The following is a 72,089-nucleotide window of genomic DNA, read 5'->3' as shown; positions in this document are numbered from 1 at the left end:
GCGGAAAAATAATTACGCCAAATTTAAAAATGTTTACGCTAGCGGAATTAAAGAGCGCAACGCGTAATTTTCGGCCCGATACGGTGCTAGGTGAGGGAGGATTTGGTACAGTATTTAAAGGATGGGTCGATGACAAAACATTTGCACCTTCTAAAGTTGGAGTTGGTATGCCTGTTGCTGTTAAAAAATCAAATCCTGACAGTGAACAAGGTCTTAAAGAATGGCAGGTTAGTTATAATATATCCTATTCGACTTTTCATCATTTTTTTAAAAAAGTATAACATCTGACACGATTAATCTAAATTAGTCAGTTGAGTAGATCGTCTAAATAGAGTAAAGAGCTTTTCAAGGATGATAATGATTGTATGCGTTTGGTGGTGGGTGGGAGTGGGAAAGAGGGGGAGGTCATGTATGATATGTCATGTCGTTTTTATCAAAATGTCAATATTTTATACGATCGAGTATATTTTATGTCCACCTCAAAATTCAAAACTTTAAGTCGAATCTATTGGTGGTCCATGAATTTTTAATTCATGCAGAAGCAATAATGTTAATTAGAATATAATTTCTTTTATTTTCTTCCATTTTTTACGTTCATTGAAAGGAGAGTATTAAATTGACAATTGAGTGCCACAAGACCAAACACTCTAGCTATTAATTAAACTTTATAACCAACAAAATAGACTCCTCCAAAAGTCAAACTTGTGCTTGATTTGAAAATTTAGTTAGATTTTTATTATATTACTCTTATATATTATTATAATATAAAATATTGGATATAGAAGCGGAGTTAACATAGATATATATATATATCATTATAAATTTATATATTATTATAAAATATTGGATATAGAAGCGGAGTTAACATAGATATATATATCATTATGAATTTAATTAAATTTAATAACTTTCACATAAAAATTAAATATATATAAATTATTAAGTCAAAACTTTTTAACATAAAAAAATAATTTAATATCTTGTGTATATAAACTAAGTTAATTCGAATTTCACCTCTACTATATATGCCCTTTAAAATGATTTTTGAGCTTGGATAGTCTTCGATTTTTTTTAATATTATCTATATAACTTTCTTCAGGTATTTAAAATGTTTTTCTTTTCTTTTCTTATAGCAAATATTTGACTAGTCACTTCTCTGAGGGAAAAAAAAGAGAGTCTAATAATTAGATCAATTAATTAAATGTAGAAGATAATATAGTTTGACTCTATCAAAGTATCCACGTGGGTTTCCATACTACCTATTAATTAGTGAAAAATATTTTAATTAAATTTTAATCGTGAAAAAGAAATATCACAACTCACACAAATATATTCCATTACTATAATATATTGCATGCAAGTATAAATTACTTTTTCATATTATCAGTGCAATTTAACTTTGATTATGAGTGTAATTTAACAAGTATTTGCATGATATTTATGTCATTTTCTAGTTAATTAATGTTACTATAATTACCTATTGCTATTTATATATTTGCTTGTCGAAATAGAAGTCAAATTCACAATCTTTAAAATAGGGGTAAATTTATTAAGTCAAACACAAGAAAAAAAACCTCTCATAAATATTACATGTACACTGATAGAAGTCTAAGAGGAATTGGTTATTTGACTAAATTATGTAAAAAAAAATTTATATATATTTCTTTAATTTAAGGTAAAAATAAATAAATCAATTTGCTTTCGAAAAACTTGTTGATCGCGGATTAGTTATTTGTGATGTCAGCACCTCAACTCAAAGACTTAAGTTATTTCCTCTAATTGAAACTGCATTCATTCATTATGTTTTAGATTGAGATATCATGAAATCAACGTTATGAGTCAACTTTCTAATTTGAAATAGTAAAATAATAAATATATCAACGATACAACAGTTCAATTTTTTTTTCTATCAATGATAAAAATATATTATTGTTTTCTATCGAAAATTGATTATGTAAACTTTGTTTTTGCAGGCTGAAGTAAAGTTTTTGGGAAAATTTAGTCACCCAAATTTAGTAAAACTAATTGGATATTGTTGGGAAGACAAAACATTTCTTCTAGTCTATGAGCACATGCAAAAAGGGAGCTTAGAAAGTCATCTTTTCAGAAGTAAGCACCTTACAATTCTATTCTTCATTAACTCGATTTAATTTATGTACACTGACATTATAAAAAAAAACATTCGATTTTATTAGCAGAAGGCGCTGAAGCATTGTCATGGGATACAAGGCTGAAAATAGCAATCGGAGCAGCAAAGGGACTTGATTTCTTACACACCACAGAAAAACAAGTTATTTATCGCGATTTTAAAACGGCCAATATTTTACTGGATTCGGTAATTCTTCTTTTCTTAAAATAGAATATACGTATTATCTTATTGACAATACTAGTTTTACTAATAAAATGTTGGTTTCAATTATTGTGACAGGACTATAATGCAAAGCTTTCAGATTTTGGACTAGCAAAAATGGGTCCAGTAAATGGAGACTCACATGTGACCACTAAAATAGTTGGTACTTATGGCTATGCTGCACCTGAGTACATGGCCACTGGTAATTTATAATGCTTTATTTCGATATCAATACTGACGTGCAATTAAATTTAAGTTTATTTAAGAGAAATATCAAATTTGATTTCATATTTTAAATTCGAGCTCAAATTGATGATGGTGAAGGGAAGGAAATTGACTTCTTGAAAAAGAATTATATTCTTGGCCCAAATTTTTCTCTGTTTACACATTTGGAAATTTGACCTTTTCCTTGCAGAAAATTTCAACCTAAATGTGAACTCTTAAATGATTTATTTATTAATATTAGCTGGCAAAGCTAAGTATAATTTGGTTCAACTACTTTTTGTCTTTATGTTCCTTATATTTTAATTCTTAAAAAGAATATTGAATCATATAATTCATTTTATTTTTGTTTCTTCATTGAAAAAGTCTTGATTCCTACACCTTATGTTTGATTTATTTATGTAAATGTCCCTTTTCAAAAAATCATTATTTAGCTACTGTTTCTCAAAAATTATTCTTTCGAATTACACTAGACATGGGTCTAATACTGTTCTCTAATATTTGCATTAAAACTGACAAAAATTTCACATCATTTTTGGCAGGTCATTTATACGTAAAGAGCGACGTATACGGGTTCGGAGTCGTGTTACTCGAAATCCTTTCGGGCCGGAGAGTACTGGATCTTAACAGGCCCAATGGAGAACATAATTTAGTAGATTGGGCCAAGCCCATGTTACCTGACAAAAAGAAGCTAAGGAAATTAATGGACCCAAGACTGGAGGCCCAATACCCATCAAAGGCTGCATTTCAAATAGCTGAAATTATATTAAAATGCCTTGAACCTGATCCCAAAAATAGACCTTCCATGGAAGAAATTTTGGAATGTTTGGAACAATGTAACGGGATCCAAATGAAACCGCGAGCAAAAAATACCACGGGAAATCACAACCATCGAGGGCATCGATCACCTCTCCACGTTAAGAAAACAGGTAGCGGTAATGTGATTGGAAACCAAGGCTATAATGCTCCAAAAAACCGTAGCTATTGAAACTCGAAAGGTGGATCAATCAAATGTTCTTTTAGTTATACGATCAATGCTACGGAAGATCTTTATAATTTTTGGGCTTGTGTACATCATAGGCCCAGTCCAACAAAGGCCCAATAGGTGAGGCCCATTATGGGGCCCAGTAAGTTCTGTTGGTAGTTTGAAATGGTCTTATGTAATCATGAGAAAAGCTGGCATTTGTCTGTATTCAGACTGGAGATAGTCAATATCAACAGAAAAAAGGAATTCCACTTATCAATATAATAATTTTCTTTTACTTTTTTTCATAAAAAACAAAAAAACCTTTTTTTTTTTTTCTAAATAGATATGATTGTATTACCTTTTGTGTGTATATATTTAATTTTTTGGATCCATTTATAGAGTGATCATGTATCATATTCTTAAGGTCAATATTGATTTGCCCTTTATTACTTTCTTGTCTTTATTATTCCTTGGGTCACTCTCTCCTACAAAGAAAGGGCAAGTATATACTGTGTGTATTATAATCGCGAAGAAAATATTTTTTAATTTTCTCATGTTCAATTAGTTAAGAATTTAGAATATTAAAAAAATGAGGACAGTGATTCAACTAGCAGAAAGAAGGAAGTTTTCATGTATTGCATTACAGCACTTTGATTTTTTCTTTCTTATCCTCCGACACTCTTCATCTTCATGTTCATATCTTATCTCTCTGACCTCTCATAGTGTTTATCTAGATTATATATAAATGTTTTTAAGATAACTTTTTTTTTTCATTTTAACAAGTATATATGTATTAATCACTTAATGTGCATTCAATACGAAAGAAAATATTTTTCAAACTTTTTCATGTTCGATTGGTTAAAATTAAAATCCTTTTTAAAAGGGAGGATAATGAATTACCTAATAGAAGTCATGCTGAACTCATGTAGTGTTTGTCCAGAGTATATACAAATACTTCCAGATTAACTTTTTTTAGCACAAATTGAACATGAGAAAATATGTAAGAAATTTCTTTATTCCTTTTTATGTAAAATACTTTAGAAATTATGATATAAATACATTTTTACTCTTAATCGAAGATATCAATTTCAAATTATATGTAAAAAAACAATATACTCTTAACATCAAACTTTCAAATGAATCTAATTAGTCAGACCTCAAAACGAATACCGTCATAAATGGGGCCAAATACAGTTGCTTGATAAATACTCAAAAAGTGTATACTATAAATGATGTTGAATGCAGTAAGAAATGATTAATTTGATCATGTTTGGGCCTGGTAGCTCAAAGGTCTTTTCATCAGTCAATTACTTACAGGCCCCCTCTAATTATTTCCACATGCCTTCTTATATAGCACGTCTAAAACCAAAATCTACCACAAAATTTTCGTTTAATATACATAATTTATGAAGAAAGAAAAATAAGTAATTAAATATACTCTAGATAGTAATATAAACTTAATTAAGCATATCATGTCAATTAAAATAATTATTATTACGTAAGACACATAATTTGAAACGAAAGAATATGAATAATCTGAAACACTAACCTTCCGAGGAATAAGCTTAGCTCTTAGTTAATTCCTTGTTAAAATTACTAAAAAAAAATCAATGAAAGTTTTAGGACAAAATCTATGAATACATATTTAGTAATTTTATATCAACCAACCACGTATTATAAATATTAATTTGGTCAACTTGAAACAATGCCGCCGGAAGTGTAATGAAGATTATATACATGATTAGATTTTATAGAATTGACAAATTAAAAGGGGAAAGAAAAGAATTAATTATAATTATTTTTCAAATCCCAAAGTTAAAGTCTACTAATTACATAAACATGCGTCTAAGTGTGTGCAGTCCCTTTAAGAATAAAGTTGAATTTGTACTATTTAATTACCTCTTATTAAACTATAAGTTGAAATTCAACCCTAAAAAGTATTTAAAAAGTAAAAAAAAAAGGGCCTGCATGCTTAATCATTGAACTATTGAGCCCATAGATGTAAAGTTGTATTCTTATAAATCTTTAGGGATTAATAAACATTAAAGCCCATCATGTTTCAACATGATCAAAAGTACCTATTTAACATGCTATTTTATCTTCTCACACATATATAATCATCATTATTCATCAATTTTACTCTATTGCAATACTTGAAAATTAAAAGTGTTCAACTTCTCACTTCATCATTATATATATTGGTTCTTGTATTATTCCGCGATACGATTATTTCAAAATTATAGTTAAAATAGATAAAAATATGATAATTTTTATCAATAAATTTTGACATATGTAATTGACTCTTTCATAATAAAAACTATAAAATTTATTGTGAATATGAGATAATTTATTAATAACGTACTCGAAATATAATCAAAATAAAATTAAGCAATTTAAAATAGTATATGAGCAAATTCAAATTCACCCGTTAAAATTAATGTGGACCCTCATTGGTTGGGTTATTCAGTGTGAAAAAAGATATAATTCCGGCTATATGATTAGTAATTTTTAAAAAGTGATAAATGTTTAGATTTTATTTGTTTCAATAATGAACCTAAAAGGTTTGGTCTATATTTTTTCTTTGTTCAAATTGAATTTTTGTATCACTTGCGTAGTAGCTTAAACTTTTCTCTTTGTTCATATTGAATCTTAATCATAGTATTTCATCCCTTTTATTTAAATCAAACTCTATATCAATTCAACAAATTAAAAGAGCTTTGTTACCTTTTTTTCATATGACTATAATCCTTATTTACAAATAACTATATGAAAATAGTTTGAGAATATCATTAATAAAATTAATTTAGTAATATATATATACACACATCTAATTAAAGCTTATTTAAAGATACATATCACACTTAATATAGGTCAACTAATATAAAACAAAAAAATATCGACTTTTCAACTCTATTTATAGTAATATGATTTTTAAGGGGCTTTTTTCTTCTCATTTTTACTCAAGAGAAGTATGATTTGCCTACATACTTTGGAGCAAATTTAAGTGAGATAGGTATTATTATTATTATTATTATTATTATTATTATTATTATTATTATTATTTACTATTTAATTTGCAACTGAACTTTGTTGAAACTAAATTTGACAGGTTGTGCAAAATGAATCCTTACAAAATCATTACAGCTGTGGAATTTTTTGGTTTTATTCGAACAAAAGGATAATATGTATCTCCTCTTCCGCTGAAATAATTGACATTATAATATTGTCTCTTGTATACACTACCTTATAAATAACTTATCGTTGTTCGGATCAAAATAATAAAGTGTTATATATTGAAATAATAACGCGTTATATATATGAAAGTTAAATCAGATAACAAATAATAATATAATTTGATTTTCTAAACAATACTCTTGAAATGATAAAATTATGAGTATCAATATTAATTAAAAATGATTTTTTTGAATATAAAAATTCAAAATTTTACCTCTGATAAAATTATAGATATGATAGAGTATAAAAGAAATTCAAAATAAAATATAATTATTAAAGAATTTTACAAGACAAACTATGCATGAAACTTGAAACCTTTTTCAAGAAATAGTTCTTCGAGAAACATCGATCTTCAAAAAAATTGTCATAAATGGCTTGATTTGTTTTTTTCTAGAACTTCAGACCTAACTTATAAATGTTATTTGGACATTTATTTGTGACATCATAGATGACCCAAAAGAAACAAGGAAAAAGGGTCTGATATACCCTTCAACTTTGTCATTTAGAGCTGATATACCTCTTATTATGAAAGTGGCTCATATATGATAGAGTGATAAGTTTAGAGCGATTTTAAATTCGAGTCTTTCAGAATACGAAGTTATTAAAAAATATTTTACCTCTACATATAAAATTCTCTTGTATAAATCAAAATTTAAAATCGAGCTATAATATATATATCGACGAAAAATAAAAAAGATAGACTGGAGAGGGCTTCGAAGCATGTGATAAAAACTTATTTCATTAATGACAATAAAATATACACTATTAATGTTCATCACAAAAAGAAGAAATACAACATTTTTTTAAAGATAAAAATTATATATGTAGAATCTTCGAAGACTCAAGGACCACCTAGCTGTGAAAATTATTTCTCAATTATGTAGAATACAATGTTCATGTATAACAATTAATACGAAATATATTATGTGATATGAATATGTAATTGAATTAGAGAAAGAATTATCACATCCAAATACATTACATAAATATTATATCACATGATATTATTATTAGGTGTATATATGTTAATAATTATTATCATAAACTATATTGTATAGTTGTGGATGATTTAATTGAGATGTGTTGGAATAGTCTGTTGAAAATTGAATGCATTTATTGTAGTAGTGAATTTATTTTAGAAGTTAGGAAGGTCCAGTATTTTGCAGAGTTCCACAAATTAAATATGGAATCCATTTTCATTAATGAACATATTTAATGATGCAGTTGTATTAATTTAGCTTTCTATGCTTACTCCATGTTTGGATGTTGATGTGCGGTTCCTACTTGCTACTCATTTTCCAACAACAATGTGGTCCACGTCGGAAGAAGGTAGAATGTTATGCAAATTTTATTTTTGATATATGAACAAATTATTTCGATAGATCATTGATATAAAAAGAAAAAATCACTGTTGATTTTCATTTTTACTAATGTTTTTTTGATACCAACCAAATAGATAAATAGTTACTTCTTTGTCAAAATTCATACTTTCTCAATGTTTAGTCATTCTTTTGGCTTGCCTTCATCGTCACTCTCTCGTGTATCTGGTGACATCTGATACATGTGAATCATTTCAGATACATATAAATACACGCATTTAGTATTTTGAAGTGCGGAGTCTAAATGATATAAAATTTTAATAAAAATTTCAAACGGTATATAAATTTTTATTTTAACCAAAACGACAAAATGCTGGTAGATCAGATACCAGCGATCTTGCTCGCCGGAAAATTAATTTTAAATATTTTTTTTAAAAAAAAATCAAGAAATCGCTGCAGTGGCAGCGATTTCCAATATAATTTTTTTTAAAAATAAATCGCTTCCTATAACAGCGATTTTACATTTTATAATTTTTTTAAAAAAATATTTTTTAGCAAATCGCTGCTACTGCAGCGATTTTACATTGTTAATTTTTTTTAAAAAGTACTTTTTGGTAAATCGCTGCTACTGCAGCAATTTTACCTTTTGTAAAAAAAAATTTAAAATTTATTTGGTGCAACGATTTGTACCATTTTTTTAAAAAAATAATTAATTGCTCTTGCTGCGATTTCCTTTAAAAAAATTTACAAAAGGTAAAATCGCTGCAGTAGCAACGATTTACCAAAAAAATTTATAAAAAAATTAACAATGTAAAATCGCTGATGTAACAGCGATTTACTAAAAAATATTTTTTAAAAAAAATTACAAAATGAAAAATCGATGCAGTAGCAGCGATTTACTAAAAATTATTTTTTAAAAAAAAATAAAAAATGTAAGTCACTGCAGAAGCAGCGATTTACTAAAAAAATTTATTCAAATCGCTGCTTTGACAGCGATTTAATTTACAAAAAAAAATAAAAAATTGATACAAATCGCTGCCTAGGCAGCGATTGCTTTAAAAAAAATATTTAAAATTAGCAAATCGCTGCTATTGCAGCAATTTTGCTCTTTTCAGCGAGCAAAATCGCTGTTCTACCAGCGTTTTTTCCGTTTTGGTTAAAATGAAAATTTATATACCGTTTTGGAATTTTTGTTAAAATTTTATATCCTTTAGGCTCCGGACTCATGTATTTTGTGTGATTTATGTGTATCTGGATATATACGAATCTCGTTCTTTCGTCTCTCCAATGGCAGAGCCACCTTATCATTAGGGGGTTCATCCGAACCCCTTTTGTGGAAAATTATATTATATTTACATGGTTAAAGTAATTTTTTAGGTATATATAGTAGCTGCCGAACCCACTTGAACTACTTCGCGTGTCTATTTTTTCAGATTTTGAACTCATTATCAAAAATTTTGGCTCCGCTACTGCGCCTCTCTCCTTATTTTTGTGTATCTGGTAGTAAAAGTACATGTCTCTAAGTGTAAGATACGTAGAAAACTCTTAATTGATGGTAATATACGTAATATTTTAAAAATTGAAATAGTAATAATATATATAATAGAAAATCTGCCTAATTATGTAGTTTTTTTTTTAATACAGAAATTAAATTGTAACCAAAATAATAAAACTCAATACAAATAAACATAAAGATCTGTGGATTGTTTATAAACTTCGATAAGTTTCCCCTTTTGATTGTGATATTCTGAATCAATTTTGAAATTTGACTTTATAAATATTTGAACTCTATAAATTATCTTATTTAATTGTTAATAAGGGATATTTTCCACACAAATTTTACTTTTGAGTACAATTAAATAAAGAACTATTTTTCAATTACATTTATAAGGGTTCTTAATTTTTAAATGCCCCTCAAAAATCAATCGTCCCATCTAATTTTTAGATATAGAACAGGTTACCATTCGAAATAAAACTTTTCAATAAAAAAAATTAAATTAATTGTACTTGTTAAAATGAATATAAAACATCACATATAAAAATGAAAAAGGATGAACTACAACTTTATATCTTCCTTTATCAGTACATATATAAGTTTTAAAAACAAAGAAAAAGGAAAAGGAATCGAAATCGCGCGGCACAAAGAAGTACAAAAATCTACCTGGATATTCACTTTTTGACCTTTTCGATAAACAAAACAATGAAATACTAATACAAAGGACTTTTTGAGCCAAAAAAATTAACAAGAGTCTATTTAAATATGCATTTATTTCTTAAGTAAGCTAAGAAAATTATCAAAAAATTTTTAATACTTATATAATCATTACGAAATATATAAAATCACAATTTATAAATAAAATATCAAAATATTTTAAATTATCATATTAAAAAAATTATCTATTATTAATTATAATCATCTCGTAAATGAGTCGGAACGGTGTATAGACTATAGTAGGTTAGTAGCTGCATGATCCGAGGCGTGGGCGGGTGAGACCTAAATAAAAGGAATAAACATGATGATTAACATCATATGAGTGTCAATCATTTCTCTTCTTTTTACCCCCTTTCCATCTCACTACATGCGGGCTCTCTTATTTTTTTTTCGAGAAATTTCAATTAGAAGCGGAGTCAAAATTTTTAATACTAAAATATATATGAGATAACATTATTTTGTCTATCATGCTCACACATTTGAAAAATTCTTACTAAAGCATTTCACAAGGACCAACTCCCTCAACATTGATGAATCATAAATGTTATTTGAAAATTTGATAACCCAAGTGACTAACATGTTTTCTCTTGTGATATTTTACTTATGTGTCGACAAGTCAAACTTTCATTTTTTTTTAGGGATAAGTGTCAAAAGATGACACTGTTGAGTTTCTACCTCAATGAATAAAGACGCCAATAATTACTAACGTACAATAATAATAATAATAATATTTGATGAATTTTTAAAAACGGAATACGAAAAAAGTGATAAATACAATTGTTATTTTCAATTATTTATTCAACGTAAAATTAAAAAAAGATCAACGAAATAATTCCTACTTAAATTACTGTGCAAATCTTCTTCGATTTGACCAAACACTAGCGCCTTTTAAGAAAAATATATTTTTGTCCAAAGTTCCATTTTAATCATCAACATAATTTTAGTATTGTAATTTTGAAGTAGCAAACTCTAGATCCACTGATTTGGAATGAGACATCAATTAATTTCGAAAATTGACATGTCTCTACGTATAAAATGACATTAAATACTTATTGACATTGAATATCGATCAACCAATTACACCTCTTTGACTTCAGCCCAACTTGATTAATTTTTAACCAAAGTAATCATACAATTTTCTTTTTCCTTTTATGGTTTATGATGGCTCAACATACGAGTAAAATCTATACTGATATGTTTATTTGAAGCAAAAATCTTATCGATGGATGTGCTAAAAATATGGCATAACATATACAGAAATTGTGAATATTTTAATTGGAATAAGGTCATGTCCCACATATTTATAAAAGTTACATCTATCATCATTAATCCCACTATTAATCTCCCCAATTTAGTACCCATTTTACCCCTCCTTTCGTACGAGGAAAATTGTTTCTCAGAAAAAAAAAACATTTTCATGATGATGAATTAATTTTGTCATGTTAATTAAACACATACTATTATGATATTATTAGAGAGAAATAAAAATATACCACAAAGTGAGTGTGGTGGTTGAACACCCAAAAAATCAAAATACTCCAAGCGTCTGAACCCTTTGGTGATTCTAGAATTGACAATGCACTCACTCATCTGTCTATTATTACGGTCGTTGTCTCGACACGTTATCTTGTTAGTTTTTTTTTAATTATTTATTTGAAATTTAATAATATTTTTTAAAGTCATAATTAATTTGATTAAAGACATATAATAATACTATTAAAAGAAAAAAATTTATTTTCATAAGTTTGAATTCGAAATTTTTGATTAAAAAAAATTCTATCCACGTGGACACGATTCTTTAGTGGTTTATGTTTGGTATATGAAACTAAGTGGTGAAATTCCAAATTTCTTATCTGCCAAACTAAGTGCTTTTGGCAATTTTGTCCACAATAACAATTAACTAACTGTTATGGACGACATAGAAAAAAAAAATCAACAATATTCAGTAAATCATTCATTACCCTGATTACATTAACCACTTAAATTTGGCTCTATTATATTTATTTTAAATAAATTTAAGATAAAATTTTTTTCATGATATATTCCATTGATTACACTATATAGATATTATATTTATAAAATTTGATTCACTTTTTAAATATATTGGTGATAATCGGAATGGGGCAATAGATAAATTTCATGTAAGTATAAAAAGAAGAGTTTTTTTTTAATATAAAAAAACATGTTGTAATTCTGAATAGAAGAATGGGCATCTTTTAGCTGCAACATAAATGACAATAAATTTTAATTAAGTCAGATAATACGACATATTTTTTTGTGACAATAATTGATTTTATTCAATTAATTATATTTATGTAGGTATATAGAATTTCAATTTCGTTAAAATTGCTGATATAAATGTCAGGTGACTTGACGTAATGGGATAAGAAAAAAGATATATACTCAACTTTTTTTCCCAAAAAAAGAAAAAGAAAAAAGAGAAAAAATGATAGGAAACTAAATTATTTTCCTAGAGTACCTTAAACACTTAATTAATTAATTAAAAAGGTTTAGTGGCTTACAGCAGAAAATCAAATAATTAAAGAAAAGCATTCTCCTAGTATTCCTCATGATTGTCTCTTAACTGTTAATCACATTTGAGTCAATCCATGATTTGCTGGAAACTTGGTACTAAACTAACTTTAGGTGTAGGAGTGCAATTAAGAACATATGTCATACGTAATGTCTGGGCCAATTTATACATATCTCGATTAATTTTTACAAAATATTTATTATCTTATACTAATAAAACAAACTGATAGTTCTATATTATACATAAACTATTTAGTAAAGATGACTGTAAATAAAGATAGAAGAAAAACCTACCATGTTTGAACATGATGCAATGTAACATAAAACATTAATTATATTAAAGTCGTTTGGTAGCCTATTAGAGTCATGTAGCTGTTAGTAATGCATTAATAAATATGATAAATTTATGTACTATTTATGCAAGCATTATTAATCAGAATTAAAATTGAAAATCAAATATTATATTAATTTTATACAACAATAACTTACCTTTAAACCAACTATTAAACATAATGTTACTCGTATAAAATTTAATATTTACCCCATCAACCTCCAAATCAGCTACCAAATGCCCCACCTATTTTTTTTCCCAAAAATCCTCAATTAGAAAAATTCTCGAATTACGAGTTTGAGGAAGTCCAAATTTTAAAAATCTTTGTGAATCATAATATATATTAAAAATCTCATTTATGATAATAATAATAATAATAATAATACTCATATCTGTAATATATTTTAACGATTATAATTCGGAATGAAACATCATTAATTTGATGGATCTTGATCCCTTTTTAAATTCATTAATATAATTCTGATTCCATTTTTAAAATTATCTACATTAATATATTAATGTAAATTGAAGATATGACATATATATAATGAAGTAGACATATATATATTCGATGATTTTTTAATATATTGTGTAATCTGAAGATGTATAGTCTATATACAACATATTATGTTATAATACAATATATTAAGAATTAGATATTCTGGGATTTGTTAACGTATATCTAAACATAAGAATTAAATTTTATATATATTTATCCTTTTAGCTTACGTCAAGACACGTGTGACCAATCTTTAATACTCAGGAGTTAGGAAACAAACATTAATTCCAAAAATATTTATACTTATGTTTTATAATAGGGATAATGCACAAGTACCCTCTCAACCTATGTTCGAAATTTTTGAGACGCACTTATACTATACTAAGTTCCTATTACCCTCCTGAACTTATTTTATTAATAATTTTCTACCCTTTTTGTTCTACGTAGCACTATCTTGCGGGCCCAACGCTGGTTGATTATTTTTTTTAAAGAAATGTCATGTAGGCCGAAAAGGGATAGAAAATTATTTAAAAAATAAGTTCAGGAAGGTAATAGGACCTTAGTATAATATAAATGTGTCTCTGAAATTATAGATTAAAGAAGTATTTGCGCATTTTCCCATTATAATATATTAACTCAAGAAGTATTAAAGTGACTGTCAGTTTGGAGAGAACTACAAGAAATGTAGTATGGGATTAAAGTTAATGTGAATCTTATCCTTAATTACTTGCTTCAAAGTATAAAATTAGTAACTTTTTAACCAATGTTTCGTGTATTCACATGGCTATATACCTAGGCATTTTCAATTTCCTTTTGTTTTCTTTTCTTTTATTTCAAATTTTGATTGTGGTGATAAATTTAGCGTTTGGTGAATGACTATCTTAATAGTAAGAATAAATTAAAAATTTAATTGATATATTATCTTTTAATTTTGTAAAACAAGATAAATAAAATGTATATTTAAATTTACTATAATGAACAAGTAAAATTATGAAGAATAAGTGTTTAATAGCCTAATTTCGGACGTAATTTTTTAAACATTTGTTGCTTAGGTAAAATACGTGACGCAAGTAAATTCGGTGAACTAACTATTGCTTTACATGAGCAATAAAACTACAAATTTGACTCGACACTTCTAAAGTAGTGTTGTTAAATTTCCAATTTTAGAATCAAGATGACTTTAATCACCCTCACACTCTACACCACTAGTTTAATTTGTATCTATCTATTTTATTTAAAATATAATAATAAACTAAATACGATATTTCATATAATTTTAAATAAAAATGATAAAATATGATACCTCAAGGAGTGTTATTTTTTAATTATTAATAATTTGAATATAAACGGTAAAAACTATGATGCGGTTTTACATGATGATTACTAAAATTGAATAAAAGAAGAAATCATAGGGTTTCAATTACGCAAGCCTTGAGCAAACATTATTAAAACAATACATAACCGAAAGCAAGGCTATTTCCGTAAATCAACTTTAATTAATTACTACAAATAAATATAACTTTTCTTTAGAATGCTATACAACTGGTGTCTTATCAGTAGATAATTTTTTAACTATACTTCGTACTTATTATATATATATATATAATTTTTTTGACATAACACGTAAATATATTTTTTAATTTGATTTTAACTAATGTCCTTCAATTTTGAGGGTGCTAGAAGTGGACCCTCCTTTGGCCAAGGGATCAAGGGACACTTTTTCACTAGAAAATTATATATTATATTTAGAGGTCAAATTTTGATTTAGCAAATATATAATGCAATAAATATATTTTTGAGGTTCAGATTAAGGATGTGCATTATTTGAATTAAACCGAATAACTAAATTATTTAGATTGATTTTTTGAATTGGTTTTGGATTAATAAATTATTTTGTTTGATTTCGAATTTTATTATATAAAAATTGAAAAATCGAATTATATAAATATTAAGTTGAGAATTAAGCTAAGAGTTAACCATTTTTATCCCTTTTTGATTATTGTCTTTCGTGATGATTTAATGTTTGAACACCTATAATAGGTATATTTATAAATATCAGTTATGATTTATATTGAAAAGTATATTTAAGAAATTCAATATAATTATTTTGATTATGTGAAGCACGAATAAAATAAAATCAAAACAAATCAAATTTATTTTGAATCAAATTAAATTACATTTTTATAAAATAAAAATTTAAACCGAATAATACAAAATCAAACGAAATGCACAGCAGGCAATTAGAATTTAATACTAGTAGCAGTATAAATGGAAAATAGACCAGTGCTTTAATTATGCTGTTTTTTTCTTCTATAAAATCGTGCGATTGCAAAATAATCATCCTTTGACTCTCTATCTTTCTATTTCTATCTTCTGTACAGAAAAGAGACAGAAATTTGTATTTGTACTACGAGACAAGTTTAACAGGAGAACAAAATCTTCAAATACAACAACCGGAGGAGTTGAGCTCCGGCGATGGAGGAATTTTCTTCAAGAGCAATAATGCTTCATTTTCTCAGGATTTCCTTCACTATTTCGCTCTTTCAGGTTTGACTCATCATCCTTGAACAAGAACGATTTCGCCGTTAACTGAAACCTATTTCAGTAGCAGCACATTGTGTATCACGACTGAGAAGTTGCGATTTTCACTCATTGATTTTGATTTCGCTTTTCAATTGGAATATTTGAATTTTGTTAAGGAAATTAGCTGTTTTCACTAGCTTCCTTTGCAAAATTGTTCGACAATATGGAGAATTTTTTAATATGGATTACATATTGCTATAACCTTGTTGTGGAGTTTGAACACAGTCATCGAATTTTATAAGTTGGTTAACTAGTTGTTACTTGTACTGAATTGTGCATAATCTCGTTATTTACCTCTGCAGGTCTTGTTTATTGGTTATACAGTGACTGCACAAACAACCAATTCCTCTGGAATGTAAGTTTCATGCATTTTTCTATCTTTGAGTGATTTTTTGTACTGATAATTTTTTTTCTGTTGTAAGAGAATAAATGTACATTGGATCTCAAGGTAGTCAGCTGCCTATTTGGATCTTGTACTATAAAGAAAAAGAAGAATGGCTATCCTGAGTTCTGTTTTTGATGGAATAACCTGAACTAGAACTAACATGACTTCATGAAGTGAGGTTTACTAAAATAGTGTACTCATACTTGAAAGAAAAGAAGAAGGGGTGTTGAAAAACCTTTACTTCTTATATCAAAATGAAAGGATGATGATTCTTGATTTTGTTTGTAAGAAATCCTAGTCTTGGTTTCGGTTGTTCCAGATAATACTTTTCATTTACATAACCAAATGATTGTTATGCTTTTCCAATTTTCTGATGTTCCTACTGGTTAACTTTCATCTGGTTGACTATTTCAATTCGCGTGACTGACAATCAATGTAGGTCAAGTTAAACTAGTTCTTCTCTTTACTATAATCATGCAGGACTGTAAGTTAATAGACCATCTCGGTAAAAGCTAAATCAGTTTTCGTCTTTATTAATTATACAATATCTTGAGTAGATGAAGTAGAAGGTTGAAACTCTCAAATTTAGTCCGTCTCATTTTTCATGAATTTTATGAAATGCAAACCATTAAAGATTGAACTTTTCAGTTTTTATTTTTTTTAACTTGGTTAGAGAAAGGCATGCTGAAGGATATTGCGCTATGTATGACATTTGTGGAGCACGCAGTGATGGGAAGGTTCTGAACTGTCCCTTTGGTTCCCCTTCCGTGAAGGTAACTATTTTTATTTGCTTCATCATATTAATGGAGGTATGGTGGATATCCTGAGCTGGCCATTTATAATTGTTGGCCTCGACAGACCTGGTCCCCCTCATTCCTATCATCTCTTTGTTGCTGACGCGACTTCCCTTCCAACCAAAAGGAATAAAGGAAACCACACTTGCTTATATGTGGTTCTTTTGATTGTATTACTCCAAAACTGTTTGGATTTTCAAATTGTGTTCACCTGTTAATTTAAAGTTATGTACAATATCATGTGCTTTGCAGCCCGGTGAGCTGCTCTCATCAAAAATTCAAAGTTTGTGCCCAACAATAACTGGAAATGTCTGTTGTACGGAGACTCAATTTGACACCTTGCGATCACAAGTGCAGCAAGTAAGATTTTTATGCTGTAAGACTTTTCCATATTAGTTATTTTATTTTGGCTCTTGTTTACTCTCGCCAGCTCCTAATGTTGAGAATGCTCAACAGTATAGATAATCAGGAGTATAATTTTGGATTTTTGATAGCTCTGAGGGTCTTTGTAGGGAAGTGATTTTAAACAATCTAAGGTAGTACGCCAGAGCGTCTTTTTCCTTTGGCATGGGGGCTCTTTAGGAGGCTCAAGGATTGGTGCTTCAGTAATCAGCTCTCACATTTGATGTATGTCGAGTAACAGGGTCCTGTGTTTTTGTGGGACAGGTGCTGAGTTGGAGATAACTCTAGCCTTCGCACTGTGTGTAATTTGAATTGTCAGAAGTCAATGACGAATAAATGAAAGTTGAGAGAAAATAATAGCAAAGGATGGGGATAGAAGGTGGAAGGAATTGCAGGAAATATCTATGCATACAATATAATGGCTCTTCAATTGCTTCTTTTTCTGGCTAGTAGGGTGGCTGTAAGCGTAAAATGTGTAGAAAAAGTGCTATAGGTTTCAGAGTAATCTTCCACATAAGCATCTTAATCCTCTTATATGCGAGTGTACATATAATGTATGTATGTCTTTTCTGGTTGGGGTTGGGGTGTTTGAGACTTTTTCCATTTTGAGTTATGTGTAAATAGTGACAGTTCTCTTCTCCAATTCTTTCTCATTTTGAAATCCTCTTCGTCCAATTAACTTCTTTTGTAGGCAATTCCCTTTCTTGTGGGCTGTCCAGCATGTTTGAGAAATTTTTTGAATTTATTTTGCGAACTTACATGCTCTCCGAACCAGAGCCAGTTCATCAATGTCACATCTATTTCCAAGGTAAGTTCTACCTAAGTGGCCATTTTTATTATTTTAATTTCGTCCACACTGTGTACCAGTTGTTCTAAACACTACAAGGAAAGATGATTTAATTTAAAATATCATGTTTGGTACGTGGCATCAATAACCCGAAATTGTTTTGAATAGGCAATTCATGATTTTCTTGTTTTCAGGTCAAAAAGAATTCTACTGTCAATGGAATTGATTTTTTTATAACTGACACTTTTGGCGAGGGGTTGTTCGAATCTTGCAAGGATGTGAAATTTGGTACTATGAATACCAGAGCAATAGAGTTTATTGGTGCAGGTGCTAAAAATTTCCGAGGTAAATTGTCTATTCCCTGGTTCCTGACTTTGAATTTACACACACATGCAAAAAAAGGTCTGCGTGTCTTGATCCTGCCATGCCTCAGTATTTGTAGCTTTTGGCTTTCTGTTACCATTTTCAGGAAGGCCTGTTGCATTGGGCTGAAGAGGTTATACGCACGCACGCACACACACATATTATAACTGGAAGTTGCTCTTTTTGTTTTTGTTGAGAGAGAGAGAGAGAGAGAGAGAGAGAGAGAGAGAGAGAGAGAGAGAGAGAGAGAGAGAGAGAGAGAGAGAGAGAGAGAGAGAGAGAGAGAGAGAGAGAGAGAGAGAGAGAGAGAGAGAGAGAGAGAGAGAGAGAGAGAGAGAGAGAGAGAGAGAGAGAGAGAGAGAGAGAGAGAGAGAGAGAGAGAGAGAGAGAGAGAGAGAGAGAGAGAGAGAGAGAGAGAGAGAGAGAGAGAGAGAGAGAGAGAGAGAGAGAGAGAGAGAGAGAGAGAGAGAGAGAGAGAGAGAGAGAGAGAGAGAGAGAGAGAGAGAGAGAGAGAGAGAGAGAGAGAGAGAGAGAGAGAGAGAGAGAGAGAGAGAGAGAGAGAGAGAGAGAGAGAGAGAGAGAGAGAGAGAGAGAGAGAGAGAGAGAGAGAGAGAGAGAGAGAGAGAGAGAGAGAGAGAGAGAGAGAGAGAGAGAGAGAGAGAGAGAGAGAGAGAGAGAGAGAGAGAGAGAGAGAGAGAGAATTGGGGTGACGTGGATAACAATCTGATATCTTTTATCTAGTCTGTAATCTGCATGCTGTGCTGACACTTAATTTGGCAGAGTGGTATGCATTTATTGGAAGACTAGCACCACCTGGAGTCCCTGGATCTCCATATGCAATTAATTTTAATTCAACCGCTCCTGAGTCATCTGGAATGAAACCTATGAACGTGTCTACGTATTCATGCAGTGATACATCACTCGGCTGTTCATGTGGTGATTGCCCTTCAGCTTCTGTTTGCTCAAGTTCAGCTCCTCCTCCTGCTCAGGCAGAAGGTTCTTGTTCAGTGAGATTTGGGTCTCTCAAGGTGAATAGAGGCCCATTATATTGGGTCACATGATATATTGCTCTATAGTTTATACACATGATGGCTCAGATTGTATTTCAGCGCTGAGAATAACTTGTAAAATCTGTCTTTGTTGCATTGAAACAAGTTTTATGCAGTTCCAACTCCTGATTGGTGCAGGTGAAGTGTATTGAAGTTGCTGTCACAATTCTGTATGTTGTATTAGTTTCGGTTTTTCTTGGATGGGGTTTTCTCCATAAAAAAAGAGAAGAAACTCCGATTTCAAGAACAAAGCCATTGATTAGTGCCACTGGAAATGGTGTCATCCGCCAAAGCAGCAGGCAAAAGGATGACAATATTCCCATGCAGGTGAATGCCTATTTGCAATCTCTCAGTGATTTGTTTGCTTGTCTCCTTTCTTACTTTCCATTTAAGAGCTACTTTCCTTTACAGTCTGTCAAAACGTGAGTTTGGTGAATCATGCATGTCTATAAAATTTGTCTTTCCTTTTGAATTCCCATCTTCAATACTTCTCCAGTTACATGGAGTAAAGAGTCTGCCACCTAACACCATTGAGCATAGGCCAAAAGCTGTAGTTTTAATACTGTAAAAGGTGGCTGGGTTCTATATGGTTATTTCCTTAAAAAATTTATGTTCTATTTGTTGTAATAGTTTATAGTTGACTTTCGGGTCATAGCTCGCCTGATAAGGGGTATTTTCACCACGAGATATCTCTATATCATCTCCTCGTATTTATAATTCATTTGAAATTTTTTTTTTGAGCAAGGTAAAGTTATATTCCTCAGCAATGTGGGTATGCTGCCAACCATCAAAAAAATTACAGTGCAAGTAATCATAATTACAGATAGTCTAAAAAGTCTACTGGCTGTTCTACCTCATCTATACCCTCTTCTTTACACCAAAGATATAAAGTATTAATGCAGTTTTCTTTTACTTTCTGCGTTGGATTAGTAATATTCTCAAAACATCTATTGTTTCTTTCCTTCCAGACTGACCACCATATGCAAGAAGGGACTAGGCTCCACCATTTTTTCTATTTTTTACTCCCACCTCTTCTCATCCAGTAATCATAATTCATTTGAAAATTTCAGATGCTTGAAGACGTCCCTCAAATTTCAAGTGGTGTTCAACTCTCAATTGTACAAGGATATATGTCAAAGTTCTACAGGTGATTCAGTATGCTTTTAATCATTTATGACCAGTGATTGATTTAGTATTGTTCTTCCAGAAATGAAATGTTTGTGCAAACAACCCCTCTTTTCCAGGAGATATGGAACATGGGTGGCTAGAAATCCAATCCTTGTGTTGTGTTCATCGTTGTTCATCGTCCTGGTTCTCTGCTTAGGCCTTTTCCGTTTTAAAGTTGAGACCAGGCCTGAGAAGGTATGATGTGGCTTAGCTGTCTCAATTTCCTATTATATCATTTCATCCACTTAACAAAATTGTATTTTCTTGTATATACCACTGTTTTTTATATTTTTTAATTTGTTGCATTACACATGTCCTAAATTCCACATTGATACTTTCAGCTATGGGTCGGCCATGGGAGTAGAGCTGCAGAGGAGAAACTATTTTTTGACAGCCACCTTGCACCATTTTATAGAATTGAGCAGGTTCTGCTTCATTGTGCTTTCTGCTAGATACTTTTTCCGTTGCCTCTATGTTGTTAAGTCAAACTTGGTAAAATATTCATGATTGTAGTATCCAATGGTTTGCCTTTGGATCCTGTTATAGTTCAGATGTACTTCAAACTATGTTTCTCATGTCTGCCGTTTTTACTAAATTATTATCCTTAAAACTCAAGTAGCTTAGTCCCACTTTTCCCATTTATCAGGGTTAAGGGAGCTATGATGTCTCTCTCATTTTCTTTCCTTTTTTTGAGGTGGGGGTGGACTAATGACCTTTGAATCTCATGGAAGTTACTATCACCTTATAAAATTTGCAGCTCATAATTGGTACAATCTCGGACGCAGATAATGGAAAGGCACCTCCTATTGTTACTGAAGACAACATGAAGTTACTCTTTGACATCCAAAAAAAGGTAAGTCATCTTCTTGAATTTTGTCTTATACTCGGAGGAATCATGCTTCCTTTAATTACCTACTAGATGAGTGAACATCTTTTAACTTCCGCTTTATGGTTTTGTGCATCATATGATGTAAGGAATTGAAAATTACTCTATATTCTTAGTATTCCTAGAAACTAAGTTTGCTCCATGTTCAATAGATAGATGCAATTCAAGCAAACTATTCTGGCGCAATGGTATCTCTGCCTGACATTTGTATGAAGCCACTTGGCACAGAATGCGCTACTCAAAGTATTCTTCAGGTACAATTATATAAGTTAATTATCCTGCAGTTTTTATTATGTATCTCATAGTAAAGCAAACATTAACTGAAATTTCTTGTCGCAATTAATATTTTGAGACAAGTTCTCAAATTTGTTGCTGATCTCTTACTGAAAAATGTCATGATCTGAAGATTGCGTCACACATTGAGTACTTATGGTAGAAATATAAGTTCAGTTCCTTGGGCTGTGAATGATCTCTTTTGCTTTCTCTCTGCACTATGATTGTGTAATAACTCTGATTTTGAACATGCCATTACTTAGATGTTCCCTTCTGTATATTTTCAGTTAACTTCCTGTTCCTTACTTCATTGTCAAAATGTTATCTGTTTATCTTATCTCTAGTGATTTGGCTGCCTCTGTTAATTGTCCATGATGACAGCTATTACAGATGTCTGTTGTAGTCTTGTAGACATCTCTGAGTTCCCCCTAAAATGTACTTGCAACTGATTCCCGCCATTGTAATGCGCAGTATTTCAAAATGGATCGCAGCAACTTTGATAATCTTGGAGGTATTGAACATGTTGAGTACTGTTTTCAGGTATGCTCTGATCTAACTTTGTAATGCCGTACTGATTTACTTCTGCTTTCCTTTTGTTTGTGGTCACTGTTATAATGTTCTTCTTCCTTTATAATTTACCTGACTTTAACCGTAACTTGCTTTTCTGGTCCTCATTGTTGTTTGCTGCATTCATCCAACTCCATATCATAGCAGACTAACATTAAGAGTTGCTACTGCTGTCTGGAGTTATATTGTGTTGCTTAAGCATGGATAAAGGTATTCCTCATGCACACATCAAGTCGAGATATCCACGGCCAAATTAATTAACTGCAGAAATTCTGGGATTTGAACATGTGACATGTTTGAACAAAAACAAATTTTATCAGATTGACTGCCCTTATTCTTTAAATCAGCAGATGATACCCAGGACCAACCTAATACACTAACTCTAAAAAAAGCATATCCAAATATTCATGGTATCACTAACTTAGCGCCATAGAATATGTAATGACCTTGTTTCGTTTTACATATCCATCCTGAGCTCAGGAGAGGAGTATGTTTCTTCAAATTGATTGGATGAGCAAAAAAGATAGAGGTCCTTCAGCTTGTGTCTGCTCGCATTTCTTACGATATCCTCCACCAAGGAACTGGATATTCAAACAGCTTAAGTTTGTAAAGTCGGTCAATTCTTATGTCTTCTGAAGAATATTAAGAAGTGAACAACTATGAAAGTTTGGCACCGGAGTTTAAAGCATCAGAAATAAGTCAATATTCTTAGTTTTCCGTATAATTTGTGTCTCAATCTTTGACATCCACTTTCATTCATACTTCTTCACAACCAAAAGCAACAATGTTCTTTTGCTTTTTCCTTCAGCATTATACTTCAGCAGAGAGCTGTTTGAGTGCTTTTAAAGCTCCACTTGATCCAAGTACTGCTCTTGGTGGTTTCTCTGGTAACAATTACTCTGAGGTACCTCTTTTTTCCTCTTTGCATTAAATTGGTGATTCAAATATCTGATCACAGTATTGGTGTAAGTTGTAACCTGATGATATAATGTTTCTGACAGGCTTCTGCTTTCATTGTGACATATCCTGTGAATAATGCAATTGACAAAGAAGGCAACTATTCTAAGAAGGCAGTGGCCTGGGAGAAGGCTTTCATTCAGTTAGTGAAGGTCTGCATGTTGAACTGTGTTCCTTCACTAATGATTCATGCTACAATGTGTCGTCTAAGAACTCTAAAAATCTTTATGAAATAAAGAAAGCTTGATAACACGAGGAATCATTGAGAGATCCTAAATGAAAGTATGAACATCCTTTTCTAATCTTAAAATGTCTTGACTATGTGGTCTAATCAGTTCTGATACTATGGCCAGGATGAGATCTTACCAATGGTGGAAGCAAAGAATTTGACCCTCGCCTTTTCATCAGAAAGTTCTGTTGAGGAAGAGTTGAAAAGGGAGAGCACAGCAGATGCTATTACTATATTGGTAAGGGAGTGAACCCCAAGAGTTTCATATTTATTTTGACATGTATTCTTGACTCTCCTTAATGAGTATTATATCATCCTCTTACTCTTGCTCTTCTGTTTCTTTTTGTACCTGCTTTATTCCAGATAAGCTATCTTGTGATGTTTGCCTATATATCCTTGACGTTGGGCGATACTCCCCGTTTCTCCTCTTGTTATATTTCCTCTAAGGTACAGTGCTTTTGGCCTTGCATGCCATCAACCATTAGTAATATAGATTCATGTCTGTTGCAACATTTACTGTTTCGTCAACACATTTTAGATTTTGCAAAAGAACATACAATGAGAATCAACATCGATGTACTCAATAGTTTCTTTGCCTTTCTCATTTTCACTAGAAAGTTGGGGTTTATATTAGTCCTGTTTGCCTTTTCGACATTTGTTCTTAATTTGATGGAATGTTGTTTTCCAGGTATTGCTTGGTCTTTCGGGAGTTATACTTGTTATGCTCTCTGTTCTTGGATCAGTTGGTTTCTTCAGTGCTGTAGGCGTAAAATCTACCCTCATTATAATGGAAGTCATCCCTTTCCTTGTCTTGGCTGTAAGTTGAATTTCGACAGCCTCCTTTTCTTTGACTTTGTATGTCTTTGTGTTGATCCTTTTTCTTTAAAAAAATTACTTATTAACCTTCCTTTTGCTTTATGGTCACTTTCAATCACCATATTTTCTCAGGTTGGCGTAGATAACATGTGCATTCTGGTGAATGCTGTTAAGAGACAGCCAATGGAACTGCCTTTAGAGGGACGAGTAAGCAATGCTCTTGTCGAAGTTGGACCATCGATTACACTAGCTAGTCTTTCAGAGGTTTTAGCATTTGCAGTTGGAAGTTTCATTCCAATGCCAGCATGCCGTGTTTTTTCCATGTTCGCAGGTTAGGAACAGCCTGATACTAGGTTTAGAGAGTTGCTAATATTATTTGTATATGTAACATCCCTATCTCTGGCTTCCGTTCTTATCCCTTTTCTGTTTTTTACCCTGCAGCGTTGGCCGTTTTGTTGGACTTTCTTCTGCAAGTTACTGCATTTGTTGCCTTGATTTGTTTTGATTTTTTGAGAGTTGAAGATAACAGAATTGATTGTTTCCCATGTATTAAAGTGTTTGGTTCAAATGCTGATCCTGAAAAAGGTAAATCTGGGAGAATTTCATCAAGCTGTCAAATTTTCTTCCTATTGAATGAAGCCCTTATATTAAATGATTTTTTAGGTAATCAGCAGAGAAAACCTGGATTGCTGGTACGGTATATGAAGGTAATGGACAGTTTTAAATGTTTTTCTAAAATATCATCGTTTGTGCTCTCTGAACATCAGCTTATGATCTCTGACATGTCTTTAATGTTTGTTTTCTTCATCTAGTACAAGGTTTGTTTAAAATCTAAATGAAAAGCTTGCATTCTTATGTAAACTTATATACTTCATGTCTTTTTACATCGATCAACGATAACATTTTATATTGTTTTACTTTACTATTACAATAGATGTTTGATCCTGCTACTAGTTTACCCTTCAAAGTCATAAACTTCTTAGTTTGACCATGCAAAATATAAAGATATGACTATCAGGAGGAACTCTGAAGATATTGCTCGTATTGCAGCTATTATTTTAAAGACATCTATGAAGTACTTATTTTACATATAAGCCATACAGATCTTGAAGGACGGGATATTGTTTATGATTCCCATTGGTTATTTTTTTCTTCTTCTTGATAAGTAAAATGTCATTATAACGGGGGAGTTAGAAATTCTTATTAAGAGGAGTTCCGTTCTACCAGATCTGTATTGTCATCTGGACATGGCTGGGTATTGTAAGCTAAGTTGCGCAGAATCTTCTCTTTCGATGCTGTACTGTGTCAGATTCTCTAAATATATACTAACTTTTGGAGAATCCGACATGCACCTGTTGACATTTTTGAAGAGTCCGAGTAACATACATTGTAAGGGGAAAATATCGCCATCATCTGCATCAGATACAGAGATGTGTTCCTTGTCCCCGAAAAGCCTTTTGTTTCTTTGTCTAAATTTAGTTACTTCCGAAGCCATATTTCTGCTCTTGCTTCCTTTTTTCTTCCAGCACCCAAGTAATGCCTCCTATTATCTTTTAATCGATTATTTAACTCGTGCCTTAACATCTTGACCTTGCGATGGTAGAGATCTTGGTATCTTTATGGGAGTTCTGTACATATTGGTAGCTTTATGCTGCTGAAATTGTGGAGTTCTCTACATGTTATGTCTTGCACTACTTGGTGATCTTTGATAACTGGAGCTGTTTTATTTTGTATTTGTTAACCGATGACCGATTTGATTTATTTTCATTTTTCACTTTTAGGATATTCATGCCCCCATCTTGAGTCTCTGGGGAGTAAAACTTGTTGTCATATGTGTTTTTGCTGCTTTTGCATTGGCGAGTATTGTAAGTTGCACCACCTTTTTACTATGTAATCTTCATCTCTTTCTGCTGTTTTTATTATGTTGAGCAACCTGGTGGGGAAGTTTGCTCACCTTATGCTTATATTCTTAAAGGCATTATGTACAAGGATCGAACCTGGTTTGGAACAACAAATTGTTCTTCCTCGCGACTCATACCTTCAGGTTTAGTATCTTAAGTAATGTGCGTTTACAGATCTGGTTTTCATAGAGTTGCTAAGTATGATTTATGTTTGTGCAGGGTTACTTCAATAATATCTCAGAATATCTCAGAATTGGACCACCTCTGTACTTTGTTGTCAAGAACTATAACTTTAGGTACTATGGATAACATACTCCTTTTATTTAGCAACATGCTTCTCAATATGCCCACTTGTGTGTTGTTATTACCTTTCCTTAAATAAGAGATTGTTATCAGAATGATTTTGCATACCTATGACAAAACTCTATGAACAGATTGCTTGGTTAACTGGCCTTTGCATGAATTAAATATCAGAATTTTGAGCTATTAGGTGGAAGATGTGAATGTTGAACGCAATAGTTCTAATGATTGAGAATGTTATTTTATTTTCTCAGTTCTGAATCAAGACAAACAAACCAGCTATGTTCTATCAGCCAATGCGACTCTGATTCTCTATTGAATGAGGTAACACTCTTGTTCCTTTTGATGAATCATGTGATTGACATGCTCTTGAGTCTTGTGAAGTGGAGTCTTCCTGTAATTAAGCTGCATAAGTTTTTCAGCTGCAGGGTTTGGGATGGGATAGCATTTGGTTTATAGCTGACCCCTAACTCGTTAGCTCATCCCACTTAGAGATCATGTGCCTTCTAAAGTTTATTGCATATGTTCTTCATTGATGCCAATTTATGGTTTGTGTATATAGTTTTCCTCAGCTTGTTCTGTGTTACTTTAGGTTAACTTTGTATTTCTGCAGATTTCCAGAGCATCTTTAGTCCCAGAATCAAGTTACATCGCTAAACCGGCTGCTTCATGGCTTGATGATTTTCTTGTTTGGATATCTCCAGAAGCATTTGGGTGCTGCAGAAAATTTACAAATAGTAGTTTTTGTCCACCTGATGATCAGGTTCATTTGCTTTCTTTCTTAAGAAGCATCTCCAAATAATTACAAACAATAGTTTTCTTAATATAATATCATTAAATAAAATAGTTACTTATTAGTACTTCAAAATAATAGTATTAAATTTCTCAATATAAGTATCTGTTTCCTTTCAGCCCCCTTGTTGTTCACCCAGTAGTGGCTCCTGTAGCTCGAATGGAGTATGCAAGGATTGTACAACGGTAATCCAAATAACTCTCATCTGATATACCTTGTTATGTATGCTTTATATTACAAAGTGCCAATAAGCAAAATGTGTTCTTCAGTTTCAAATATATTTTTTACTTTGGCTTTTGAGGGGTACTTGGACATTTTTCACATCAAGCTAGAATGATGTGGTGAACACTCAGTTTCATGAAAATCATTAAGCCAACAGAAAACTGTTGACTAATATTTGGTATCCTTCAGTGTTTCCGTCATTCAGATTTAGCAAATGGTCGCCCTACAACTGAACAATTTCGAGAGAAGCTTCCATGGTTCCTGAATGCGTTACCTTCCAGTGATTGTGCTAAAGGAGGCAATGGGGCTTACACCACTAATGTGGAACTTGAAGGTTGGTCAATTATATGTATATTTGGTTGTTTCTTTTGAACGTGATGTTGATCCTTGCAGTCAATATCATTTGTTCCACTGAATCAGCTCTCATTAATTATATCTTTGTTCTTTTTGTTTTGTTCATCAGGCTATGAGGATGGTATAATTAAAGCATCAGCCTTTCGTACATATCACACACCTCTTAACAAACAGGTATATAATCATTCACAACCCTTTACCTTATAGTTCACTAAACTTTGTCTAGGGGTCCATGTGTTTGATCTTAACCCGTCTTCTTCAGGTTGACTATGTCAATTCTATGAGGGCTGCACGAGAATTTAGTTCAAGGGTTTCTGATTCTCTAAAGGTAATTTCTGAATGCAGCATAATGAAGTATTGCTGTCACTCTCAGGAGCTTAACTGTCTGGCCTGTTTTTGTTGTCTCTACTGATTTTTTTTAATGACAACTACCAAGATTCTCTCTTTTCTTTTAATTTGTTCATCTATCAGTTTATACATTCTGATGATAAACTAATGGTACTGTCCACAAGCAAGTTCTGATTTTCCATTATAGCTAGCAGAACATTGTCATTAGTGTATTCAACTCCTTTATTTGTGTACTGATAATTACAGTTTATTTAAGAATATTAAGACGTTTATATCAAGATTGTTGCTGCGTCATGAATGTGAAATATGGTAATTTGATAAGTATAGCAGCAATAAGGTCTTCTATAGAGAGTACTCTTACTTCCATTTATGCCAAATCTGATTGTACCAGAACAGAAGGAAGATAATCTGGAGTAGTGATTATCTGATCCAAAAACCAAAAGGCATGTTATAGTTGTAATATTAAGGTTTTAGAAAGTTTAGGTGAAAAAAAATCATTGTGGTACTTTCAAGAGATTCTGGAGGTTAGATATTTGTATATCGTGTCTTGTAGATTTTATCTAACTAGAAAATACTCATCTGTACTTATAAGATTCCAGGTAAAAACTAAAAAGGAAGAACAAATTAACATAGTGGCATAAATGGAAATTGTGCCCAAGTGAAAGAGTTTTACACCCTACAATTTATACCCCATAATAAGCTGCTTCTGATCTGTGATTTGTCCCATTATCTTCTTCTGGCAGTTACACGCTTGGCATGCATTCCATAAGTTCTGTGTAATAGCCACGACTTACCTCTTTCGTTTTGCAGATGGAGGTCTTCCCGTATGCAGTGTTTTATATGTTCTTTGAGCAATATTTAAGCATATGGAGGACAGCCCTAATTAACTTAGCGATTGCTATTGGTCAGTGTCATCTCTCTGTACTTAATTTAATGCACCTTTCAGCTGATGCATGACATAACTTTGATTATGTTGATATTTTGAAAAAAAAATAAATTCTCTTTTTATCTGCTGGTTATCATTTCTATTTGGAAGCATTGGGTAGTTTTAAAACGACTAAGACCATTGAGAGACATTAACTATGTATTTCTTTTTTCATTTTCAACAGGTGCCGTATTTATTGTATGCTTAGTTATCACTTGTAGGTTAGTATATTATCTCTTGGAATGCTATCCCATTCCTATCCTTTCTTGCTTTCTTGAACAAAACACCTTTATTTTTTGCATCTGTAAAATTAACTCTGTTTTGTTTGACCTTTGCTACATCTAGTTTTTGGACTTCAGCAATTATCTTGCTCGTGCTGACCATGATTGTTCTGGATCTTATGGTATGTTTTCCTCTTTGAACAATTGTTTGAGTTCATATCATTACACCTGATTTTCTCTCTCTAGCAGTGACATCTTACATCATTTTGCAGGGAGTAATGGCAATTCTAAAAATCCAGCTCAATGCTGTATCAGTTGTTAACCTTGTGATGGCCGTTGGTATTGCTGTTGAATTCTGTGTCCATATAACACATGCCTTCTTGGTTAGTCTTCTATCAGAGTGATCTATTTGGTCTACTTTTCTTGTTTAAAATAATGAGAGATTGAAGATCAACTTGAGTAGGTTAAGTAAGAGAATACTGTATATTAAACAAATATAATTGTCTGCAAATAATTGAGAAGGGAATCCTTGTCTGATTGAGTAGAATGATTGACTAATAGGTTCAAGTAAATCTTTATGCCCCTGAAGTTAACTGTTTGAATGATATCTGTCACTATCAGCAATGAACCATCTGCAGCGAATTATACACGTGCATCAAACCTTAGCTTGGGGTGTCAATTATGACCCCACTCTTTCTCAAAAAAAAAATAAATTACAAATTATGACCTCACTCATGTAATAAGAAGTCAAAACATTTTAGTTGGCTTTAATTCCCTTCGAGCAAGGTTTCATCATTTGTTATCTTCTCTTAGAGGCATTCATCCTATAGTTCTCTCTTTAACATTCTTCTGCACTTTATGCAGGTCAGCAGTGGAGATAGAAACCAACGCATGAAGGAGGCACTGACTACTATGGGCGCTTCTGTATTCAGGTCTGGCATTCTCTACTATTGAAGAAGCTACTATGGATTATGTTTTCTGATCTCTCCTTATGTTAGAGTGTGAAAAAAAAATTTGATTTTACTGTTCCATTTTATTAATTAAGTAAATCTACCTTCAATGGTCAAGTCTACCCTTTTGACCCTTATCAATTGGATAAACAATAGTGTGTCAGCGTGTTTTAAAAACAGATGTCACTACGTGTCCTTTCTAGAGCAGTAATTAAGCACTAGCAGGATTGTAACATGATATGAGTACATCTCCATGAATGTTCAAATTTTAGGACATTATATCATATAAATGAGGAACTGTCAGGAATGGCTGGTCAGTCATGTCAAAACAAATTTGAAAAATAGGAATTATATGGACCTGTAATGAGCTTGCCATAACAAACTAGAAAAGAATCTAATTCCATTCAACCTATGCCTACTGGCACATTGAATAGCTGATGGACCGAAAAGAGCATGATGAATTTGAAGCTGTTAATGCAACAGAGGAAAACAACAAATATCCATCTTTTAAATAATGGTAGATATTGAAGAAAATACATCTGTCAAGAGAATTCTCACTTTTCTACTATTCCATCTTTTGCAGTGGTATCACGCTTACAAAGCTTGTCGGTGTCATTGTTCTTTGTTTCTCAAGGACAGAAGTTTTTGTGGTACGTCTACTTGCATACAAAGTCATAAATGGAGTGAGCTATTTGTTCTGGTTGATTCATCTTAACCTACATTTTGCAGATTTACTACTTTCAAATGTACCTGGCTTTGGTTCTTCTTGGTTTTCTACACGGGCTCATATTTTTACCTGTAAGTGACTTGAAGTAATAGCATCCTCTTTTCTTCCGTTGAGAAAATTCTCTTTCACAGCCTTCATAACAAATTATAAACGCTTTCCGTTGTTACCCAAAATCTTTAATCTTATATTGAATATATGTAAAAAGTCTTCTGTGGTGAGTTTCGACTTAGAACAGTCTTTTTCTTCATCGTAATCTAAATATTTCCATCGTGTTTCTTTCAAGTAGCCAATGAAAAGTTAATGGAAGATTAAAATTACCATATGAGTATCCTTGAGAGATGTAAAATTACCATATGAGTACAAACAATTTTCCTTAGTTTTACTTAAAAAATTCTTAAGTTGACGATTATATTGGTAGCAATGCCAGATTCCTGAGAAATGTACAACTGTGTTGGAAATAATTCAAGGAGATTTTTGAAACATGAAGTAAACTTGGCTACGACTTCTAAGTACCCCACTTGTACCACCTCCATTGCAGGTACTATTAAGCATTTTTGGTCCGCCATCAAGATGTGTGCTTGTAGAGAAGCAAGAGGATCGCCCATCTACATCTTCCCAATTCTAATCTAATCAGGTGTTAAAAGAGTCTCCTCGGTAGGAAATATATTCTTTTTGTTCAGAAGCCACGACTTTGATGTTTGAACCATGAGATAACAAGCAGGATAATTGGTGGTCTACCTACAGCACAATTCTGATACAAGCTAATGCATTAAAAGAGCTGTCCTTTGTAGCGATACATAATCTTTTCTTTTTCTCTAGATTTTGTGGGTAGTAGAGGGAGCCCTTGAATGTTCATGGCTGCATGTATAACCTTCTGAAGAACACATCAGAATAGTTTTGTTAATTGTAAATTAATACAATTATATTTCTTTGTAAAAGAAGTAAAAAAAGAAAGGTATATATACATATCTTTTGTTTCTCAGTCCTCAATTTTGTGTCTCTTTACATTCTGCACTGCCTGGTTATATATGGAAGTGTATCTCTTGCAATGTTTATATTAAGAGAAAAGATGTCAGTTATTTCATATCCTCACAAGTTCTTTTGTGCATATTTCTTTTCCAAATCTAACACTTGATACGCATGGAAATTTGCAACAGAGGCTCACTTACAGACTAGTCCTTATTTTATTATGCACAAGTCAGATGATAACCCTCTAAATATTTGCCCATTATGCTCAAATTATTCCATTAAAACTTCTAATAAGCAAGAGATCAAGGTCAAATTCTGAAGTCAGTATTAAACAAGATACGCATGCAGCTTCTGGGAAATAGGTTCATCTGAATTCAGTTTTTTTTTTGATACAGAGCACATACATATACACGACAAATAACTAAAATTTCAACAAATTATCAAACTTTGAAATTATAATGAGTTTTGAGTACTCTAGATGAAACAATAATAGCCTTACGGCTGAATACTAGTTCATATCAGTCAAAAGGATTGACTTACATGAAGACTCAAACAGAATGAATTTACAATTAAGCAAGCAACATTTCTTCAAGTCTCATACCAAATCTAATCCTAAAAGGAAACTATATTCATTTTGGCAACTACTTGCAACTAGGGGGTATACCAGTTGGTTACTGTACTAATATAGGACTGCTGCTACCGAAAGAGCTTCCAAAATGATGCTGTGAATCTTGAACTAAGATGAGCTTGATCATTTGGATTTGGGAAGACATACAAACATCGATGCATTCTTCCAAGTCTGCATCGCATGTTAATAGAACCCACTCGGAGTCATCATCCAAGTACTTGAGTTGAAGTCCACTAGGATCATCTATGCCAAACCGCCTTGTAATTTCTCTCAGAAGATCATTGTATCTCCAACTGTTTTGCATTCGGAACCTAATCTTTTCTTCTCCGTGTGTTACTTTTACTCGTGGAGCTTCTTCTTGAGATGTTGATGGACTCCTCTTCACTACAAGGTTTTCTGATATAGGATTCTCAGCAACACATAAATGACTTTGAGATCTTGGTATAGTCTTCAGTGCTTCACTTGATAAATGAAGCTCTGGTTCACTTTTAACCCTTTTCACTGCATTATCTACAGACTCTTCCTGTACGATTAGATCTTCATCGCCAACAATATTCAAAGGGTGAGATTGAGGCGATTGAGGCTTTGTCCCGGATGAACAACATTGACTTGAACTTGAACTTCGACTGCTGGAAGAAGAGGGTGACTTAGATGCATCAGGATTGGGGCTCGTAATGCATCCCTCTTGTTGTGTGTTCAAGGCTGTTGGATGTTCATTTGACTTTGAGTCTGCAAAAGGGCTCATTCTTGATGCATTTGGAGACGCCAACTCTGGGAAGTTTGAATAGAAGGATTCAATTTGTAAAGTGCCAGAGGCACCCTGAACTGAATCAATAACTCGTTGGATCTTTTGTAAGGAGTGACCAACCTTCTTGATCTTTCGAGAAGGCCAGCGTTTAATTCCGTGCTGCCTGCATATCCTCTTCAGAGTGGTAGGACAAACTGTATTTCAAGAGAGCATAGGTAAGGAGCGGAAGGAAGAAATAGCAAAAAAACAAAGTTAAAATGAGGCCTCATACGTTAAGAGTCCAAGAAAGTAAAGCAACCAATATGATCAGCGTAAAAATAAAAAATACATGAGAAAGTAAGTTATAAGTGCACAGAGTGAAATTTTGGATCTTATCCATGAAAATAACTCCCTCTGTTTTAATATGCATGTCCAGTTTTGACTAGGAACAACGTTCAAGAAAGTATTTTTTTTAAAAATCTTGTGGTCTTAAACTGAAAATGGAATGCACCAAAATATCCTTTTTAATCTCGTGGTCTTAAACATGTCATTTGGAAAGTTGAAATTAAAGAGTGGTTGAAAAAGGAAAGAAACAACCTTCTTTTTTAAACGGACAAAAAAGAAAAGTAAGACTAAGGCTAAAACAAATTAAAATGGAAGGAGTATTTACTTACCACCAATGCTCTTTGCAGCATCTTTTAGGCTACCAGCAAAATACTGCTGAAGAACTTGCAAGGTAATAGTCTTCTCAGCCTTCGCACGTCTCCTGTCTCCCGTTTTACCCAGATTACGAGAGACACCCTCCTCATAAGCAGAATTCTTACGGTGTCTAAACTCCACCGAATCTTTCCTTAGCATTTCATCTGGTTTTTCATCCTGGAATGTAGACATAACAGAACTCTCCTGGAACTCTGCGTCACAAGAGGTCCACGATGTCCTTTCTTGAGAGGTTTCAGTGTGCTCTTTATGTTGTTCAACTGTGTGGTTTGCCATTTCTCCCATAGATATAGTTTCTTCCTGCAACTCTTTGTCTGTCACAACCCTCAATGTCCGGCAAACATTTTGTATGATGATGGATAATGAAGTAAGCATTTTTCTATGGTCTTCAGGATTTCTGCAGTCTGAGGGTAGAAAGAACTCCAAAACAAAATCAGATGAACCAGTTGAGATACTACGTAGACGTATAGCTACTGCAGCTTGCAGTCCAAACATTTTTGCATAATGAGAAAGTGGATACTCTGACTTGCTATAAGAGGTAAGATCAGCTGAAAAGCATGGTTGATTAGTATTGAATGCTCTCCCAACAACACCCTGCCCTTTCAGCAAATGGTGCTCAGAGCAAGCATCATGAAATCCCTGAACGCGGGGGTCAGCTACATAGCAAGCAGAATCCTCCGTGGAAACACAATGAATAAGGTTTTCCTGAGAATGGCGGCAACCCCCTTTGCCTTGTTGAATGCACGGAACCCATGTCTGAGCTAACGGCAATCCATGTGTCTCACATGCAGACTTCAGAACCTCTAGAACTTCAGGTAATGCGGCTTGGTAGCTCAAATCACATACCTGATAAAAAATAGTTCATATATCATGCTGAAAAAGAGTATGGACTTCAAAAATGCATTCTTTTGCAAGTTCAGACCAATTACCTTGGCATCTTGAGTGGTTGAAACTTCAGAAGTCGAGAGATCAACAGCCTATTAAGAAGTAAGAAGTTTGGAAGAATTTCAGAAAACTGGACCCTCACTAAATTTACCAAAATGTGGACAAACAAAGCAGTTCCATATGGAGAACAAAAGCAAGACTCATGCACACTAAACACTCACAGCAAAGGATCATGATCAATAGAGTGCAGCTTACGTACAGTCTGACCCCAAATACAATAAACAACAGATAGTAGCATCATAGTACTAGTCTACAACAAAATAATACTATAGTCGAAGTACATGAAACAATAGATAGCAACAGAGATCGAAGCACAAGAAACTACAAAAGTAATAATATGACTACAGGAGTAACATTATAGATTCATACTCAAAAAAAAAGAACTTCACTATTATTATAATATCGTCTCGATCTCTGAAACTTTTTTCATCTAATATTCATTCATTTGGAGATTGATGATTCATCTTGAGTCTTTGTGAAATATGTTTTTATCCATAAAACACATAAAGATATAGCAGTTTTAAAAACAAATACGCACATCTTATAATACGTAACACTGAATAAACACCTGCACATATATAGTTCCATTACTTAGCTAAGTAGGGTAGCGAAAACAAATTAGAGGGAATTGATAGTTCCTGAGAGATAAAAAATACAAACCTCAAGAGCTTTGCACACACTTTCAAGCTCTGAGCGATACTTGATTTTCTGTGTGGTCATTACAACTTCAATAACACCCAAGCAGTTACGACTACCTTGTTCAAATACAGGAACAGCAAGAGTGCCACGTACATCATACTGCTGTGCATGTTCAACACGCGGGTACTCTTCACTTCGGAAGAATCTAACATCCGGCGTCCACTCAGGAACTTTATCAGCAAACACTCGCCCTGGCAATCCAACAATCTCCTTGGAATCCTCATTTGCAGGAAATTGATAGTTTACAGAGACTTCACGGTAATTAGCAAGCTGAGGGCAATTGAGGTCTAGTAAGAAAGGTTGATTAGTTGTGCTGAGCACACGCCTGCCATCCCTGTTTATCGGTACCCACAGTTGAAGCAGGATATCCTTATCCCTAGAGCAATCTCTTATGTACCCAAGTGCCCAAATCAATCGATCCATTACAGACGATGAAGCTTTGGGTCCAATCCACCACCTTTTGTTCAACTCATGAGCTTCAACTAAATGATTTTCAGATAGACTTGAAGTGCACATGGCATTGTTCATATTCTCACCAAAAGACTGAACTTTAGCATAATTTAGCTCTTGGCAATGGTTTATCGACAAATTTTCAGTTAAAGATGGCCTTTGCTTTTCTTGTTGGGCATCCTTTGATGAGATTCCATTAAATTCTACATTGTTGGCATCTATAGTTGTAGGCCACATAAAAGAAGAGTCGAATGGCGCATTGAAGATGCCTGGACTATGTTGCAATAATTCATTACCATCAGTGGTCTCCAACCAACATCCCTCTAAAAATAGTCCATCCATGTAATCCAAATCCATGAGATAATCAGATGGGGTTGTCAATAAAGGATTCGAAGGGATAACGCGTTCATCCATTGCATCAATCTGTCTTCAAATTCCAAAGATCAGTACTATACTTGATCCAAATTTATGATAATCACTAATCAGTCCTTCTAGATACAATCTATCCTAAAAAACTTCACCAAATCTGCCAAATTTATGTTCTAACTGAGAATCAGCAGTAAAGCAAAAAGGATAGAGGAACCAAAGAATATAAAACAACAACAACAAAAAGAGGATATTTAGCTCCAAGAATCAAATATATGAAGAAATCAACATATTCCACCAAGTTGGGTTTTGTAATCTTGGTATACATATTTTTTTCCAAAGTCAAAAAAAGTAGAAGAAGAAATAACCAGCTACCACCAATTTACAGATCTATACAATACAACAGTGCCTCAAACAAAAGAAAGTTGCAAGAAATGAGGCCAAAAAGAGGAAAATGAAAACTGCATACCACTAGATTACTATGAACATAACTAGTAGATTACTATGAACATAACTAGGCTTCATCAAGATAAGCTAGTTATATGTATGAGACATAAAAGGCAAAACTGTTTCTAGCCATAGGAAAGTAAGTGTGTACAAAGATGATTTGATCCAAGTTGTAAACACAGACAAAATAGGAATGAGAAGAAGAAGAGGAGGAGTAACTCACTATGAAAAAAAGATTCTTGGATATTCCAAATTTGCAAAGGTCAAAACTTTCCTGTTTCTTTATGCTGTAAAAATGTAAACTTTGCTGAGAAAATTTTCTTGTGGTTGTCTAAGAAGCAACAACAACATCAGCAACAAAACAAAAACATATGTAGGGACTAAATGTCCCTCTTATATCTCCCTCTTGAAATCCCCTCCACAACCCACAATCAAAAATTAAATCCCCTTATTCTCTCTCTTTCTATCTATTTGTCTTAGTTATTATTATTATTATCTGTCATTAGCTCTCTTGAATATGATTCCCTTCAAGCAAAGTCTGCCTACAAGAGAAGATTCCACTTACCAAGTACTGACCCCACCACCTACTCCCCCCCACCCCACCCCCCTCAAACTCTGGGGATTCCCATTTATAAAGTCAACCTACAAATCAAGAAAACAACCCCATTTAATCCAAAGCTCAAAAAAAGGAAGCAAAAATCATTTGTTAAGGTAAAATAATTTGATTTTTACACTCTTTATTAGCTCAAGAATACTCTAAATGGGAAAAAGATTTGATTTTTATAGACCCTTTATTAGCTCAAGAAAACACAAAATTGGAAAAAAGTTCTTTTTTTTCTCTTTTTTTGGTGGCTTTGTGAGTAGAGAATTGTGTGTTTGCCACTTTCCTATTTACCCCATTACTATATTTAGATGCTTTGTGACGTAATTCAAGAAAATGTTAAAATAACAATCCACTTGCTAAAAGGAAAACAACTTTATTCACACGCGCTGGTGATGGCGCGTGTTGAAACTTGATAAAAGTGACGTAAGAAACTTCATGCATAATATAAGAGAATGTGATTGGGGCGTGTTTATAAGTCATAATTAGAGCGCGTGAGAGATTAATGTTTTAAACATTATGGGTAATCAGATTTATGACAACATTTTTGTGTAGTTTTAGGTAGTGTTATGTTAAATACAAATCTCAACTCCACAACCAACACATTTGGACCACATTTTGGAACTCTATTTTAATTGCAAGTTGGTATTAACCAAATTATATTAATTAAAAGATAACTATGCCTAAGCAAATTACAGTTATCAATCTGAGAAATAAAAGCAAACAATTCTCTTTTAACTTATGTTAAAAAAATACTAGAGAAACTTACTAAGACATGTATATTCATAAAAGTAGTATTAAATCAAGATGGATACACCTTATTTTCGCAATACTACTTGCGACTTCTTTATTAAAAAAAACCTTCGAAAAATTAAGATTGCTTTTGAAAAATTTTGCATACGCCATTAAAGTTGATTGATCTAGATTAAGATTTAAAATGTGATTATTGGTACTTTTGGTTTTAGTGTGTTTTATCAGGAGGACTGGCATGAATTGTCAGAAAAGAATATAGTTAAAATTTTGTCAAGAAAAAACAATGGATAAATAAAATATCACTCAAAAATAGATTAAAAAATATATAGAAACATGTGAAACTCCATTGAAATGATAACCCATCTTCTTCTTATTAATTTTCCAATTTTTTTTATATATAAATAAAGAAATAAACATTTTTAAGTCTCTTCTTTTTTTTTACTAATTACCATTATTAATCTGCTTTTAGTTTTCTTCTTTCATGTTACTTTTGATTATAAATTATAAAACCTTTTCTTTCCTTGACTACAATTATTGTTGTTGTTGTTATTATTATGTCAAATATTCTAAAATTAACCAAAAAGGGACTCCACTTGCTATTATTTAGTATTAACTAATGTAATTAAAGAAATGGAACCAAAGAATAATGTAAAGAAATAAGCAAGTTGTTCCATCAAACTCACTTTGGAATCATCACTGTCCAAATTAAAGGGTCCTTCACATGCTAATCCTCTAATTAACAAAGATTAAGCTTTCTTTAAAACATAATTAACAAAGACATATTAAAGGTTTTAACACTACCAATTCCAAACTTGTGACACTATAGTTTCAATGTTAAGGTGTAATAATTAAGTTGTAACCTGTTTAAAACGTAACGAGCGAACAAATTTGTAACACTTCAGTATAAATTTATAAGAGTTAATAATTGATTATAAGTGATAAGTCATACGTGTTCAAAATATAATGAATAAAACATTAATCTAAGTTACTTAATAGGAGTAGTTGAATATATTGTTCTTATTTCAGAAAAACACTTGATGGATAAATCGCCAACTTAAAATTTTGTTATGTAAAGTTTCCTAACATGTTTTGTATCAGGCTATAATTCTTTTTTGTATTTCAAGATGCAATATTATGTTTTAATTTATAGCAAGAAGTAATCTGTCTTATTTTTCATATTACTTCATAACGATCTAAACTAATAATGTAAAAATTATTTATATTAGTATAAATGTATTAAATTCATTATTTTTTTTGGTTGAGATTAAAAGTATTAATTCCTACTCTGGCCGATAATGGAATTCCATCCACACATAAAATTTTAATATAAAGTTTGTTTTCTTTTTGGCTTCAAGTCAACATGATGACCAGTATCTTTTAAATTATATATACGGCTACTGTTTTAAAAAAAGTATTTGGGATCATACGTAATCAATATATGACCTAAACAATTAATTAAAAAACTCTAGATTTGATCCAAAGTATATAAATAAAAATAATAATTATGACTCTCACAATCCATTAAAAATAAAAACAAAAACAAAAACTTATTTTAAAGTGCACAAATCTAAACTTATAGCAATTTAACTTGTATAATGCTTCATTACGCAATCGACCAAATCTGGCATGTCCCAATCGGACAAACGCAAAATGGCCCCTAACGTCATAATTTGTACTTTCAATCTTATCCCGTTTCGTTTCAATTTATCCATCTTATTTTTATTTTTGATCGACTTAAGAAAATATGTATCACTTTTGTTAAGATTTCTAAAATGAAATAAAGAGGATATAGTATATTATATGATGATGCTAGATGAGATATAGAAATTATGTTTTTGGCATGTAGTAATAAGAAAGATTAGATTAGACCTTACTCGTTAAATACGATTCAGAATCAATCGAGTGAATATATTTTAAATAAAAATAATTTAATCTGTAAACTTGATAAGATTTAAAAGTACAATTAAAAGAATGAAGAAGATATTATTTGTAGTAGTTATAATATCAACTATGACATGATATCTTGTCTATAAAAACATATTTGTTAAAAGTATATCTAGAGATCGAAAATTATATATTATAGCAACTTGTACTGTGGGTTGTTGATTGATATTGAGCATCACACTATTTAATTAGCAATACTTATATATATATATATTTCTTCTACAATTAAAAAAAAAACTACTCTTAATGTTTCTTATTTTGTTTTTGGTTGTCAAACTTGAGAAGTTCAACCATCAAATTAATAAATTATATTTACTACTATTTGATCTGAAAATTAATTTAGATTGTCTATTTGACCTTGAGTTTTTTTTCTTTTTTTTTTTCATTTGACTTTTGCTTAACTAATTTTTAAATTATTATCTTAATATTTCCTTAATTTGCATGAATATATATTATTCATAGAATGTAAAAGTCAAATTAATATCCTATACTGCATACACAATCAAATGATATCAACATGTTATAATGAGTATTATCATATATAGGTTTTACAAATTTTGAGAATTTAAATGCATTTTAATACCACATTCCAAATAAATCCAACTTCTATTCAATGTTCTATTTCTATTCATGTGAGGTGGGATTTAGGAGCGTAAAATGTATACATACTGCATCTCTTTCTGGGAGATAAAATGATTATTTTAGATAGATTCTCAATTCAAGGAAAAAAAAACAATCCAAAGCATTTCATTTGTACTTTATATACAAGAATTCTAAATAAGAGTTCAAGAATTGAAAATAAAATTCAACTAGCCATGTTTTCCGAAGGTGTAAGGAATAATACACAAACGATAGGTTGAAAACGCATGTTGCTCACCAAGTGAGCTTAATCCTCAATCTATCTATCCAAATATTAAACTACCTTTAAAAAATGAAGGCAAAATACAGATGAAAATTCCTCAAATTTTTCATATTCAATACTTTTTAATTTAATTTAGTAAGAGAATATATAGTGCATGTTCTTTTAACACTTGGAACATATTTTAAGTGATTTACTTATCTATATACAGTTAGATACATAATATTTTCATTTGAATCGAAACCATCTAATATTATTATCATTAAAAAAAATTAGTCCCCACGTAGTAAGTTGACAATATTTATAGTTGTACTTAGTTGCGCAATCGTGATTACCTATGCCATTAGTTTTATTCCCAACCAATAATACTAATTAAGTGTTTGCTTTGCACTCTTCAACGCTTATCTTCTTCTTTTTTTGACTATATCTTATGATATTTGTGTACCTAATTATTATAAAAGTTGATTATTAAGACTATATTAATGATTAAGTGGACAGATGGTGCCTTCTAATTGGTCCATAAGGATTCTACTAAAGATACCAAAGCAAATTTGTGATCCTACTTTATTCCATCGTATCATATATCGATTCAAATTTTAGTTTTTCAACGAAAAATAATTTAACCCACTAAGCATAGGTATCGTGACAACAATAAACATATATAACTGATCTGGCAATGACTACTCCCTCCTCAATATATTTGCGTACACAGAATTTTACACAAAAAACGATAAAATGTATCAATATATTATGACAATTCAAGGATTAAGTTAAAGGTCGGCCTATATATTATCACAACTCGTGTGAGTGATAGGATGTCTTTCCCATTGCTTTGATATTTTAATCCATAGTTTCAATTTTGATATATGGAAAAGTTATATTGAATAAAGATGTTTAAAACTTTTGTAAACAACACGACTTAAATCTGTAGGGATAAGTTTCTTAAAACTAACTCTCCATACATGTCAAATCGTGGCCTTGTTGACCTTCAACAAATATCTACGATCTTCAATAATAAGTTTAAGCGAATTAATTTGATATTATACATCATTTTCGTTGATAAGCTTGACAACAATATGATTGAGCAATTTATTTCAATTTTTATTGCTTCATAATGCGTTTGATTTGCGACATTTACTACTTGCTTAATACTTCCACAGTATTGTATTTAGGCTTGAGTATGTAGAATATCCCAACAACTATTTTCTTTATTCAATTTCCACCATCATCAGAATAGTCTTGACACAATCATGGTTCAGTTTTCAATATTTAGTTGCAATTACATAAACATTTCAATTTTTTTAAAAATATATAGTTATACATAAGTCTGAATAAAAAAACGATAGAATTTAACTGAATTCACAAAATCTGCCTAGTGTTCATCTTTCATTCCTGAAATGGAACAGCTGCTACAATGTATTTGATCATCTTTTTTTTTTTTTGATAAAGTAAAATGTTATGGTTAACTTTTTAATATGTAAACTGGATGTACTTTACAAGGTAGAATAAAATAAAATGATCAAAATATAGTACTTGATACTTAAACTTATTCGAGTTGTTACAACTAATTCGCCTCACGGCCTCAGTCCCAAACAAGTTTGAGTGTAGGCTAATATAAATCCCCATTCCTTCAGTTAAGCCCCGGCGGATTGAGAATTAGCATACAACCCAATCACCAAAGAGAATACATACTCTTACCATAAGAAACAATGTTTTCTTGGATTACTCCTTAATAGGACACAACATATTTAAGTTATCGCCTTCACATTGAGACGAGATGCGATTTTCTTGAGTAAGAGACATACCAGCCAGAAGCACAGTTCATGCAAAACATTGCAATATTTATCTCTTTGGATCTACATGGGACGCGGACTAAATGAACATGAAAGGGGAGCTCAGATCTGTGTGTATTTCACGAGTGACTTGAGAATCGGATAGAGACCTCAACCCAACAGCAGGAAGATCTTCCTTTCTTGCCTGCAATAACAAAACCAGCAGATAGCCGATGTACCAAACTAGCTGTATCTCTCTCCTGGCTGTTTGAATTTGTCCTCTTTCTCAAAGATCCACTGAAAAAACAACCATATTGGAGAGAAAATATATTAAAATGAGTTTCATAACTCAAAGTGGAAACTCAACCTAAACATCATTTCCAAGTACCAGCAAGTCAAACTTGCCACAGACTGAACCATTTACATCCATATAATAGGGAACAGCAGGTAACAAAATAGAGATGCTACAAGCCCCACATATGAGATGGAAAAAGAAAATAAAAAAAAAGACATGAACAGGACAAAGCAAAAAATATTACGGTTGGACTTCAAAAGGGAACGAACTCCATGAAACAGACATGAAGACTACTCTCATTAACTACATTAACATATGTGAAGAGAATAATGTAACTTTCTCTAAGTGAAGCTTGTTGATCATTCATCATTCAAGCTCTTCACATTAACGGAGTTATCACTAGTGCCATCCTAGCCAGGCACGTGCCGAAAGAATCAATAACTCAAGTTTACTACAGCTGGAGCTCGATTGGGTATGCAATCAAAGTGAACGATAAAAAAAAATTTTTTTAAGTGAACTAGAAGAGGTCCAAGATTATTCGGCCAAAATCCAAATTATGAACCCAACTTGATAACAGAGGCTCGTGATTTCCAGGGTGAAGAATAAATAAATGAATTGTCACCTTCATGCTCCACTGTCAACAAACGATGAGAAAAACAGCACTAGGAGGAGTGGGCAATATCTATATTCAACAGTAGACTAGATGAAGTTCAAATTGGTTGGTCACAACTCACACCTGATTTATGAAAATCCCCTTCACACAAAAAATTCAAGATTCTCAACATGATTAATAGAAGTAACGAGTGTTAGGTAGTGGAGCCTGATTAATACTCTGATTTATTAATATAAATATACCTCACCGCCGTGGAAGTTTACTTATGGGGTGTTACCACGAAATATTGGGTTTTCTCTTTCTCTCTCTAGATCTCTCATCTCTTTTTTCTTGAAAGTTCTTGTGTTCTTCACTTCATCTAGTGTGTGTGCGTGAATTCGATCCTAACAACGAGTGCATCACCTTGTCATGCTTCGTTATCAAGATAAGGAGCAACTGTTTAATTCTCTGCATAACAACAAGGACCAAGCCTTGACATGAGATAGTGCAGCATCCAGTCAAAACATCAAAAGGGTTAAAACAATCCACATATTCTCCATTAAAGTACTGTCGGAAATAAAGGTCACTTTTCTTCACAACATAGTGTCATAATCAGATCGAAGTACCTACTCCTGCCTTTCTAAGTTCACATATACATACATACCACAACAACTAGTGTAATAACATACTTGAAACTCTTTTTCCTTGTGAAATAGATAAAACATGTTTACTTGAGCAATTAACTGAAAAATTACAGTGCCAACAACTTGCAGGGAAGCATGCACTATACCTCCTCATTAGGATGCATGAAATTCGTGAAACCTTCATGGTGATTATAGTGACAACCACATGTCGGAGCATTGACTGGGGGCTGCAGATAGTTTGGCTCGAGGCAGAGTATGAGAATATCCTTGGACAAGTTGCATGTTAAATAGTCAAAGAAGATTCTGCTACCACACCAAACAATTTCTTTTTTGAGAAAGATAACAGTACACTAATCATCAGCACAAAAGCTGCGTTGCAGTCATATTTACAATTACAAACGAAAGTAGAAGAGTGACCTTGTTCTCTTACAAGGATCCTAATAATTCTAATAAGAGCTTTAGCTTCCTCTCCATGATTTTCTTCACGTTAAAGTTAAAAGTAACAAAATACAATTCATTTTCATTCTCTGGGTGGGACTGCTTCAATCTTCGAAACACCTTGCATTGCATGCTGGGGTTTCCACTTCTTCTGCCTAACATTACCTCCCACATTAATCCAGCACATCATCAGATACCAAACAATTTTTGAATCTGCTTTATTCCATTGCATGTTCTAATTCACTGTACTCAAATCCAACTTTTTTTTTTCTTTTTAGAAAGTCAATCAAAACTTAAAGTCTCTAAACGCAAAAAAATACACACTACCAATATCAAGGAATAATACAGATTCCCCACATATCATATAAAATTGAGTTTTCAGCAATGAAAAGTTCACCCTTCACCAATAGCAAGCATAAGCAATCATCGTGATAACTAAGTGTATTTGTCCTAAATGGAGTGATCAATTGACTAATTAGATGTGAAATACTTCATTTAACCATATTTAGTGGTAAACAATGCTATATAACTATATTTAGTGGTCATTCATTAACTCCAATTACACTCCTAACTAAGTTGCTTGGACTCTTCACTTATGGTGCCGCACCCATGTCATCACGACATGAGTGTGGGTGTGGGATCTTTGTCCAATTTGGTCAACCGATTTAGGGTGCTTTGACCAAAATCGACGGGGAAAGTCAGGATAGTTTTAATAATTTCAATAATCAATGCAAAATCTAAGGTGAAATTGAAGAAAATAAAATACCTTTTATATATAAATTTCTTTGTCACTCCTTTTCCTTTAATCTCATTCTGAGATTCTCTTCATAATATCTCATAATTTAGGTTTTATAACTTATTTTAGACATTCTAATCATTTTTAGGTGAACCCCCGCAATCGTATCCATACATGAATCCATAACCCGAATCTTAAAAATTAGATCATGAAGGATTCAACCTCTCCATCCGCACCCGTATCGGACACCCGCACCCGAGTCCGAGCAACTTAGATTCTTAATGAATTAGATAGTAGTTTCATCATAATAAGAGGATACGTCCTGATCAATTTACTAATTTGTTGTTAACTATTAGTCTATTACACTTAACCATATGTAGTAGTGATCAACAACATTATTCAACTATATTTAGTGATCAATTAATAACTCCAATTACATTCTTAATAAATTAGATAGTACTTTCATCATGATAGATGATCAACCAAGTGCTATGTTGCCTCAACCACAAATTACAAACAATTCATCCCAATTAATAAGGCCACCTTAGGGCCCCAATCCCTTATGCACCATCCCACTATCTGCATTCTGACACTGTTGTCATGCATCAAAGTGTTGGGTTGTCAGACTAGTTTCGATTATCAAATGCTCAATTAAAGGCAAGTGAGTATGATGCGCATGCCACACGTGACCAGTGTCATTTGGGGAAGATTCTCTTTCTGCCCATTAGAATTCATCGTTCATTGAGTTAAGCAAATTTTCTGATGAGTGATTAAACATGCCACTTTGCTTCAGTAACTTGGGAAACAACTCTGGATCCAAAATTCAATCTTTGAGATCACAGTACTCAGCGAATTTGATGTGCCTCACACACATGAGCAGTAGGATTTCCAAAATTAAGGATGAATACACTCGTACCAAAATTTAGGAGTTGGGAAGTAGCTGATTACAGGTAGTACTTTCTTATTCAGAAACTATTGGAGATGCCTACTCTTTGAACTGACAGAGGTAAATATAGAATCTAGAGTTTATGGGTTCAAAATGAATGTGATCTTATATGTAAACATTTCAAATATCCACACAAAAACGCATAGATTCACGCTTATCAAATGATTCACAAGCGAATTGTTGCAGTTAAAGTTACTCATGTTATTAAATACAATTACGAAATGGAAAGACTTGTTGCTATCTTTTTGCTCATTTCTGAATGTCTCAGATGAAGATGTTTCAAGGGAAAATAACTTTTCAGAATGGTTATTAAATGACTTCTGAAAATCCCATTGTCAGTTAATAAGCAATTTAAGCAACTAGTCGTATTTATCTTACAAGTAGCAATTCAGAAATCCCAGCATGTTGAAGTATAAATAGTTCCTTAATGTAGAAATAATCTCTCAGGAACATCAAAACACATATGATTTGATTACTCCAATTGCGGTTTTCAATAAACATAATACAAGCTACAGAAGTTGCAGACCAACCACAATAATGCTGACTAACTGAATCCCACAGAAAATGTGGATTCCAGTTACTTCTATGATAATAGAGCCCTAGGTGCAAAGATAGCAAAAGCTATTCAGGTTTAACTATTGTCAGTAATAAGCCTCGTTTTTCATTTTGGGAATAAAATGCCAAAAAAAGGAAAATTTTTACTTGGAGAAATGTCGCTAGCAGGAAGACTGAATAAGATGATACTTGAGCAGCTGCTTGAAGTGCGAGCGAGAATAGCTAATTCACACCCTTAGAATCTGAAGCTTGTTGGAGAATGCAATGGCAACCCAATCAGGCTGGGATGAGGACCACTGAAGCTGCTCGATTTCTGCACCTGCAGTATAAGCCAGAATTGGATCCAATCCACCTTCTATTGGCTGACCCATTGAAGAGAGATCCCAGATAAGCGCCTGTGAGTCGTCACCAGCAGTACAAATATGGCAAGAGCTGTGAGGAGCCCAGGCAATGGCATTCACACTAGCCTGGTGCCTCTGTAGTTCCACCACCGGCAGTGTCGGGAAACGGATGTCCAAAACTACAACCTTTGCACTGTCCATTATTATGGTGGCCATATACCTAGGATCCTGCTTGTTCCATCCAAGGCGTACAAGAGGAGTATCAGGCTCAGAACTCTCATAGATTATCGTAGAGTGCTCCTTATCGCGAAGATCAAAAACCCTAACAGACCCATCAGCTGAAACAGAAGCAAAAACTCCAACCCCACCCCAAGCAATATCATAAACCTCCTTATCATGAGCAATTAACTGGGTATCGACAGTCTCCCTCTCAATATCCCATATAGTACAGGTAGTATCAATACTCGACGTACCAATCCGCCTCGGCTCAGCTTCATTCCAGTCAAATGAGGTTAACGGACCGGAAAACTCACTGTTCCGGTTGTTATTAAGAAGACTCTTCATGTCAACCCGACTATTATCATTGGCGACTCGCCAAATCCTGAGATAATCACTAGAGGTAGCGATAAGGTCCGGCTTCTGGCACTCCTTATCGGGTATGAAGATAACTTTCGTAGGCGGATACGGGTGCTCAAATGAGAGTTTCGGGTCGGACCGAATCTCACCATTAGAGTCATCAAGCTGCACAATCTCAACTCGGTTTTGGTACTGCTCAAGCAAGCTAGCAATGGCGAGACGATACTTCTTATCCTTGCGAACACTCCAATTCATAGCGTATATGTGCCATGGAGCCTCGTAGGTGTAGATCTCGGAGCGTCTCTGCTGTTCGTCGGAACCATCTTGCTGGTTCGGATCACTGCTTGCTCCCATTTCTGATTTCTTCTTCTTCCGCCGCCGCTGCCGACCGAATTAGGGCTTGATAGTAACAAAGATTGGGAATTTAATTGATCGGGGAGATGGAGATGAGGTCTAACTCCAGATATAGTTTCAGAAATTACACTTTAACTCCTTTAGTTTTACTAGTGTTTATGCACGTACCATAGACTATTTCCTTTTAATTATTCCAAAATCAAATAAGTCCACGTGTGCCCTAAACTACGCGATAACTCATATATGTAACAATTCATGTCCTATATAGGTCTTATGTGTATTATTTCATACAAGATATGTTACGTATGTATTATTTGATTTTATATAAATTTAAGTATTTGTTTATATACGCCTAAAACTAGAACATATGAGTCAAAAGTGTAATATCTTGTTATATGTTCATGTTCTCAATTGGTACAAAATTATAAGTCAAGTATATAAATATAATTTACTTGTAAATTTAAAAAGTTATCGATGAATTCAATCACAAAACATGAAAATTTAAACGAGATGAAATTTATACAAATATTTTTTTTGCACGAGATTATACATAAATAAAAGATTAACTAAATTTTGAGAGAAAAAATGAGCTGCACGAGTTTATACATAAATAAAGATCAACTAAAATTTGACAGACAAAATGAGCAATGGGTTAAGAAGGTCAAGTGGCATTTCTTTTTGATGTTGTGTGTTTCTAAAATAGTACTCACAATTTATTTAATTCTCTAAATATAGGAGCGGCCTAAAATTTTTTTACGGAAAAGGGCCTAAAATACCCTTAAAGTATTGAAAATGGTACAAAATTATCCTTCATCCACCTATTGGCTCCAAAATGCCCTTTTCATCCACCTATTGGCTCCAAAATACCCTTGTCATCCACCTTTGAGTTAAAAATTGACCACTTATTTAATGATTTTAAATGTAAACTATTTAAATATTTTTTAAAATACTTGATGCTCAACTATTGGTTAGATTATACTAATACGTTAAATTATAACAATAGTTGAGCACCACATATTTAAAAAATTATTTAAATAGTTTAAATATAAAACCGTTAAATAAGTGGTCAATTTTGAACCAAAAGGTGGATGACAAGGGTATTTTGGACCCAATAGGTGGGTGGGAAGGGTATTTTGGAGCCAATAGGTGGATGGAGGGTAATTTTGTACCATTTCCAATACTTTGAGGGTATTTTAGACCCTTTTCCGATTTTTTTATGCTTTTCTATTATACTATTATCTTTTTTATGCATGTACCTTCTCCATTGTGGACCAAAAATCCGTACTGCTTTTAGCTATTTTCAATTAAAATTTGGCTAAGCATGTGTCGCTTTTTCATTTGTTCACCTTTATTTATTATAATTCTTTTTAGTTGAAATTATAAAAACTCTAACCAATATTTGACTATTATAATTCTTTTTAGTTGAAATTATAAAACTCTAACCAATATTTGACTATGCATGTAAATCACTTTAAAATTTTATGTGTCGCACATAAATTGAAACAAAAAAATAGAAATACACATTGAAATAAATACATATAAAAGCTCTGAACTTATCCGCTAAACTTACGACTTTTAAGTTTACAGACTCTTTTACACATATTAAGAGTCCAATTGTTTCTCAAATCTCCATTAGTAATAGAACAAAGAGAATAAAGTAATATTTATTTATCATATTAAAATATAAATGACATTCCAAATTATATCTGTCACATAAATATAAAACAAATATTATTTATTTGTTTGGTATTTAGCCCTCCGTAGTAGTTTAGAATATTTTTTTTGCTTTTCAAGAATATAACTTCTTTCTAGGTCCCATGTTTTAGGATCCAACTGTACATTCGTTATTATGTATGATATAACCTCATAGAAACACCCACTTTATGAGACTAAAGGGTTCAATTTATTCAGAAAGTGATCACAGCAACGTCAGAACTAACACAAGAAAGTTTGTTGGTACACAACCATACTACCAACCAAAACAAACATTTTTTTCTTGGATTACTTCTTCACTACACCAACACATTTTCATCTTCACATCGTAGGCCTTATATTGAGACGAGACGCGAGCTTCTGACCAAGAGACTTGTCAGCCTGCACCATATACATGCAAAACAAACATTCTTATCTCAGGATAAATGTGGGATTAAAGTAGTAGCATGTAAAGGAAAGAACTCCTGACCTGTGACCAGTATGAGATCCAAATACTGCGAATTTCATGAGTGGCTCGAGGATCAGATAGAGCATCAACCCATCTGCACAAAAATCTTTCTTGCCTGCAATCACAAGGCCGGCAGATAAGTACATAACTGATAGGGGTGGAAACTTGGTGACTGAAAATAACAGAGGAACTAGACTACCTGTCCGGTGCCCAAGATCTGTAATGTTCTCCTGGCTGTTTAAAGTTGTTCTCTTTCTCAATAATGACCTGCAATATAACTCATCATGGTTTAGAATCAAGACATATGGAGGAAACAAGACTAGGGAAAAAGGAGAATATTTATATTTAAGATAGTGTCACCTTTTCGCGTTTTCCTGTCAAGACACGACGAGGAATAGGGTACTGCTCCGCATGACGACAAGGATCAAGCCTTGAGGGAAAATAGTTGACCTGAAACAGCATACAACATCAGGTTAACACATCAAAAGAGTAAACTGTCAATACATGCACTTCCAAAATAGTGTGAGAAGCAAAATTCGCAACTAGGCTTCATCATCAGACCAAAGTACCTTTCTTGCCTTGCTAAGTTCACATAGACAAGGGAACAACTAGGCTAATATGATTAACAACCCCTTGTCTTTCCTTGTGAAGTGGATAAATATTTCTACTCTAAACAATCCACTAATAATAGAAACCTCAAGGATGTACTATACCTCTTCATCACGGTGCATGAAATTCATGAGACCTTCATGGTGATTATTGTGATGAGCACACTTGGGAGCATTAACTGGGAGCTGCAGATAGTTTGGACCAAGGCGGTGTCTCTGGGTATCAGCATATGAGAATACCCTAGTTTGGAGAAGCTTATCATCCGAATAGTAAACACCAGGGACAATAATGGCAGGGCAAAAAGCAAGCTGCTCATTCTCCGCAAAGAAGTTATCGATGTTCCTATTCAATACCAAGCGACCAACTGGCTGTAATGGCAAGATGTCCTCAGGCCAGATCTTGGTTACATCTAGGGGGTCAAAGTCGAATCTGTCTTCATGATCAGGATCAATAGTTTGGATGAACAGTTTCCACTCTGGATAGTTCCCAGCAGCAATTGAATCATAGAGATCCTTGGTCGCATGACTATGATTTGATCCACCGACCTTAATAGCTTCTTCATCCAACAAGCATTTGACTCCACAAGTTGGCTTCCAATGGAATTTCACATACTGTGCTTTCCCAGCTTTGTTGATCAGCATGTAGGTATTAACACCGAAACCATCCATGTGCCTGTAATCTTGTGGAATGCCCAGATCATCAAACAGGAAACTGAACATATGAAGACTTTCTGGATGGTGAGAGAAGAAATCAAGGATCCTCCAGTTCTCCTGAATGTGGGACTTTGGATTTGGTTTCAGGGCATGAACCATGTCAGGGAACTTCATTCCATCACGGACGAAGAAGACAGGGAAGTTGTTTCCAACCAAATCAAAGTTACCCTGAAATACAAAAGCTTCAGCCACGAACAGCAAACACAAAAGAAGTGCAGTGCCTTCATTGATCAGGAAACAGAAAATGGCTATCAAGTAAATGGTTATTTCCATCAGATGAAATTCATAAGAACAAGAACCAGGGAATGAAATACACTTGATACACTTTATTGATTTTGAACACTCCCTTTTACAAATGAATACTCCCTTCAACATCGTATTTTTCAGAATCCATGAGTGATCAAAACCATCACAAAACAGCACCGCGTGGTGTTTAGGCTTATTAACAGTTGCCGTTGGATTTCGACGAGATTGAGATTATTAATCTGAACAAATTCATATGAGCAATTGTGTCGCTGTCTAAAATTACTAAGGAGGACCAAACAAATGGAAAATTTTGCAAATTAGGCATATCACTAAAGGCTTAAACCAAACACTTCTCACATAGAATATACCTTTCTTCAACCTGTTCTACAAAATCAATTGCTGACTCCAAAGCCAGGGAGAGATGAAATACAAGTCTGTGTTTCAGCAATGGTCTCTTACCAGCTTGACAGGCATACAATTTTGGGGTACTGATAAATGGAAGTCTGACAATGAAGACATTGCAAGAAAAAACTAGCATAAGAAATTACCTCTCTGGTGTAAAATTTTACAGCAAATCCTCTGGGGTCCCTGAGGGTTTCAGGGCTTCCACGCTCGTGGATAACAGTAGAGAACCTCACAATAACAGGTGTCTGGACACCAGGAGCTCGAAGAAAATCAGCACATGTAAGATGGGATATATCATGTGTGACCTCAAAGAAACCCTTGGCACTGGCGCCTCTGGCATGAACAACACGCTCTGGGATTCTCTCACGATCAAAATTGGCAATCTTCTCCAGCAGATGATAATCCTCGAGAAGAATTGGCCCTGAAAAAAGAATAACAAGTTTCAATATTCTTATCCATGGTGAGAAATCCACTAAAACTGGAAAATTCTGTAAATGTTATTATGATATCTCTAAAACAGAAAACTACAGAATTTTATTTGTACTGATCATGAAAAGCACCTCTATTACACAGGACAAATTGCATTATTTGTAATATGCAAAGAGATATTTACCCTTTTAAGCAAATTCTATCAATCCTTGCCGGTCAAATTATTCAAATGACATAGAAAAAGTGAAAAGTGATAATCTTGAAGTTCCCATCACGAATTGTTTCCACCTTTCAACCATCTACATTTCCTATTTTATTACACTATATTCTGGAAACCGTTATGACCGACGTTACTCATACCATGTTAAATAATTCTTCAAAAGAGTGGAACATCAAGGAATATATCCAAGAATAAAAACAGTAAGGCACCTTATACCAAATTGACCATCTAGATCACACACTTTTTCTAATTGAGCATCAAGGAGGACCAATAACAGGCTAACAATGCAGGAGAACAGTAGTTCCTGTTTGTTTCCATATATATGTATTCATAATGATCTACACAAACAAAAGATGTGCACACCCAGAAATACAAATGGGAACATATGCACACCCAGAGATAACAGACACTAAATTGTCTAAACTTATATCATCTTACTCATTTAAGTAGCTAACCAAATGCATGTCCCCAAAACGACAAGATAAATCATACTGGCATCTTGTTTCCCACGCGCACAAAAAATCACAAGCTAGAAGGAATAATTGCTCTTATCAATCAACTACACCTTGAAATACCCAAACTCTCTACTGTTGACTGTCTATTTATCAACTCTCTCCCTTTTCAAGATCAGGAATATGTTCTTATACCAAAAAATTGAATAAAAACGTGAACTTTACACATCAGAAGAAAGATAAGAGAAGCTAAAGAGTACCTCTAGTTCCAACAGTCAAGGAAGAATTGTTGTTATACACAGGAGCACCAGAGTTCGTTGTCATGAAGGGGGAATTGGCAGCACTTGAAGGACGATACTGCATCAAATCTCACAATCAATAATCATGAATCTCATATGTTCAAATATAATATAAACCAACCAAAAATCCTCAGGACATTCTCTAATAATTCAAGCTCTATCAATTTCCAAAAAGTTGCACCAACAAAAAGATAAACCAACATTCACGTATAAATAGTTATTATACCATTAAAAAAATTTTGACATAAAAAAATATCATTCGATAACGGGATAAAACTGAGGTTTTCTAGTTACCCTTTTCTAAAAAAAACTGAGGTTTTCTAGATCAAACTAGACATAAACCCGCACTCTCTTATAAATCACCCCACAAAACAATAAAACTAGGGCAAAATGAGCTTCAACCACCAAATTAAACCAAAAAAAACTCAAAAAAACTAAAAAAAAAAACGGAATCTCAATTTCCCCGCATATATCCTTCACATACCACAATCAAAACGATAAAAAAATATAACAATCCACAAAATCAAATTAAACAACAAACAAAAAAAATTCCTTTTTTTGGAAAATCAAAAGGAATCTACTGCAACAACACAGATCAAATTTTTAAAAAAAACACAAAAAAAATCATATAAAATCAATAAAAATTCTTCAATAAAAATTGGAAAAAAAAAATACCTTGTAAGGATCCATGGCGAAAGAAGGAGAAAAATATTTAGACTGAAAGAGAGAAAACGGAAGAAGAAATTTGCGTTTTATTTGTGAGGGTGTATGAAAATAAAAATGAGCTGATTTTATATTAATATATAGATCTTGTAGGGCCATTTTTCAACCGCCTAATTCTCCTTTTTTGGCTCGCTTTTCTATTTTTATCATTTAAAAATAATATCCATTGCTTATCCACTTTTTTTCTTATTATGACTAGATTTATCTTTTTCTGAAATAAATAAAATAAATATTTTACAAACCATAAAAAAAAAAGTTGTTAGAAATTTTGAGCTGTAAAATTACGATGATAATATTAATAATTACATGTCAATTTAAATAAACTCTTATCTATTTTCGATTCAGATAACATAAAAGAGTTTAAACTATATAAAAATATGAATTTTATTAGATTATTATAAATAGATGAATAAAATATATTATTTGTAAGTATAAAAAATTGATTTGCATTAAATTAATTGCGTTAGATTGTTCTCTTACTAGTAGCTGTCATCTAACTCTTAAAACTATGGATTACAAGTAATCTTCAAATTAGTGTAACCATATCTCTAATCTCAAGAAGATAAAATACTAATTAAAGAAAAGGGTCCTCAAATCATATTTTGTGTTTTACCCAATGATTATTCCCCTTTTTGTGGGGTTGATTAAATGTCCTTTTCTTAGGCCATAATTTTGATTATTTTTCTAAAAATGTATAAACTATATTTCTTAAAAATAACAGTAGACTCTAGTTAATTGTATTGATTTTATGAATAAATTAATATTTAGAATAACTTTTAAAATATCAAATATTTTTATTTACGGTGTTCAAGTTATTAAAAAATATATAATAATATGTTAATATCATTCTATAAATGATATATCCATGAAAGATACATGCATCTCAATTTTATTTCAACTCGTACGATATAGAGATAATCTTTTATAAATCCTAGTCAAAAACTTCATTTTTTTTTTGTGGTGAATGCATCTTTTAACTCTAAAACCAATTAATTTGAACTATGGTAATAATTAATTTCCATACGTTACATTATAAAAATACTAAAAATAAAGAAATTTATTTTGTTTCTTATCTATTTTTTTTGGAGTTTATCCCTAAGCTAATACACAGTCATAGATGAGCTGGACCGTCTCGATGACGCCACGTGTCCAAATGGACCTAGAAGTGTGTGCAAGGCCCAGAAATATTCCAAATGGGCTTATGAAAGCTATATTGGACCGTTTAAATGGCCAGTGTGAACGCTGCAGAATTGATTAGATTCTGCTTATACACAGTATGGGCCGTTTTGATAAGGGCCCACTAAAATATTTATTTATTAAATATGTCCTTGTAATTTGGATTATTATTGATTAGCTGTTTCTTTTTTAGTGGTTGATGCCAAATCAGTACTAGGTAGAGGTTTGAATATTTTAGGTAGGTAGGTACAACAAATTTAATTCGAGGAGAATCAAATCATTGGAAATGAGGTAATATAGGAACTTTGTTTTAAAATGTTACCTCATATCTTGTACCTTTCACCTTAACAACAATGACATATTTGAGTAATGTACTCTTAGAAGTGAAATCTAACAAGGTAAAACGAACATACATATAGACCTTATTCTTATGTAAGTTTAGAACTTATTTCGGATAAATCCTAGATTCAAAGTAGAGCGAATAGAAAAACGAATACAATTTAATGAGGTTCATATACACTTTCCTTGTACATACCTCACTCATATAATCATACTAATATCAATTGGTCCTAGCTTTTCCATTTTACAAACCTATAGAACTTGACTTTTGACTGCATAAATGTTGTTCTTTATACGGTCAGTCTATATAACTTTACTTGATATTACCCCATCAAGAATCTGCAAACTTCAAATATGTAGATGGAACAATGTACAGATAGTATGAACTGCTTATACCCAAAAGAATACCAAAGTACAGTGTTCGATAACTTCTTCATCTCTAGAGGGCTAGCTAATCAAAAGGAAAAAGCTTACTATAAAGAGAAAAAAAAAAGACTATAGATGTCTAAAGAAGCCAACGCCTAATAGCCTCCTCTCAAGATCTTGTACCCCGTGGAGTACAAGGTTTAAAACAGGCATTGCATCAGTGCAACACGAATTATTGCCATTAGCTTCATCATTTCTTGATTGGGACTAATGGAACTGTCTGAGTTAAGCTGGAAAACAGGGCGGATTTTCCCAAAACATTGAGGTTCTTCACTCGTTGCATCTCCTTTCCTGCATTGAACATAGAAAAGGGAAGTTTTACTGAAATGTTCTCGTGTTAGTCACTTTTACCTGTACTTTCTCAACAGATCTGGAAAATGTTTACAACCACCAACAACGAAGGGATACCATTAGTGTGAATAAACAACTCGCAAGGTAGTTAGGTTCAAGGCTTAAAGCCTCACTCTTGACTCATTTGAAGCAAGTGGTGATTATGTAAGCTTTGAAACCTTATTGTAGTCGGACTTCCACATTGTGCACATAAGACGGCTGAGTACCTACCTCTAGACTCTCATTCTGTGTGTTCCAATTATATCACCTCCTAAGTAGTGGCGGAGCCAAGATTTTCACTAAGGGTGGTTCAAAATATAAAGAAGTAAACACAAGAAGAAGCCAAATGGGGTGCAATATCTACTATGTATACAGTAAAAAATAATTTTAATCAAGTATAAACAGGTCCATCCAAACCCCCTCGACCCTAACTGACTCCGCCCCTGGTCCTAAGGCGGGGGAGGTACATCTTGCATACAGCTTCCCCACATAAGCAGATCATATTCCCACTGAAGGGTGTGGAAGGGGATGTCAACCTCTAATATAAGCATGAGAAGTTATGCAAATACTCTTCCTAATATAATTAGAATATATAGTAACATGTCATGCACTGGAGAGTGTTGGGTGCTTGATTCAACTAGCCAATGTAACAACATCTACCAAAATGCAAGAGGAGATTCAAGGACTTTAGTAACCTTGGATAAAGTCCACTTAGACTTAGCCACACTTTTTTACAGATAGTCATAAATACGTACTCTCTCCATTTCAATTTGTTTGTATGGTTTTGACTTGACACGGAATTTAAAAATAAAGAATATTTTTTGATCTTGTGGTCTTAAACTAAAAAACATCTTGAATGTACCAAAATATCTTTTTAACTTGTGGTCTTAAACATGTTGCATGGAAAATTGAAATGAAAGAGTTATCAAAAAGGGAAAGAGACATCCTATTTGAAACGGACTAAAAAGAAAAGTAAGACAACAAATTAAAATGGAGGTAGCATATAGATACACAAATCAATACAAGGCAGCCTTTCACGAAATCAGGCAAGGGTAAGTAAAGTTCCATTATACATGCATACATCTAAACAACATATGAACCATTCAGAAACTCCCATCTATGAAGGGTAGGGAAAAAAACGAACAGTTTATTGTCAGCTTACCTTCCTCTATTGTCAACTGGATAGCCCTTTTCTCCAAGTCAACGGCATGTCTGCTAAGCTCAGGTGGTGACAAACGTAGAAGCACTGACAGAAAGACAAATCATACAAACAGCATAAACAAGGAGTCAAAATGAAACTAGACAAAACATGTCTGCTAAGCTCAGGAGGTGACAAATGCAGAAGCACTGATAGAAACAAATCATGCAAACAACATAAACGAGGAGTCAAAATGAAATTAGTCAACTGCTTATAAGTTATGTAGAAAGACTCTAAGACTCACGCTGAAGGTATTCTGTTTGGTTTGCTTCATCACACTGTTTCAGGAACTTCTGCAGACGAATGAAATGCTCTGTCAATTTCTGATCTTCTTCCGCCTTGACATCCAAAGTACGCATTGGCTGGGGAGAAAGCTTAGAAGAATCAATTGGAAGAGCGTGAGAGTTGTTAGCAGCCTTGCCAATAGAATTAGGAATTGATGGTCCACCATGAGAAAATGTCATCATAGGTGCCAAATGCTTTGGTGATGCTACAGGAGGATGACCATTACTACCTTCCCTCTGTAGATTTTGCTTTTGAGGAATTGTCCTCTGCAACTGACTCAGGTTCTTTGAGTGAGTAGCCTCCACAAATTTGTCCACATTGCTCTGAAGTCTTCCTTTACCCAGTTCTAGATCAAATCTTCGTCGAGCATTAAGTATATTGTCATTTGTATCATTGCTGCTCAAAGATTTGCTAGAATTGGTATTTGAAGGACGCTCAGGTGTAAGCCTCTTAGTTCCACATACCCTAGTTGGATCTGCAATAGGTCTTACGCCTAAAAAATGTGAATTTTCTTGATGGCTACTCAGCAAGCTGGTTTTTTGATTCTGCACATCTCTCAAAGCTGTCTTTCTTGATACACCAGGAAGTTGCTTATCAAACGCTGGCATACCAGTTCCACCTGTGGTCACACCATTATGAAGGGGTTCAGAGTTGACCATTTTGAGATTATTCTCAACACCCTTCGGAGGCAGAAAACTATCAGAATGAAGCCTGATCAGAAAACAAAGATGAAAAATATATCATACTCCACTACCTTTGTGTTACAAAGACTTGAAGAAGAAGAAGATGGTGGAAAGACAGAGAAAAAAAAACAGATTTGGGAAAGAGGTGTCGCTAACAGATTTTACCTATGTGAGAAAGATTTAAGAGTAAGTAAATCATAATTTATACACTGCAAGGCAACCTGGGAAGAGGACTTTATTCTTACGAAATACAAGCCTACATTAAATGGTATCTCCAGGAGATATTATACAAATGTTTTACAAATGGAGGGACAAGAAGACACCAAAAACTACCAGAAAGATACAGAACTCAATTCCTTTAACTATATTTTGGGAGCTACCGAATGAGATAACAAGAAATGTTCTGAAACAGAAAAAATCAGTGCATCAGCTGAAATATAATTGCTTATACTTTTTTGTTTGTATGGTCCAAAAGTGAAGTAGTAAAAGATATAAATCAGTCACTCCATAGTAGATTTCATCAGCTCGCTGTGTAAGAGGACAAAAGAGACAGAACCAGTACCAAGGAGAAAGACCCACTGATGAATGTCTTGGTAAGAAGATAAAGAAGAAGCCAATATACCCCACCTCTTATTTGTAAGAAGTTATCATCTAGTACTTTATATTAAAAGAAACAGTTATCAAATGTTTTCAATTTTCCCATGAATGGTAACATTTTCTCTAGGAAAACAAGTTCCTTAAAGAATGAGGAAAATGACTTCCCTAATAGTAGTAGAGTAAACAAGTTACATAAGCGACATTCTAAGTTCATTTCCACTCACCAACGGTCCCAGCCTCATCCCTTGATCATCCCACCTCCAACACCCTATCCTACTCCATATGTTTAGCTATATTACATATAAATGCTCTTGGGATAATATTTTTTGCTTACTTACCGAACACTAGAAAATAAGTTTAAAAAGCCACTTTCTTTTCCCAAAAAAAAAACACAACATTTTTCTTCATCCCAAACACACCCTTAGCATTATACTATTTCAAGAACAATGATTGAAAACCATTCCATGAGTAAAAGAAGTACATAAAATTATTATAAAGCTAAAGCCAAAAAGTATTCATTAGAGCTAACTCATACAATAAATGCATAGCTAAGCAAATACAGATCTGTATCAAAAATACTCCTTTAACACAAATTCAAAACCATAATTTTTACATCTAAGGTAAAAAATGAACATACATTTTCTATCTACAAAAAAAATAGCATCAAATAGATAAAAAAACATTTCTCAACAAACAAACATGCCAAATACCCACAAACCATTTCGATAAGGTGATAAACAAAATTTCAAAAATTAAAATACAGCTTAAGACCAATTCTTTTTTACTTAATACTCCAAAAGGGGAAAACCCAAAGCACATACCCACTACCAAAATTAAACCCATGAATTCTGCTATACACAATCTACTTCCCCGACCTTGCTAACGCGGGATGCTTTGTACCCCTAGCTACCCCAGAAGAATCTACTTCAATTTCCAATACTCATAAACAACCCCAACAAAGCTAATCCGCTAAATCTTCGTTTAGAACCAAAACCCACCTCAAAAAATCTTCATTTTTCACCAATAACCATGAATGACAAATTAAAAAACACTTCTTTCAGTATTCTTCATACAATTTACATTAAAAAAAATCAAATTTAAAAAGAAAAATTATGACAACAAAGATCGAAACATTTTGGTTGATATATCGTTCGAAAAAAGTGAAATTGCTGAAATAATACTTACTGTAAAAAGGTGTAAATCAAAAATTGTGAGCAAAGATGGAAGAGACGGCGCCAGTGAGAGGGGTTTCAAAAGAGGCAACTTTGGCTCCAAATATTTATTACTAATTCCTAAGAAATAAATAAGCTGCAGAATTTTATTTCATTTATTAATTGAAAAAAAAAATCATCATAAATATCTAGACTTTATCACTTTACCAAACAAGTTCACTTTAAACTTTACACGTCTCTTAAAAAAAATTAATTTTAATATATTATATTTTAAATTTAAAAATAAATACTTATAATAAAAAATAAAACATATCAAGAAAAATATATATATATATTACTAAAAGTAAAAATTAATATAAAATATATTTTTAATATAGAAAAAATAATTGGAGGGGAGTGAGTATTTCCTAAAAATACCCCTTAAAGTAGTTAATTTACTTGAATTAACATAATCTTTGACCAGAATTTGATGAATTCACAAGACTTTAGTGACTTCTTTTCTTTTCTTTTTTAATTTTATTTACAGTAAAATGTTTTTTAAATTAAACTCTTTTTTTAGTTGTAGAATTGTGGTGAATAATTATAATAACAATTATAATATAATTAATGTAGTTTTATAAGTGTGATTAAAAAAAGTAATATATGTATAAATTTTACTTTTATATTAGTGGAGTAGAGAAATTATTTTTGATAGATTTTCGATTTAAAAGTTATTGGTGAAATATTATTATTTTTTTCACGAACCTATTTAGTTTTTTTAGAGTTTGATCAATATAGGTCTTGTCACTATTTTCGTGTGAATCAATTCCTTTTTAAATTGTTGGACTATGTTCAGTTCAACTTGTATGTTTTCACGAGGATCAAAACTATTCTTACAAGTGCATGTCGTCTTACACTAATATCTGATTAATGAGGATCACGATTATTTGAACATGTACATGTTATATCACACTATTAAAGATATCAAATGCACGAGGATTGCGACTATTCTAACATGTGCATGTTTTCCTGCGGTAATATATATATATTAGGTTCACAAGGATCATGATTAATTTATATGTAAATGTTATTTCACGCTAATACAAATTTCAAATTCATGAGGACCACGACTATTCTTACATGTACATGTTATCTCACGCTAATATAAATTTCAAATTCACGAGGGTCACGACTATTCTTACATATTATCTTACACCAATATAAATTTTAAATTTTCACAAACCATGATTGTTCATATATCACCGAAATAGATACCGAATTCATGAGAACCGCAACTATTTAACATGTATATTCTATCTCATGCTATTATAGTTATTCGATATAAACGAATTCAAATTTTAAATTAATTGAATGAGTTAAACTTATATTCTTACCACTTGTTATTACACTGGGATCAATTTTATTTTTTCTTTGAAAAAAAACTATATAGATATTTTCACATAGTTATATACTCCTATTTAAAACCTCTATTAGAAGTATTTGGTTCAATTAAATTTCATGTCTATATATATTCTAATATATGTAGAATCACATATACGTGAATAGTAGTTACATTTAATTGGTTGCACCAATTAAATATTAAAATTGAGAGTGGTTTTCGACCAATTAATATATTTTCCACTTTTATTGTCGTTTATCAATACTCAAAAGTCAAAACACTGAACTGTTAATATTAAAGCAGTACCAAATTTAGCCTCCAAACTCTCCATACCAAACTGCCTAATTGTTTTTTTCCTTTTTTATTAACTTTTCAAAATTTTGTGTCTTGTTCTTAGGTTATATTTAGGGGTCTTTGTAGTTCGATTTGGATCAATCATTGGTTAAAATTAAAATCAAATCAATTTAATCGGTTTTAAAATTTTTAAAATCAAACCAAATGAAGAAAATAATCATCGATTTGGTTATTAACGATTTGGTTCGATTTGGTTTTATGGTAAACGTATACCCTAAAACGTTATTGTGAAATACGTTTATATTAGTTTTGCAAATATAATGACTTAATTTGGTCAAAAATTCTATTCCGATGCTTGTTATCTTCATTAATATTCTTAATACAAAGAGCACTTTTAAATTTTGTGATTTAAAATATTTTTATAAGTATAAATTATTAATTTTTTAAAATTAAATTATTTTTAATTATGAAAATATAAATTTTGAAATACACTCTTTAAGTGTCAAATAAATTGTAGTACACATGCACGTTGGTCCCATGCCTACGGGCTAAATATATATAACAGTTTTTTAGTCAGTGGGAGGTGGTCTATGAAATTTGAAGAATCAATCAATTTTTTTTAAAAAAATATATATATTTTTTTAAAAAAATACATTTTTTTAAAAAAAATACATTGAAAGTGATAGTTTGTTGTGATTTTCATGTCATTTTAAAAATAATGTATGTTAACCCGTTTTGAGTTCAAATGAATACTTTGTACTTATTTTTAGTTGTTAATTTATTGTAAATTTTAGGACTTTTAACGTTATTTTTAAATAATAAATGATAACTTTTTTAATGTCGTTTTGAAATAACAAAGTAATACTTAGCTTCTGTTTCAATATAAATGGTGCAAATGGATTAGAGAGAAAATCAAAATATTTTCAATTACTCATTATTGTGATTTATCATATAATCTATATTATTTCATCAATTCATAATTATGTGACACTGACAATATTTTAAGAGTAGATTAAATCTTTTTTAATAATTTAGAAAAGAAAGATTATACCTGATATATAAGAAATAGAGTAATTATAATTACAATAAAAACTGCTTATGTGAGTTCCATATATTAAGAGGCATTTGGGTATTATTTAAAATGAAAAGAAAATAGGAAATTTTTATAGTGAAATAGATAGACGAATGGGCCCACATGCATTATTATTAAAAAAATAAGAAACACTAACGGTAACATGGCAACATGAACGGGCTTTTACGTGAGAAAGTGCAGTTTGGTAGGAGCACAATGTTGTTTCGAAATTATTTCGAGAATTATATTCTTTCGTAGTTTGTATATAGCTTTTCACATTTATACTTAAGTGATTGTGTTGATTATTCAACTTAAAAACTTTATTTGAATAAATTGTTAAATTAGAATTGTATTTGACACTTTAACATTTGAATTATTTCATTAGTTGGAGTAATGCGAATATAGAAGTATCAAAATAGTTCTATATATTCAAATAAAGTTTGTCAAGCTTGTTATATCGATTGGTCAACTGTACTTTATAAGTGGATTCTTTAGAATATGAACAAATTATAGAAATCGCATACTTAAAGGCAAAGTAACAATCTATCCCTTAAAAGCTTATAATTACAGAAATCATTCAAACGGATACTATAATATAAATGTTGATATATTAATTTGATGGGCGAGATACATTAATCGTTAAGTAAGAAGTAAGACACATTAAATTTTATACATAATACATTAATCTGATTTACATTTTATACATGATACTAATCTGATGCACGATATACATTCTACACATGATACATTAATCTAATGCGCGAAAATGAGAAATGTTGGAAATTTATAAAATTTATAGAGGATAATTGTAATAAGTAAACTAAAAAGTGGGTTTTCTGTAATTAATCCATATTTAAAACCTTTCTTAGAGTATTGCTTAAACCCTTACCCTACTTCGATATATTTAAAAGATTTTCCTTTTAAAAAAGAAAATCATTTTAAATGGTTTCTATAATTAAGTGTCAATTCTAATTAATCATTTTACAAAGTAATTTAATTGAATTTTTTTTTTCCCGATAAGTTATGAAAAAGGTTTTAGAAGTTAGTTTTAACGAAGATGGGAACTTTTTTTCTTAAGAAAAGAAAGAACAACAAATTATTTACTTGTACTTTTTCAACAATTAAACTATTTAAATTTGAAAAATATATTTTAACAGAAAATCAATTTCAATTTTTGTCAATTCTATTAAATTAACAAAGTCTACATTATTATTTTTTGTTTAGAAGTGCTCCTAAAGTCTGGTTATTTTGCAAATAAAATAAAAGACAATAGAAAAGGTTACATACCTACACTAAATTAATACAAGTATATATACTTGTATGTTTTGGCATCTTATGAAGAATAAATAAATAAATCAAAATTCAATTTCGGAAAAGTTTTATTTGTCGAAGTATGACAAACTTTAAAACAAGTACGAGTCGATAAACAGCACACTGACACTAGGATTCGTACTCATGAGTCCTGACCAAGACGCAAAAATGAACCCACTTGACCACCTTAGAAAAGACCAACTTACCAGGGGATTCAAATTATTTACTCTGTTTCATATTATATAAATATCTTGCTAAAAGTAGTTTATCTCATTTAATTAATTTTTTCTCATTTTACCTCTATAATAAATATGATTTTTAGACTTCTCAACAAATTTCGAAGATGTAAGAATTTTCTCATGAGGCTAGTTAATATAAATTAATGATAAAATTAGTAAAGTTGATTAATCTATTAATGATTTTTTAATAACAGCGTAGAATAGAAAGTGTCCATCTATTATGGGAAGGAGGAGGAAGTAGTTTTAACAATTATTGTCTTTAAAAAAAAGTTTCCAGCTTTTGGGTAGTTCAATTTTGTTATAATCTGAGTATATGTAGTGATTAAGAAATTTAAAAGATGAAACAAAGATGAGAGGGAAGAAGAAGAGTAGAATCTTATTACAAGTGTTAACCTTTCCATGATTACAAATATCAAACACTCCTAGCTTGGAACTCAAGTAAGGATGTCTGCAGGTTGATCTTTTGTAGGAATGTAGCTAGTTGACACCCATCCTTGGATTATTTTTTCCCTCTCAATGGGTTAGCTGCAATTTGCATTGCTGCTTTACTATCAGTATATATGCTCACAGGTTCCTTCACTTCAACTCCCAAATCCTTCAGAAGTCCTAAAAACCATATCAGTTCAGCCACTGTAGAAGACATGCTTCTGTATTCTGATTCCGCTGAGCTCTATAATACTGTTGACTGCTTCTTAGATTTCCAGGTTATCAAGGAATCTCCCAACTTCAGTAAGTAGCCTGTTACTGACTTTCTTGAATGAGGGTACGATGCCCAGTCTGAATCACAGAAGGCTGTGACTATAGAGTTGGATCTGCTGTCCAGGTTGATTCTTCACATACCTTATGATCCTTAATGTTGCTTCCATGTGAGATTTTTTTGGTTATTGTAGAAACTGACTTAGAGTCTGTACTCCAAGTGCAATATCAGGCCTAGTCATGGTTAAGTAAAGCAACTTCCAAATCAATCTATGATATCCTGTATTGTCAGTCAGAGGGTCATTCATTTCACTAGTTTAATCTTTAGCTCCGATGTAATCATCATATTGTCTGGTTGTTAGCTTGGCATTAGTATCTAGTGGTGTTATCACCGGTTTAGCACCACTGAGTCCAGCCTATTCCCTCCTGTTGACTGTAGCCCTTAGCGACTAACCTAGCTTTGAACCTCTCAATATCTCCAGAAGCTTTGTGCTTAACTTTGAATATCCACTTGCATCCAGTAGGTTTCTTTCCTTCTGGAAGTGAAACTATTTCCCAAGTGTGATTCCCTTCTAAAGCTTCAATTTCAGTATTCATTGCATCAATCCACCTTGGATCTTTAGATGCTTCTGAGTAAGATTGTGGTTCCATAACTCTAGACATATTTGCTAAGTATGCCCTGATACTTCTCCTTTAAACCATCATATGAAATATACTTGTTGATCCCAATACTGTACCCTGATGAATACTATAGGAAACAAAGTCTTTCATCCATATTGGTGGCTTAGTGCCCCTGCATGACTTTCTTTGCACTCCTGCGTTATTGTCTAATTGTGTTGGTTGATTCACCAACACTTCAGGCTCTTGTCCTCCTTGTGTGTCAGTTGTAGGCAGTTCAGTCGGGATATTGAATTGACTTCCAGTCCAATCTTCTGAACTATGTAAATCTGAGTAGGTATCTGTGAATAATGGATGATGAGTAGCATCTTTTTTCTGGAATGGAAATGATCCTTCACAAAACACAACATCATTATTGACAAAAAAAAACCTTGTTAGTTAAGTCATACAAAACATATCCCTTTTTCACATCAGAATATCCCATATGACCAGCAATAACAGATCGTGACATCATTTTGCCACGTTGATTAGGTAATTTTGCATAACATAGACACCCTATCACCCTTAGATGACTGATATTGGGAGGTTTATTGTATAGTTTTTGGTAAGGAGATAGGTTATTTAGTACTGAACTAGGAAGCCTGTTTATCAAATAAACTGCAGATAGTACACAATGTCACCAGAACCTTATGGGTATAGCAGCCTGAAACCTGATAGCTCTAGTAATTAGTTCTAGGATGTATCTATGCTTCTTTTCTGCTACCCCATTTTGTTAGGATACACACAAGTTGTTTGATGAACAATACCTAGTTTTTCAAACATTAAATCACACACACAGTTAGTAAATTCAGTACCATTGTCGGTTCGTATTATTTTCACTGTTCTATTGAACTGAGTATTAACATACTTTAGGAAATATTGTAAAAGCATACACACATCAGATTTTTGTTCAAGTAAAAACACCCAAGTGAATCTGGAAGTCATTTACAAGACATAGAAAGTATTTATTGCCATCATATATAGCCACTTTATAAGAACCCCATAGGTCTACATGAATTAGAATAAAACAATTGGTACTTTTGATACTACTATGATGAAAAGGCAATCTAGTTTTTTTCGCACACGGACATACGACAAAATCTAATATATTGTCTTTTATACTAGTAACTATAACAGGAAATAATTTGCTAAGAACTGTAGAAGAGGTATGTCCAAGCCTCTTATGCCATAGAACAAATCCATCTTTGATTCAGTTGATACTTCTGGTTTTTGAACTGTCAGGCTAACACAGTGTCCATCATACTGATTCATTAGGTGATATAATCCATTCTCTTCTTTACCAATCTCCTTCACCTTCCTAGTGAAGAGACCCGAAGAAGTCAGGAAAGAAAGAAGCATAACACTGTAACTCCTTACTAATCTTAGAAACAGACAGTAAATTATATCTAAATTGTGGAATGTGAAACACATTTGAAGTAGTGCTTCTATCTGATATAGAGCTTGTCCCAATTTGTGTAACAAAGGACACATTACCATTTGGGAGATAAACCTTTATTGGGTTTTTAGTTTCGTCAATAGAAGTTTTGTTCAATAAATGCAAATCCAACACCATGTGATTTGTGGCACCTGTATCTACTATCCAATCAGGATTATGAGGAGCTAGTAATGCAGTTATTTTAGTCATGCCTGCCATAAGAAGACTTTGGATCAGTTGCAATGTGGTTTTGGTTCAACATCTGCATAATTTGATCATATTGGTCTGTTGTGAATGGATTGACCCTGGTGCAAGTATATGAAGTCACAAGGAGACACTGTCAATAAGTTAGTTATTCAATTGTCAAGAAAATAGTTAGTTAGTTAGTTAGTTGGGTATTCATCATTGAATGAGTTGTATATATACATGATAATATCAATCACTTCTCTCTCTTCTTTTACATCTTTTAACTAATATTTCGGTTTTACCCTGTATTAGTTCCATCTTCTTCGAGCTTCCAGCTTCTAGACTAATTACTATCGTGGTGATTGAGTTCGATTTTATTAGACCCCCACCTGAGTGTGACCAATAGCTCTAGACAATTGACCTCCTGTGTTTGAAGATAGGCTTTCTGCTGCGGTCTGACTGGTAAGTAACTGCATAATTATTTAACCCTTTTTGAGCATTTTGTACTTGATATACTGAGCTATCTTCAGATACAGCATTGTAGGGAGACCCATTGCCAGAATTGCGTACAGAGTTCCCATTTCCATTGAATTTTTTCTTCAACTTGAAGTCTGGTGGATACTCCACTAACTTCCATCGTTGTTCCTTGGTGTGCCTTTGATCTTGTAATAATCCAGAACATATTGCAGTTTTTCTTGTACTTCTGATTTCTTGTTGTTTTGGAATACATAGCTTGTGATACTTTGAGGATTAGATCATAGAATTCCTGATTTTGCTGCAACTTCCCTTTGGCTCTCATCACTCATAACCATACCATATGCTTGATTAATGGAGGGTAAGGGATACATCACTAAGATTTGACTCCTAGCTTATTGTAAGACTCATTTAGCCCCATTAGAAATTGGAAAAGCTTCAATTTATGAAGATTTGCGACAAACTTTGTTGATTTTTCACGCTCACAACAAGGGGCAGGAACCAGGGCTTCAATCTTGAAGATTCTTGAGGCATCAATCTTGGTAAATCTCTCACGCAAGTCTATCCAGACTGCCTGAGCATCAGACGCATACATGATCCCCCAAGAGACCCTTTGAAACTGAGTTGAGAAGCCACAAAAGAACGATGGCATTAACATGTTCCCAGTAATTCTAGAATTGTTCTGAGAACTTATCTTTACTACAAGAAACATCTATCAACCCAGATTTATTTCTCCCCAATAACACAATTCTCATCGAACAAAACCAAATTGCAAAAATTTCAATTCCTGTCAGTTGGAAAGAAATGATCTGGATTCTGCTGACATCTGAGGAAGACAGAAACAAGGGATGGTGATAGTCAACTCCATTAGAGCTATTGGAATAGAAGAAGAAGTGATGTTTTGTTCTGCATTTGCAGTCATCTTTCCATCTATCAAGAACTTCAATAGATCGGAATTTTATCCAGAATTTGTGTTGAACTAAGAATATAGTGTAGAGCTGACTAGCAGCTGATTACAACTTAGTTAGTTAATTTACAGTTAGTTAGTTACAGTTAGTTCTAGAAGATTCTTAGTTAGTTACAGTTAGTTCTAGAAGATTCTTAGTTAGTTAGGAATTGTATAAATATATATCACATGTATGTGATGAAGGGTATTAATCAATAATATTTCTTCTTCAAAGTTTCTCTTCCTCTGAATCCATTAATCTGCAAATACTCTATGTTTCTTCTGATTGAGCTGCAGATCATGAAGGTTAACATGGTATCAGAGCATCACACTGCGTAATGCCATTTTGTTTTCTTCTTCTGTTTTTCGTTTATCTGCAATCATCAGTTTCATCTTCTTCTTCATCGTTTTGTAAGTTTGAATCAAATCAGAACTATGCCAACTCTCACTGAAGCTGATAATACTACTGGAAGTAACTCGACTAACAATGTGATGACAATCAATCAACATCATCCACTGTTTCTTCAATCGTGTGACACTCCAGGTAGTTCCTTAATCTCTATTAAGTTGACTGGTCCAGAAAATTATGCTCTGTGGAGTAGTTCTATGCGTATTAGCTTGCTTGGCAAAAGTAAATTGGGATTTGTAACTGGTAAATGTTCTATAGAGAAGTTTGATGCTACTTTACATGATTTGTGGGAAAAGTGTAATGCTATAGTCCTATCATGGATTATGAATTCAGTTAGCACTGAATTACTCAGTGGAATTGTGTATGCAACTAGTGCCTATAAGGTCTGGTCTGATCTTTAAGAGAGATTTGATAAAGTGAATGAATCTCGTATTTTCTATCTTCATAAGCAACTAGCTACCTTATCTCAAGGAGTTTCTTCAGTTTCCAGTTATTTCTCTAAAATGAGGGAGTTATGGGCTGAATTTGATGCATTGATGCCTTGTCCAAGTTGCTCATGCACTGAATCGAAAAAATATATGGAACACTTTGATTATCAGAGGCTTCTTCAATTTTTGATGGGGCTAAATGAGTCCTACTCTCAGTCTAGCAATCAAATTATGATGATGACACCAATACCTTCCATTAACAAGGCATATGCCATGATTCTCTCTGAAGAAAGTAGAAGATCTCTAACATCTTCACCTAGTATTGAGAACTCAGAGGGAATGACATTGTTTAGCAGCACTCACACTGGTAGAAATGGCAGCAACTACCCCGGAGGAGGTCGAGGAGGTTCAGGTTCTTCACCAAGTCATTACTCATCTGAACCTTACAACAACAGATCTAGGAGAGGAGATGTTATTTGTGATTTCTGTCACATTCGAGGTCATACCAGGAATGCTTGTTACAAACTGCATGGAAATCCAGCAGACTATAAGCCTAAGAAAAGATTTGGTGCTGAAAGTCAGTCTGCAAGATACACATCTGGATCTGGTAGTGATAAACTTAGCAATGTAACTGGTGGTACTGCTAGTACTTCTGTTAATTTTGCAGGAACTTCAAAATTGCAACAAGGTGGAGAGCTTAGCCAGGATCCAAATGAGATGATATCTGGGCTACCTCAATTTACCAAAGATCAATACAACAAAATTTTGCAACTACTTGACTCTAATCAAGAGGGCAAACACTCAGCTATGGCAGCAGGTATGACCAAATCTGAGGATGCAGGGTACTGGATTGTAGATTCAGGGGCATCCAATCATATGGTCAATTCTCTACATATGTTAATTACGTCTAGAGATGTCTCACACTATAATGATACTAAGGTTCACTTACCAATAGGAAGGCTAGCCAATGTGCATCATATAGGTTCCTCAATCATCCTACCTCACACTCAACACATTTCTAATGTGTTGTATATACCAGAGTTTCAATATAATCTATTGTCTGTCTCTCAATTAATCAAGGA

At 32.6% G+C, this 72,089-nt stretch overlaps 6 protein-coding genes and 1 pseudogene across 12 annotated transcripts in view; 2 read left to right on the top strand and 5 right to left on the bottom strand.

The window, feature by feature from the left end:
• LOC107016006 (probable serine/threonine-protein kinase PIX13) overlaps positions 1-3,988 on the top strand; it is a 4,837-nt gene extending 849 nt beyond the window's left edge. Inside the window, exons 2-6 of one of the 2 annotated variants that reach the window (XM_015216477.2) lie at positions 1-227; positions 1,974-2,109; positions 2,199-2,335; positions 2,429-2,552; positions 3,115-3,988. The exon at positions 1-227 is cut by the window's left edge and continues 108 nt beyond it. In XM_015216477.2, coding sequence (XP_015071963.1) covers positions 1-227; positions 1,974-2,109; positions 2,199-2,335; positions 2,429-2,552; positions 3,115-3,560 — 1,070 coding nt within the window. In that variant the 3' untranslated portion in view covers positions 3,561-3,988. Of the gene's footprint in view, positions 228-1,973; positions 2,110-2,195; positions 2,336-2,428; positions 2,553-3,114 lie in introns of both variants that reach the window. The other variant, XM_015216476.2, reaches the window with a different exon arrangement.
• A 12,000-nt stretch (positions 3,989-15,988) lies between these two features.
• On the top strand, positions 15,989-32,655 carry LOC107018045 (NPC intracellular cholesterol transporter 1). The gene is made up of 39 exons (XM_015218404.2): positions 15,989-16,213; positions 16,552-16,604; positions 17,308-17,407; positions 17,681-17,788; positions 18,522-18,638; positions 18,812-18,962; positions 19,761-20,008; positions 20,168-20,356; positions 21,100-21,176; positions 21,274-21,391; positions 21,538-21,621; positions 21,954-22,049; positions 22,235-22,336; positions 22,827-22,895; positions 23,731-23,826; positions 23,924-24,031; positions 24,233-24,346; positions 24,472-24,555; positions 24,797-24,925; positions 25,057-25,255; positions 25,366-25,509; positions 25,588-25,631; positions 26,706-26,789; positions 26,900-26,968; positions 27,045-27,121; positions 27,380-27,449; positions 27,739-27,888; positions 28,038-28,103; positions 28,330-28,474; positions 28,604-28,668; positions 28,757-28,822; positions 29,653-29,746; positions 29,952-29,988; positions 30,113-30,170; positions 30,261-30,371; positions 30,853-30,920; positions 31,522-31,588; positions 31,668-31,736; positions 32,204-32,655. Exons 1-39 carry the CDS (start codon positions 16,142-16,144, stop codon positions 32,288-32,290), a joined length of 3,885 nt encoding a protein of 1,294 aa, XP_015073890.1. The 5' UTR covers positions 15,989-16,141; the 3' UTR covers positions 32,291-32,655.
• Positions 32,656-33,052: 397 nt separating this feature from the next.
• Positions 33,053-38,075, bottom strand: LOC107018024 (protein NLP4-like). Of its 4 annotated transcripts, none has more exons than XM_015218362.2 (5): positions 37,837-38,075; positions 36,312-37,227; positions 35,636-35,683; positions 34,664-35,552; positions 33,053-34,204 (listed from the first exon to the last, which is right to left on the bottom strand). In XM_015218362.2, exons 2-5 carry the CDS (start codon positions 37,212-37,214, stop codon positions 33,306-33,308), a joined length of 2,739 nt encoding a protein of 912 aa, XP_015073848.1. In that variant the 5' UTR covers positions 37,215-37,227; positions 37,837-38,075; the 3' UTR covers positions 33,053-33,305. The 4 variants fall into 4 exon arrangements, with proteins under 4 accessions (XP_015073848.1, XP_015073849.1, XP_015073850.1 ...); XM_015218363.2 differs by having other exon boundaries at positions 36,312-37,223; XM_015218364.2 differs by lacking the exon at positions 37,837-38,075 and adding an exon at positions 37,636-37,830 and having other exon boundaries at positions 36,312-37,223.
• Positions 38,076-43,229: 5,154 nt separating this feature from the next.
• LOC107015535 lies at positions 43,230-47,501 on the bottom strand (annotated as a pseudogene).
• A 144-nt stretch (positions 47,502-47,645) lies between these two features.
• LOC107015534 (WD repeat-containing protein LWD1) lies at positions 47,646-49,122 on the bottom strand. The gene has a single exon (XM_015215847.1). It carries the CDS (start codon positions 49,017-49,019, stop codon positions 47,976-47,978), a length of 1,044 nt encoding a protein of 347 aa, XP_015071333.1. The 5' UTR covers positions 49,020-49,122; the 3' UTR covers positions 47,646-47,975.
• A 1,600-nt stretch (positions 49,123-50,722) lies between these two features.
• On the bottom strand, positions 50,723-55,346 carry LOC107015553 (catalase isozyme 3). Its single transcript, XM_015215864.2, has 8 exons — positions 55,229-55,346; positions 54,515-54,611; positions 53,297-53,574; positions 51,894-52,670; positions 51,541-51,630; positions 51,380-51,447; positions 51,202-51,295; positions 50,723-51,113 (listed from the first exon to the last, which is right to left on the bottom strand). Exons 1-8 carry the CDS (start codon positions 55,241-55,243, stop codon positions 51,054-51,056), a joined length of 1,479 nt encoding a protein of 492 aa, XP_015071350.1. The 5' UTR covers positions 55,244-55,346; the 3' UTR covers positions 50,723-51,053.
• Positions 55,347-57,095: 1,749 nt separating this feature from the next.
• On the bottom strand, positions 57,096-61,630 carry LOC107015955. Of its 3 annotated transcripts, none has more exons than XM_015216408.2 (4): positions 61,496-61,630; positions 58,990-59,741; positions 58,710-58,793; positions 57,096-57,508 (listed from the first exon to the last, which is right to left on the bottom strand). In XM_015216408.2, the coding sequence occupies exons 2-4, from the start codon at positions 59,687-59,689 to the stop codon at positions 57,408-57,410; spliced, it is 885 nt and encodes a 294-aa protein (XP_015071894.1). In that variant the 5' UTR covers positions 59,690-59,741; positions 61,496-61,630; the 3' UTR covers positions 57,096-57,407. The 3 variants fall into 3 exon arrangements, with proteins under 3 accessions (XP_015071894.1, XP_015071896.1, XP_015071895.1); XM_015216410.2 differs by having other exon boundaries at positions 58,990-59,649; positions 61,496-61,624; XM_015216409.2 differs by having other exon boundaries at positions 58,990-59,710; positions 61,496-61,604.
• Positions 61,631-72,089: the final 10,459 nt, after the last annotated feature.

The sequence above is a fragment of the Solanum pennellii genome, chromosome 4 (assembly GCF_001406875.1).
Source record: "Solanum pennellii chromosome 4, SPENNV200".
Classification (NCBI taxonomy): Eukaryota; Viridiplantae; Streptophyta; class Magnoliopsida; order Solanales; family Solanaceae; genus Solanum; species Solanum pennellii.
This window is presented reverse-complemented; position numbering and strand designations above follow the sequence as displayed.

Coding starts and splice junctions, on each gene's coding strand:
- LOC107015955 (XM_015216408.2), bottom strand. CDS start 59,689: ATGGTCAACTCTGAACCCCTTCATAATGGTGTGACCACAGGTGGAACT. Junction 58,794..58,989: donor CCAAACAGAATACCTTCAGC/GTGAGTCTTAGA, acceptor TCTTTCTGTCAG/TGCTTCTACGTTTGTCACCA. Junction 57,509..58,709: donor CCAGTTGACAATAGAGGAAG/GTAAGCTGACAA, acceptor TGTTCAATGCAG/GAAAGGAGATGCAACGAGTG.
- LOC107018024 (XM_015218362.2), bottom strand. CDS start 37,214: ATGGATGAACGCGTTATCCCTTCGAATCCTTTATTGACAACCCCATCT. Junction 35,684..36,311: donor GTGTGTGCAAAGCTCTTGAG/GTTTGTATTTTT, acceptor ACTTCTTAATAG/GCTGTTGATCTCTCGACTTC. Junction 35,553..35,635: donor CAACCACTCAAGATGCCAAG/GTAATTGGTCTG, acceptor ATTTTTTATCAG/GTATGTGATTTGAGCTACCA.
- LOC107018045 (XM_015218404.2), top strand. CDS start 16,142: ATGGAGGAATTTTCTTCAAGAGCAATAATGCTTCATTTTCTCAGGATT. Junction 17,789..18,521: donor TGCGATCACAAGTGCAGCAA/GTAAGATTTTTA, acceptor CTTCTTTTGTAG/GCAATTCCCTTTCTTGTGGG. Junction 25,632..26,705: donor TGCTGGTACGGTATATGAAG/GTAATGGACAGT, acceptor TTTCACTTTTAG/GATATTCATGCCCCCATCTT.
- LOC107015553 (XM_015215864.2), bottom strand. Junction 51,631..51,893: donor TCATGCACCGTGATGAAGAG/GTATAGTACATC, acceptor ATGCTGTTTCAG/GTCAACTATTTTCCCTCAAG. Junction 51,296..51,379: donor AGATCTTGGGCACCGGACAG/GTAGTCTAGTTC, acceptor TTGTGATTGCAG/GCAAGAAAGATTTTTGTGCA.
- LOC107015534 (XM_015215847.1), bottom strand. CDS start 49,019: ATGGGAGCAAGCAGTGATCCGAACCAGCAAGATGGTTCCGACGAACAG.